Source organism: Nicotiana tabacum, chromosome 3, assembly GCF_000715075.1.
Source record: "Nicotiana tabacum cultivar K326 chromosome 3, ASM71507v2, whole genome shotgun sequence".
Classification (NCBI taxonomy): Eukaryota; Viridiplantae; Streptophyta; class Magnoliopsida; order Solanales; family Solanaceae; genus Nicotiana; species Nicotiana tabacum.
In genome coordinates, this window is record NC_134082.1 from 31,441,277 (window position 1) to 31,513,365 (window position 72,089).

At 40.5% G+C, this 72,089-nt stretch overlaps 3 protein-coding genes across 8 annotated transcripts; 2 read left to right on the forward strand and 1 right to left on the reverse strand.

The window, feature by feature from the left end:
* The first annotated feature begins 19,017 nt into the window (after positions 1 to 19,017).
* LOC107831209 (uncharacterized) lies at positions 19,018 to 35,990 on the forward strand. Its single transcript, XM_075249328.1, has 2 exons — positions 19,018 to 19,787; positions 20,018 to 35,990. Exon 2 carries the CDS (start codon positions 26,059 to 26,061, stop codon positions 27,421 to 27,423), a length of 1,365 nt encoding a protein of 454 aa, XP_075105429.1. The 5' UTR covers positions 19,018 to 19,787; positions 20,018 to 26,058; the 3' UTR covers positions 27,424 to 35,990.
* A 5,243-nt stretch (positions 35,991 to 41,233) lies between these two features.
* On the reverse strand, positions 41,234 to 44,209 carry LOC107809420 (nuclear intron maturase 1, mitochondrial-like). The gene has a single exon (XM_016634052.2). It carries the CDS (start codon positions 44,207 to 44,209, stop codon positions 42,137 to 42,139), a length of 2,073 nt encoding a protein of 690 aa, XP_016489538.1. The 3' UTR covers positions 41,234 to 42,136.
* On the forward strand, positions 43,049 to 51,847 carry LOC107809421 (uncharacterized). 6 transcript variants are annotated; one of them, XM_075249329.1, is made up of 4 exons: positions 44,697 to 45,030; positions 45,108 to 46,007; positions 46,122 to 46,226; positions 46,976 to 51,847. In XM_075249329.1, the coding sequence occupies exons 1-2, from the start codon at positions 44,697 to 44,699 to the stop codon at positions 45,116 to 45,118; spliced, it is 345 nt and encodes a 114-aa protein (XP_075105430.1). In that variant the 3' UTR covers positions 45,119 to 46,007; positions 46,122 to 46,226; positions 46,976 to 51,847. The 6 variants fall into 6 exon arrangements, with proteins under 6 accessions (XP_016489541.1, XP_075105430.1, XP_075105433.1 ...); XM_075249332.1 differs by lacking the exon at positions 46,122 to 46,226 and having other exon boundaries at positions 49,426 to 49,494; positions 50,617 to 51,847; XM_075249330.1 differs by lacking the exon at positions 46,122 to 46,226 and having other exon boundaries at positions 49,426 to 51,847.
* Positions 51,848 to 72,089: the final 20,242 nt, after the last annotated feature.

Genomic DNA, 72,089 nt, shown 5'->3' on the forward strand with positions numbered 1-72,089 from the left:
CAGAAGCCATCAATTTAGGGGATGCAGGCGATATCCGAGAAACTAAAATAAGCATCCACATTGCACCAAATATCAGGGAAGAACTAATCCAAGAACTTATTGAGTTCAAAGATGTTTTTGCATGGTCGTATGATGACATGTAGGGGTTAAGCACGGATTTAGTGGTTCACAAATTGCCCATTGACCCGGCATGCCCTCCGGTCAAGCAGAAATTGAGGAAGTTCAAGACAGATATGAGTGTGAAGATTAAAGAGGAAGTAACCAAGCAGCTACAAGCAAAGGTTATTCGGGTCACTCAATATCCTGATTGGTTGGCTAATGTGGCGCCAGTGCCAAATAAAGATGGGAAGATCAGGGTGTGTGTCGATTACCGCAATTTGAACAGGGCTAGCCCCAAGGACAACTTTCCATTACCCAATATCCATATCTTGATCGATAATTGTGCCGGGCGTGAGATCGGGTCTTTTGTAGATTGCTATGCTGGGTATCATCAGATTCTGATGGATGAAGAAGATGCAGAAAAGACGGCATTCACTACGCCATGGGGGACTTATTGCTATCGAGTAATGCCATTTGGTTTGAAGAATGATGGGGCAACATACATGAGAGCAATGACTACTATGTTTCATGACATGATACACAAAGAGATTGAGGTGTACGTGGACGATGTGATCATAAAGTCCAAGCATCAGGAAGACCACGTAGCAGACCTAAGGAAGTTTTTCCAAAGACTTCGAAGGTATGATATTAAGCTCAACCCGGCCAAATGTGCATTTGGTGTTCCATCTAGAAAGTTGTTGGGATTCATCATTAGTCGGCGAGGTATTGAACTGGACCCGTCAAAGATCAAATCCATCCAAGATTTGCCACCGCCGAAGAACAAGACAGAAGTAATGAGTCTGTTGGGAAGGTTGAATTATATCAGCAGGTTTATTGCTCAACTCACAGCAACTTGTGAACCCATTTTTCGACTACTGAAGAAAGATGCCGCGGTAGAATGGACGGCAGAATGTCAGGAGGCATTTGACCAAATCAAAGGATATTTATCAAATCCACCTGTGTTGGTTCCCCCTGAGCCGGGGAGGCCGTTAATTCTTTATCTAACGGTCCTGGAGAATTCGTTTGGCTGCGTACTAGGACAACACGACATTATAGAAAGGAAGGAGCAAGCCATCTATTATCTCAGCAAGAAGTTTACAGTATATGAGGTTAAGTACACTCAACTCGAGAAGACATGTTGTGCCCTAACTTGGGTGGCCTAGAAATTGAAGCATTATCTGTCATCATATACTACTTATCTCATTTCACGCTTGGATCCACTGAAGTATATTTTCCAGAAGCCTATGCCCACAGGGAGGTTAGCAAAATGGCAAATATTACTCACAGAATTCGACATCGTCTATGTGACGAGGACGGCCATGAAATCCCAAGCATTGGCCGATCACTTGGCTGAGAATCCTGTTGATGAAGAATACGAGCCATTGAGGACGTATTTTCCTGATGAAGAAGTGATGCATATAGATGAGTTGGAATTATCTAAGGAACCAGGTTGGAAGATCTTCTTTGATGGAGCCGCAAATGCGAAAGGAGTTGGAATAGGAGCGCTACTTATTTCTGAAACAGGGCATCACTATCCTGTTACGGCACAACTATGTTTCTATTGTACCAATAACATGGCTGAATATGAGGCATGCATTTTGGGCTTACGGTTGGCTGCAGACATGGATGTGCAGGACGTCTTGGTCTTGGAAGACTCGGACCTCCTGGTGCATCAAATTCAGGGTGAATGGGAAAGAAGGGATTTGAAGCTCATACCATACCGTTAATGCTTGCTTGACCTGAGCAAGCGATTTCGATCAGTGGAGTTTAGACACGTCCCAAGAGTTCACAATGAAGTTGCCGATGCTTTGGCCACTTTGGCATCGATGTTGCATCACCCAGACAAAATTTATGTTGACCCATTGTATATCCAGGTTCGTGATCAGCATGCTTATTGCAACATGATAGAGGAAGAAATAGATGGTGAGCCATGGTTTTATGATGTCAAGGAGTACCTCAGGATGGGGATATACCCGGAGCAGGCCACCAGAGATCAAAAGAGAGCCATTCGGCAATTGGCAAATGGTTTCTTCCTTAGTGGAGGAATGTTGTACAAAAGAACACCAGATTTGGGATTGCTGAGATGCATAGATGTTGGTCAAGCCACAACAGTTATGACAGAGGTACATGCTGGAGTTTGTGGTCCACATATGAGCGGGTATGTATTGGCGAAGAAGATTCTTCGAGCAGGGTACTATTGGCTCACTATGGAGCGCGATTGTATCAGTTTCGTGCGGAAATACCATCAGTGTCAGATACACGGAGATCTGATTCATTCTCCGCCGACAGAATTGCATACAATGTCAACGCCATGGCCATTTGTTGCCTGGGGCATGGATGTCATTGGACCTATTGAGCCGGCAGCTACCAACGACCATAGGTTCATTCTGGTGACCATCGATTACTTCACTAAGTGGGTTGAAGCTAAAACCTTCAAGTCGGTAACTAAGAAGGCAGTGGTAGATTTTGTTCATTCCCATATCATCTGTAGATTTGGGATCCCAAAAGTGATCATCACGGATAATGGTGCTAATCTTAACAGCAATTTGATGAAAGAAGTATGTCAGCAGTTCAAGATTACACACCACAATTCCACCCCATATCGTCCTAAGGCGAAATGGAGCAGTAGAAGCGGCCAACAAAAACATAAAGAAGATACTTCGAAAAATGGTAGAAGGTTTGAGGCAATGGCATGAAAAATTACCATTTGCATTGTTGGGTTATCGCACTACTATCCGTACTTCGGTAGGGGAAACTCCTTATTTGTTGGTATATGGAACTGAAGCAGTAATACCGGCAGAAGTTGAAATTCCATCCTTTCGGATTGTCGTTGAAGCTGAGATTGATGATGACGAGTGGGTCAAAACCAGTTTGGAGCAGCTGCACTTGATTGATGAAAAGATATTGGTGGCTGTGTGTCATGGTCAGTTATATCAAAAGAGAATGGCAAGAGCATACAACAAAAGGGTGCGTCCCCGGAAGTTTGAAGTGGGTCAGCAAGTGCTGAAACGCATCCTCCCACATCAGGCTGAGGCAAAGGGCAAGTTCGCCCCGAATTGGCAAGGGCCATTCATTGTAACCAGAGTGTTGTCCAATGGCACTTTATGTTTAACAGATGTTGAAGGGAAATGCGTCGACATGGCTATCAATTCTGATGCAGTTAAGAGATATTATGTATGATTTCTTTTGATTGTAATTGATGTTTGTTTGTACTGGGCATTTATCGGAGAATGAAATGACGGAGGAAATTCTTTCTTCTATCCAAACACTTTAACCTTTGCTTCCCATTTTGAGCCTTACTTGTTCTTTCATACCCCTCTTTTGGAATCATTAATGAAAATGAAAGAAAAGAGAAGAGAAAAATAATGATAATAAAGACAAAAGAAAGGTAACAAGAAAAACAAAGGAATTGGGAACTACGTTTGACCTGATTCCTCAAAGAAGGATACGTAGGCGCCTCACGGCTCGGTCATGGTGTAACATAGTGCGCGTAATGTAACATAGTGTAACAAAAATAAAAATCCCCAAACAAGAAAAGCTGGGGCAGAAGTTTGTGTTTGTAATTTTGGAAAGAAGGTTTGATTCCAAGAGTTGTACTGTTTTACCCATCAAAATTATTTTGAACTTTTTAATACCCCTTTTCCTTTTAGCCATACACGAAAACCCGTATTGATGTCCAAAAAAGACCTCCCGATCAGTATCCGAGAAGTGCCAAGTCATGCAAACGGAAGTCGGGGATAACACCCCGATCCCCAGTAGAGAAGAGGATCATGAACTGGGAATGAATTGATAGCCGAAAAGAATCCCTAATAGAGAGAGTCATATCGACAGCACTCCAATCCCCAGCTGAAAAATAAAATAAAATGAGAGAGTCTTATCGATGAAAACCTTCACAGGCACCATAAGGCGATGGGAGTTGAGAGAAATGAGAGAGTCTTATTAGTGAAAACCCCTCGAAGGGCACTATGAGGCGACAAGGCAAGATTGGCGGAAAGGGTCCGCATTTGGCAAAAAGTCGAGTGTTTGTTTATCCCCAGCCAGATGAGGCCGTCCGAAAGATTGATTGATATGAATAGACTGGGTTGATTAATCCGGAATGCACGACATCATCATTGGGATCGGTTATATCATTCAGATAAGTTCTTGTCTTTCTTTTTCCCCAGCATTTGTTCAGAAAGACTTCTTTTTCTATTTTTGAAATCATCACTTTTTCATTTCTTGGTTTAAAGACTTTACCTCCCCAGCAATTTGTTTTTGAAAAGGATTTTCAGAGCTTACTACCAGTTGCCAAAGTGGTGCAAATAAAAATGCGAGTAGGACAGGCCAAAGATAAGGCAACAAAGCAAAAAGAAGTTGGCCGCAAGACCAAATGATGAATGGGTCTAGATCCCAAGAGGACCAAATTTCCAGGGGAAGTTGGAGAAAAATGGAAAAGCAACAGTTAAAAGGTTATGAGGATCCCCAGCAGATTTTCGAGATACAGGAACAACTCCGACAGATTCTCGACCAAGTTCCGCAATGGTCGGACAACACAGAGCGGGGAAGGAAGAGAAAAGAAAAACCATCCCCAGCAGGAGTATCATCCTCAACAAATAATATCATCCCCAACAAGTTTTGTAATAAAACTCAAAGCAGGGAAAGGGAGAAGGGAAAAACCATCCCCGGCAGGAGTGGCACGACCACTCACCACGTTTTAAACTAACAATTTTTTCTTTGATTTGAAGCAGGGAAAGGAAATGTTATTGACAGCGGGAATACATGGCCACAAAGAAGATTATCAAACTAGGGCAGAAAAATTTTCTCTCATTGCGAAAATTTTCTTGAAATCAGATACCCACTTGGGGAAGATGGAAGATAACACAAGTTTTGAAGGAAGTGAAATCCCCCGCAGTTTACAGGAGAAAGAATACAAGTTTTAAAGAAAGCAATCTTGGAAGAAGCAAGATAACCCAAGTTTTAAGGGTAGTGGTCTTTGAATCAGTATGATCCCCACCATTGTTAAAGGGAGGAAAGTAACTAGCCTTAAAGAAAAAAGATAATTCCCCAGCAGTGTTATCCCCAGCAGTTTTCAGAGGAATAAGACACCTGTTTTGAAGGAAGCAGTCGAAAGAAGATGATTCAAGTCAGAAGGAAAATGGTTCGGGAGGCAGGGAGGAGCAATGTCAATGGTTACATTTTTTTTTTGTTGAGGTCAGGAGCCCCCCCTGAAGAACGGAATGGCGATTTATTTTTCGAAGTTGTTGTTGAAGTCTCGCCCGCCTGAAGAAAGGAATGACGATTTATTTTTCGAAGTTGTTATTGAGGTCAGGAGCCTCCCCTGAAGAACGGAATGACGATTTATTTTTCGAAGTTGTTGTTGAAGTCTCGGCCGCCTGAAGAAAGGAATGGCGATTTATTTTTCGAGGTTGTTGTTGAGGTCAGGAGCCCCCCACTGAAGAACGGAATGACGATTTATTTTTCGAAGTTGTTATTGAGGTCAGGAGCCCCCCTGAAGAACGGAATGGCGATTTATTTTTCGAAGTTGTTGTTGAGGTCAGGAGCCCCCCCCTGAAGAACGGAATGACGATTTATTTTTCGAAGTTGTTGTTGAAGTCTTGCCCGCCTGAAGAAAGGAATGACGATTTATTTTTCGAGGTTGTTGTTGAGGTCAGGAGCCCTCCTGAAGAACGGAATTGCGATTTATTTTTCGAATTTGTTGTTGAGGTCAGGAGCCCCGCCTGGAGAATAAAGGTTTTATATTCTAAGAAGTAATTGGGGTTTGAAGTCAGTAAAGCAGCGGGAATACAACCGAAATCCCCAGCGGGAAACAACAAAAATCCCCAGCAGAGGAAGGCAGTTCAAGATTCGATGGAAAAATAATGCGAAGCTCCCGAGAAGGAACTAAGCAGTTCGAGATCGGCAGTTAAGGGAGAATACAAGACAGATCAGAAGTAAGAAATACCATATGAGTCACCGAGATATCAAAGCAACAAGAGATACAAGAGCACGACTGAAGATTTAGATAAGATTTTGTAATTCATAGACTATAGTTTAGTCTAGCTTCTTGTTTTCTTTCAACATGATGTAATAAGGAGGTTGGCAAGCAGTAATAACAGCATGCAACAACAGTAACATTGCAGTCCCATGGTAGGCCCAGCTACCAAAACTTCCCGAACTACATTAACCTGATTCCCCTTTAGCCAGAGATATGTAGGAAACCTTTGAAGCAAAGGTTCGGTTAAATCTTTTTCAAAAAAATGCTTCACACGGAGTACTCCAACGGGCAAAAATCTCTCGTATCCACCTACTTTATCTTTGCACGAAAACTCTTTGTGTTTTCGGACAAAGAAGGGTAGTTGTGAGCACGTGATTTTTGCTTCACGGAAATTACTCCAAAAGAAATCGAGAAATAAAGCAAGTTACCTTCGGGTACAATTTTGAGAATTTGCGTGACATTTTTGGTAATTATTTTGTCCGTAAATGTTTACCTTGTTGTAGTTAATTGAAAAATACAAAAATACATGTTGCATGCATATTTAGGATTTAATTATGCATTTAGGAATTAATTAAACCATCATTTAGCTCTAAAAGGAAAATCACAAAAATATGCATTTTATTCTATTTGTTGTCATTGTGTGATTTTATTTTATGGTGTTAATTTGTGTGTTAATTGTTGTAAGTGTTAATTAATATTTGTGTAGTTTTATTTTTTGATTTTACAATTTAATTAGGAATTGTGTTTAAATTAGAAATTAAAGAAGGAAAAGAAAAAGAGTTCAAAAAATGAAGGAATTCAGATGTGGGCTTAAAATTGAGACAAAAAACCAGGCCCAAATCAACTCATTTGACCCAGTCCGGTTAGCTGGTCTCTCAGACGAAGGAAACATCACCGTATTGGCACTTTCCATCTGGACCGTTGATCAAACAGATCTAACGGTCCAGTTTAGTTCTTTCATTAAACCAAACGATGCCGTATGGTTGTATTTGATCGGGACCGTTCATTGCTTTTGATCTAACGACTCCCAGGCTTTCCCTCAAGTCCCGACCCTCTCCCGTCTGAGACTGACCCAATCCCCACTCAATCAAAACGGCACCGTTCCCTTAAGTGAAGAGATCCTGGCCATCAATCTCACCTGATCCAACGACCAGGATCCATCCCTACCCTTCGTATATAAGACCCCATCTCTCACCCCACGCCCCCATAGCCAAACGCCCCCCCCTTCCCCACTTCGTCTCTCGCGTTTCAGAGATGTAACCTAGGTCAAACCCTAGCCACCAAAGCTCCCCTTTGCTTGAAACCCGGCGGCAACTACGCCGTCGGCCACCTCCTTAACACCATAGATCCACCTTAACACCCTGGTTATGAATCCACTACTCCCTTGGCTCGAATCAATCCCCATCTTCTCGAATCTTCATTTGAAGATTCGAGCCAAAACCCAATCTATGCCAAACCACCCCAAATTCATACCAGTTACTCCCCTGACCTCACTCGTAACCAAACCAAGCTTGGTTTGGTTCGAATCTAACCAGAAACCTTCAAGCCCCAAATCGACTGTATGAACCCTAGAAATCCAGAACCTTGGGGTCTGTCCAATTAAACGAAGGGTTGGGGTCTAATAGACCTTAATCGAGGTGTTCTCAGTTGAGAACACTTCGATTAAAGTCCGTTCGACCTCAAAGAGGTCGAGTCCGGTTCGAGACTGGGTCATTTTTGTTCTTAAGATTCAGAGGTATTTTTCCTTTCCTTCCTTATGTTCATGTGTTCTATTTGTATCTCTTTGCATGTTTTAGTAGTTTGTATGATTTTTCTACTTTTCTTTTAATTAATTCTGTTCATCTTCAGTAGACCTTTTATTTGGTCATTTTTTGATGTTTGTACCTCTCGTGAGTTATGTGTTCAACCATGTTAGAGTTGTCAAATAATTAGTTCATATAGGTCTGTTATGCATGAAGGCACTGAAATACTCTGGTAACCTATTTTGTCTAACTTGTTTATCGATTGTTGGCTACCTGTTGTATTTTGTTAGTCGATTGAATAAGTGTCGTCACCTGAATTCACTTGAAAAACTAGGAAAGCATGAGTTGCTCATTTCAGTGTGATTACTAGCCTGTTCCTCTTATCTATGTTAAGACTTGTATCAACATGCCTGTTCATTACTGCTTTGATCTTAGCCTGTAATAGCTGTTGCCTGTTTGCTCATTTGGCTTTGAGTTGGTCAGGATTGGCTCCCAATATGACCAACTCATACCATTTGATTAGCACCCCTTCTGTGTATACGTTTGAATCATTGATTGAACCTAAGCTGAGAATTGGATATAGCTGTAGTAATCTAATAGTTCAACCTAAAATCAGTGTTAAGTGTAAGTTTATATAGGTTGTAACTTCAGACTTCTAAGCTTAGGGTTAGGCAGTAATAACAGGGGGTTGAGTGGAAACCATGTGCTGTCAGGCACGCCTGAATTTAATATTCAGGCTGCCCATATACTTTGGAATTAAAAAAAATAAAATCAGACATTTAGTTATGGGGTTCAGGGAATAACATGGGAGGAAATATTTGTTAACAACATTAGTGCTTGTAAGAGCTGAAGATCGGAAGTAGCATGAGCTTAATGATAAAAGGGTAGAAATGCACATGGGGAGGAATTTTCACACTGAGGTTCCAGAGTTTAAAAGCAAAATATAGGCTGGATTTTTGAAGAGGGAAAAAAGTCCAGAAAATAGTTTAAGTGTTAAGGCTGGTTCTTTGATCCTCAGAAGCCAGAGAAAAACAAGAGTGTTGAGACTGGAGATTTAACCTGAAACTCTAGAGAAATAGAGTGCAAATAGGTTGTGCTATTATCTTGCTAAGTCAGAGATAGAGTGTGTGTTTAAGGCTAAGCTTTACATCAAAGAGCTTCAGTTTGTTTTCTTCTTTGAGGGTTCACGATCAGAAAGCCACAGTTTTCTTGCATCTGCCTCTCTTCTGCTTTGACTGTAATTGCTTTGTGGTCCTTCTTGGTTTGAATTTGGTATTTCCTGGGATTTCTGTTGGTTTTCAAGCACTGTTTTATTGAGCTACTAGGCTTTTCTCTTGTTTTTAATCTGTTCCTGGGATTTCTGCTACTGTTATTACTGGTTTCACTGGTTTTGCTGTGTTACTGAACCTGCTGTGTTGCTGTGTGTGTGCTTCTGCTGCTTCTACTGATCTTCCTCTTCTTTGCTTTCCAAATACCAGGTACACAAATTGATACACTGGTTCTTGTAGAATGGAAACTGAAGCATGAATATGAAATGAAGAGTTGAAATTCTGAATTTATCTTAGTTATATTCTGAATTTATCTTAGTTATATTCTGAATTTTAGTTGTATATGTGCATTATTTAGCTTCCTCTAATTAGAATCATGTAGTTGTTTGATATATATAATGGAACATCTGACAATAGCTTAGTGGACGAACTGTCTATGTATGCTAGTTAAAAAGACTAATGGTGTAGTAGCTCTGTTCAGTTACTTCGTTATTGTTTGATGATTATCATGTATCAAAAAACATGTTAGCTGATTTAGACTATTCTTATACATTCAACAGTTAGCTCATTAAACAAATAGCCCATTTCGGAACTTGTAGGAATATTGTTTAGCTAGATATTATTGGTTAATTTCAGCATGTAAATGGTTTAGGATTAAAATTAGATTGCCAAGTTCTTTAATTTGGCAAACTGTGAGCATGTGTAGTATAATGTAACTAGGTAGTAACATGTGAATGAGATGGCCCAGGTCCAGTTTTGTACCATACACATTGGGTCTGGGCCCGCGTTGGCAACGGACTGCCCTGATTGCATCATTTTCAGATTTTACGAATTATATTCGGAACCCAACTATAATTAACTCGTAAGCATGCAAATAACACTACGCTGTGAGCATTTGTAAAGTTGCTTAGACTCCGGAACGGGCCGTTTAGCGAAATTTCACGGCCTTGCCCAAAATAACACTACGTTAGTCGCTTAGGGCGCGTCTTCAATAAAACTACTTCTTTAAGTACGTGTGTGCATTTATGCAACCCAAATCTAAATCTCAACGGAGTCGAAACGTGTCTATGATCACAGGTACATTGATTGTGACGAGGTCCGAGATACGTTTTCACGACGTTACAATTCTTTGCTAAAAATAACAATAATAATAATAAAAGCGGTAAAAAAGTCATAATTCGCACTGAGTACATAATGGTTAAAATCAGATAAATAAGCCGAATACAACAGTTGAGCGACCATGCTAGAACCACGGAACTCGAGAATGCCTGACACCTTCTCCCGGGTTAACAGAATTCCTTATCTAGATTTCTAGTACGCAGACTGTAATTTAAAATCATTCTTTTCCTCGATTCGGGATTAAAACCGGTGACTTGGGACACCCTAAATCTCCCAAGTGGCGACTCTGAAATAAATAAACAAATCCCGTTTGATTGTCCTTTAATTGAAAAAAACACCTTCACCCCTTCACGGGGCGGCAAAAAGAAGGTGTGACATATGTCTTTCAATTTGATTTAGACATCGCTTCGGAGGCATCGAATATTTTTTTTGGCAGTTAAATACAGTGAAATGTGAATACAGGAATAAAACGATCAAATTTTAGCCTTTTGAGAAGAATTAGGGAAAATGATTAAAAAAATAAGAAAATAGATAAATGGGTATTTTGAAAGGCGAAAGGTGCCACATCACCGGGTTTAGGGCCCTCAATTATATATACATAGATACTCGCCACTATATACGGTCGCCATCCCTTGACATACGACATGTATGTCCAATATAGTTTCGTATGTGGGGGCCGTATGTTGAGCCTCAAATTTCACCACTCTCAATACTCTATATACGGTAGCCACATACAGTCTCGTATATTGCCCCATATGTTGAACCTCAAATTTCACCGCTCTTAGTAGTCCATATGCGATGGCCGTATATGGTACATATCCCCCATAGATGGTCCGTATATTGCCCTGCATTTTCATCCTCGAAACTCACATACGGTCTATTTCTCAATTATACGGTCAGCATATTGGCCTGTATATATGCAAAAATGCCAACTCTCAGTACTCAACCAGTAGAGCCCATATATGGACTGTATACCACTTCCGCGGACGGTATATAGCATCCGTATCTTCAAACGTAGAAACCTCAAATTTTCAACCCTCAGTCACTCGAACAGACAGTGGGCATACGGTCTATATGTCCATTCTACGGATTCTATCTTTTACGTACATTGAACTTTGGCACTTATATTTTCTCGAAACTTTAAATTTTATCCATGTCGAATATATGGTCCATACATGGGTTATACGGTCCGCATGTCTGGCCGTATCTCCTTTAGACCTACAACTTTAATTCCTTTGGTTCTTTTTAGTTGCGTCACTTTTGTATACTTTCTACATGACTTATTTATGAATTTACACTGTCCTTATAGTAATGGTTAATTCTAGTGAGATTTAATGCATTTACGCTAGTTAGGAGTTACAGGATCTCACATTATCTCCCAATTGGAAACATTTGTCCTTGAATGTTGACTAAGTTTAGGAATTTTCATAATTTTTTGCAGAATTCCCTTTGTAACTAGGGCTATCCCAAAAGTCCAAGCTCATCCAACCTAACATCAATTACCAACATAAGCTCCTCAAAGGGAGTTACACCATATATCATAGAAAATTCAACCAAACATAACCAAATTCACAATTCAAGCCTAAATTATGATTATTTCATCAAAATTTTAATTTACATACCTTCATTTGGAAATAAATGAGGATACCTCTTCTTCATATCTTTCTCTACCTCCGAAGTTGTTTTCTCAGTCTTTTGAATCCTCCAAAGCACCTTTATAGATGCTACATCCTTTGTCCTAAGCTTTCGGACTTGGCGATTAAAAATCTGAATTGGAACTTTTTCATAAGTCAACTCTTCTTTCACTTAACTGTTTCCATAGGAATAACTTGGTCTGGATCACAAACACACTTCCTCAACATAAATACATGGGAAATAGAGGCATTGCTTGCATTTCAAGTGGTAATTAATCTATATGCAACATCACCAACCTTCTTCAGAATCTTATAATGTCCTAAAAAACTTGGACTCAGATTCCCCTTCTTACCGAATCTCATCATGCCTTTCATAGGCGAAACCTTGAGAAACACCATATCACCTTATTTGAATACCAAATCCCTACACCTTCTATCAGCATAATATTTCTGATGACTTTGAGAAGTTTTCAACCTTTCTTAAATCACCTTGAATTTCTTCATCATATCAAACACCAAGTGTTGACCAATCAACTAAGCTTCACTAATGTCAAACAACCCAGTTGGTGAATGATAGTGTCTACCATACAATGCCTCAAATGGTGTCATCTTAATTCTTGAATGATAGTTATTGTTATAAGCAAACTCAATAAATGACAGTGGTTCATCCCAACTACTTTTGAAGTCAATAACATAGACTATCAACATATCTTCTAAAGTCTGAATTGTCACGACCCAAAATCCCAACCAAGGGATCATGATGGAGCCTAACACCGCTTTCTAGGCAAGCCAACACTTAGAAATAATAAGTAAAGTAAGTTTAACAGTTAACAGTACTATAATAAATACAAAGAGAAAAAACTCATTAATATATAATAGGCTACAACCTAATGTTGTTTAATCCTCTTTCCAAGATTTGGTATCATAAATATATGAGTTACTAAGAGTACTTTCTGGTACAATGAGTATCTTGCTAGTGCTACAAAATATATGGTTTCTGCAAGTCTCCTTATGGACTTCTCTCATCACGTAATCGGTCTCCCCAGGCCCCAAACATCTTGCTAGTGCTCCGAAAAATGATCTTCGATACAGTTGGCCATCAACCAATCAAAACCTGGCATCTTTAGTCTCAAGGGCCATCAATTCTTTAGGATCCTATGGCAGTTTTCCCATTTGAAGGTAGTCCATGTATTTGTTTCGCTAATCCCAAATTAAACTTGTTGAGTTTACCTCAGCATGACCGGCCTCTATTACCGAGCTCATCAATTGCACCACCATTTCGGATTTGAATTATTTGGAGTCTACTGACGATCTTAAAATTAGCCAATACATCGGCCTCACTGTTCTGATCTCGAGGCACGTATTGTAGCATCCATTCTTTGAATCGGTGTAACACTACTTGCAATTTATCTAAGTACCTCCACAACCGGTCTTCTTTGACTTTGAATGTTCCGTTGACCTGGTTAACAACGAGAAGAGAATCATACTTGGCTTTGATAACCTCAGCCCCCGAGCATTTAGCCAATTGTAGACCTGCAATCATAGCCTCATACTCGGCTTCATTGTTAGTCAATTTCACAATTCTAATTGATTGCCTTATTTTGTTATTGGTGGGGGGTTTTAGTACGATACCCGACCCGGACCCTTTGATATTGGAGGAACTATCTGTGAATCGGGTCCAAACCCCCCAAGCCAGTCCTTAAGGCGAGTAATAATTCTTTATCGACCTTGGGGATCATGGCCGGCGTGAAATCGGCCACGGAGTCTGGCAATATCTAACACTTTATAGTTGTTCGAGGTTTATATTCAATATCTTACCCGCTAATCTCTACGGCCCACTTTGCTAGCCGGGCAGAGAGTTCAGGTTTATGCATAACATTTCTTAACGGGTACGAGGTCACGACACATTTAGGATGACATTGAAAATATGATTTTAGTTTCCTAGATGCACTTAGCAAAGCAAGTGCCAATTTTTCTAAGTGTGGATACCTCGTCTCGGCATCATCTAGAGTTCTACTAAACTAATATATAGGAAATTGCGTACCTTCTTCTTCCTGAAACAGGATGCCATTTACTGCTATCTCGGACACTACCAAGTAAAGGTATAGCTGCTTGTTTGTCTTCGAGGTGTGCAATAAAGGAGGTCTTGATAAGTACTGTTTGAGTTCCTCCAAAGCCTTTTGGCACTCTGGGGTCCAGGTGAAGTCGCTTTTATTCTTTAGTAATGAGAAAAATCGATGGCTATTATTCGACGACCTAGAAATGAATTGGCCCAACATGGCTATTCGCCAGTCAGTCTTTACACTGACTTGACGTTGTTAACCATAGTGATATCTTCTATGGCCTTTATCTTATCCAGGTTGATTTCTATTCCCCGATTAGATACCATGAAATCGAGGAACTTACCCGAGCCGACTGCACTTCTTCAGGTTCAACTTAATGTTGTATTCCCTTAGTAGGTCGAAGGTTCCCTGCAAATGCCTCAAATGGTCCTCTGCTCACAGGGACTTAATTAACATGTCATCAATATAAACCTCCATTGATTTCCCTCTCGAACATTCGGTTAACTTGGTGTTGGTATTTGGAACCGACATTTTTTAACCCAAAGGGCATCACATTATAACAAGAAGTGCCGAACCTAGTTATAAAGAAGTTTTCTCTTGGTCCGTCGGGTCCATACATATTTGGTTGTACCTAGAATAGGCGTCGAGAAAGCTCAGCGTCTCGTGTCTTATCGTTGCATCGATCATTCGATCGATGTTAGGCAAAAGAAATGAGTCCTTTGGGCATGCCTTATTCAAATCCTTGTAATCTACATACATTCTAAATTTATTTTCCTTTTTAGGTACGAACACTACAATAGATAACCAATTTGGGTATTTAACTTCTCGAATGGAACCAATTTTTAAAAGTTTAGATACCTCGTCCTTGCTGAATACGTGTTTGACCTCGGACTGTGGCCTCCTATTCTGTTTAACTAGATGGAAGCTCAGATCCAAACTCAATTTGTGAGTTTTTATCTCTGGTAGAATTCCTATCATATCTAAGTGGGACAAGGCAAAACAATCAGTGTTAGCTTCAAGAAAATCAATAAGTTTTTTCTTGAGCTTGGGGGTTAACCTCGTGCCCAGGTATACCTTCCTATCTGGCAGATGATCAAATAGTATGACTTGTTCTAGTTCCTCATATGTTGACTTGGTTGTGTCGGTGTCATCAGGTGCCACGAAGGATCTTGGGACCCCGAAGTCGTCTTCCTCATCTGTTGGGTGTTCCTCCCATTTTTCCATCTCGGTCGGGGCCGAGACTTGTGATTGTTATTTTGTGCCTTTCTCTTCGATCGATCCCTTATCTTTTGATGTAGTGATCGCAGGTACTGGGATCACTTCTTCGACGGAGAACATCTTCTTCGTAGCCGGTTATTCCCTGTAAAATGTTTTGATTCCATCTGGGGTTGGAAATCTCAACACTTGGTGCAAGGTCGATTGTACTGCCCTCATGCTATGAATCCACGGTCTTCTGAACAAGGCTTTATACCTTATGTCCCTCTCGATCATATAGAACTTTGCTTGTTGAGTAGTTCCGGTGTGTTGACCGGTAGGGTGATTTCTCCCTTTATTTTCTTGCATGCCATATTGAATCCGTTCAGCACTCGAACTACTGGTATGATATGGTATAACAGCCCTAGTTATTCCACCACTCTCCATTGGATAATGTTGGTCGAGCTGCCTGAATCAATTACACGCGCTTAACTCGAGATTTATTAATAAGTATAGATATTACCATTGCATCTTTGTGAGATTGGATGATGCCCTCAACATCCTCGTCACTAAACGAGATAGACCCTTCCGAAACATAATCTCGAGTTTGTTTTTCTCTTGTGATGGAGACTTTGGTGCGTTTTATCATCAGTCCTTCGTGAACGTCTACTCCTACGATAATCATATTAGTCACATGTTGGGGCTCTTGCTGCTCGACCAGCTTGTTGGCGTTCCTGTTCCTGAAACTGTTTTGGCTTGCTCTCCTAGGATTCTCGAAGATGCCCATTATTGAACAAATGATCCATCTCTTCCCTTAACCGTTGACAATCCTCGGTTCTATGTCCGTGAGTATCGTGATATTTACATATCAAATTGTGATCCCTCTATGTCGGATTAGACTGGAGCGACCTCAGTCATTTGGTCTCCTTGATGCGATCGATGATTGACACTATGCTTGTTGCATCTATGTTGAAGTTATATTCTGATAGCCTCGGGGCATCTCTGACTCTTGGTGATCTGTCGAGCCTGTTTCTATTAACCAACCCTCGATTGCTCGGACCCTAATCATTTATTTTGATGTTCTTGGTCGAATAGCGACTGGGACTGTTTCCCTTTTTATCTGAGTTGTAAGGCTGGTATCGGTCTCGGGGTGGCCTCAACTCCTGATCCAATACTCTTCTAGACTTGTCGTTCACTTTACCGGGATAAACTGACCCCGAGGGGGTCCCTAATTGGTCGTCCTTGACTCTGATCTTTGATTGGTACCTGTTATGGATATCGGCCCGGGTAACCGCTGGATATTATATGAAATTTTGCTTCAGTTGTTGAGATGCAACCAAACTTCGTGGGTTGAGCACCTGAGTAAATGCCTGAATGGCACAATCATCTGCAACCGGTGGTAGGTCCATCTGTTCCATTTGGAACCTTGACACGAATTCCCTGAGCATTTTGTTGTCCCTCTGTTTGACTTTGAACAGGTCCGATTTCCTCGTCTCAACTTTAATGGCTTCAGTATGAGCTTTAACAAAGGCATCTACAAGCATAGCAAACGAATCAATCGAGTTTTGAGGTAAATTATGATACCGTATCATCGCTCCCTTGGGTAGGGCTTCCCCAAATTTCTTCAACAACACCAACTCGATCTCATCATCCTCCAGTCCTTTCACTATTGGAGGTGCCCCCGGGATCTGATCGACCCTCAAGTTGAAGGTTTTTACTTTCTTATCATTTGCCTCTATCTTCTTTTCGCCAGATTCTACCCATTTTGTCTGTGCCTCTAGCATTTTCATCACCTCGGAAGTTTCCCCAAATCCGGAACCGTTGGGCTCTATGACTCTATTCTTCCCTTCGGGTGTCTTCTCCAATCCGTTCGGGTTCAACCATATTGTGTGTGTGATTTTGATTCTGTAGCTGTGTTATGGCAACTTGTTGGGCTTGCAACATCTCAAAAATCAAACGTAAGCTAACTCCATCGCCTCCTCCTTCAGGTGCTTCACGAGCTGATGATCGAGGTGCCCCGTGAATGCTGTTATTAGGGCCAGTTGGTAGGTTAGTATTGACAGCAACCTGTGAGTTGGCATCGACCGGATTAGCGATTGGAACATCGTTAAGGTCGACAGGGGGTACATTGTTGCTAGGTATCCTGTTATTATTTTCACCGTGGTGGCCTGAATCGGTATCAACACTTAAGTGAGTAGACGCCAAACTGTTTACCCTTTAAATGGATATCAATTAAATTTGTATGCAGTTTAAAGGATATGTGGTTTAGTTTAAGACAGATGATCAAATAATAGTAAATAGTTGAATTGAAATGAGATAAACAGTCAAACGAAAATGACGTAGTAATTAAGCCTTGTGTTTAGCTTAAATGCCAATAGTTGGTCTCGATTGAACCCTCGAGATAGAGATCGAATCTGAATAAATGAGTGAACAAATGAAGAACACTTAAAACAATTATTGAGAGCCAAAATAAATTCTAGTACCTTGTTATACAAAAAAAGCAGTGCCAAAAAATAAAGGGTCCTCCTCTTTGTACAGTAGAGGGGTTTAACCCTAATACAAGTCTAAATAAGGTAAAAATCTTTTCCTTCCTTCTCTCCCACGAAAATATGATCCACATCCAATACCGAGCGTGATCCACGTCGTAATACCCGGTTGATGGCGAATATTTAGGCTCTCCGTTTGTCTCCTTTAACTGCCTTTCCTTTACCCTCGATTGTTCATCTCACTTCTCTCCGGGTTCGGCCATGTTTGAGACCCGTTATATGATTTGTCAGTTCCTTGTTCCGATCCATGGGTATCTTCGATCTCACTTGAGCCAATAATAAGTAACGTCGTTCTTCGTTTCACAACGGGAAATCGGGAGTAACTCTACCCTCGATTTTACCCGTAAACAGTTTCTATTGCATAGATTTCAATTGACAAAATTAATTCGTTATGAAATGTTTTTATTGAAATGAAAATGCATATTGTCTTACCATGATTCTTAAAAGTTTGGCCCCACTTTATGATTGAGGGGGTGTATGATACATATTGAGTACTTGTACTTTATACTCACGTCTCTTGCTCGGGGTTGTTACATCTCTTTCATGGAAGCACGTATTGAGATTCAAGATGATGTGGTTACCCGCTAGGCGACTCCGTCTCTTCTCCAGCTTATTATGGTGATACTGCTTCAGTAGGTATTTTATAGTCCAAGTTTTATTTATCAAGTAATCCTTGTGAGCGAAAATCCTTATTTCCCTTGAAATACTCCTCAAACTATTTTTTAAATTTCAATATCATGTTGAAGTCAAAATGATGCATATTTAATATTGGTAAAATAATATAGGCAATTATAAGAATTAATGAGAGCGAATGAAATTTATTAAACATTAACATATGAAAGAAAAGGCTTAACATTTTTAATTAAAAAAATAATCGGATACATTAGGTATTATATTACATCATATAATATAGTACTTAGCCAATTTGCAGTCGCACAATTTAGGCCGACACAGCGCGGCAGCGCCTAGGTCCTTCAGCCTAATTTTCGCCATTGCGCTCTCCATTCACGATGGCGGACTCAATCTGATTTCCTTTTTTTTCTTTCTTTTGGTTAAGCTTTTGCTGAAAGTCATGTTGAACTACAATCTTTTTTCTTTTTCTTTTTTTATTTTTTGACAAAGTATGTTGTGTGAGCACGTAATTTTTGCCCTGTACGAATTACTCCCAAAGAATTCAAAATAAAATAATTTTTATTTTTGTATGCAATTTTGTAAATTTTCATGATATTTTCTGTTATTGTTTGCATTTCTTTGTGCATGTTTATTTGTAAAATTAATGAAAAATACAAAAAAATATATATTGTAGTTAATTTTAGGATTTACTTTGACATTTTGGAATTAATTAATAAATATATGAAAATTTTAAAAAATAGGTATTTTGCATTTTTAATGTTTAAGTTAAATTGTGTGATTTTCTTTTAATTCGATATTTAGGTATTTTGCATTGAACTCTTATAAGAACTTGAATTGAAACTGTGTTGATCAATTGTTTGGACTACACTTCCGTTAAAAATGCTTGGGACATAATAATATTAGTTAATAAACACTAAGTTAGTGAGATTGTAAAAAGGGAAAGACAACTAGTAGTGAAGACAACACTTGCTGATTTTAAGGGTTAAAGATAGTATAGTTAATTGTTCACTAAGGCTTAAAATAAAAATAAAAAAAAGATTTGAAAGCTTATAAGACACAGAGACCCTTCCTCAAAAAGGGAGGAGCGGCGATTCCGATTTTGGCTCTTCTTCCTCATTTTCTCGTGGGCATCAGGAGAGAACCAGAAAAAAAAAACAATCCTCTCTCACTCCTAAGAACGACCAGACCTCTCTCACTCCCTCCCCATTTTCTTTTTCTCACTCACACACGCAAAGTCATAACAAAAATAGTTAAAATTTCTGAGTTCAAGCTTTACACTCTAGATTTAAAAAAAATACATCTAAAGAAAGAGTAAAATAAGAGTGGTCTCAATTTCTGCTGCACTACCTTGTGATTTCTGAGATTTTGAGCTATCTTTTGGGCTTGGAATTGAAGCCGCTCTTGCTGGGTTTGTTGTGGCTGAACATTGGCTGGACTAGTAGTTGATTCTTCATACCTAGTTTCTCTTTGACCTTTATTTGGTCGTGGATTCTCTGTTTGATTTCAAGTTACTAGGTATGTGACTATACCTTTGAGTTTTGTTAAAATGTTAATCAAAAATCTGAGTTACATGTTAGTTTGTTATTTGATATGAGATTTATCCACACTGGTGTTAGTTTGTGCTTGTTATAAATATTCATGCCGTCACTTGTTTGAGTATAATACAGAGTATTGAAATAGTCTTTAAGAGTTCTGCTCGTTGGTGAGTTTAATGCTTATTTCCTATCTCAAATTCTGGTGGCCAGATTTTGAAAGAGAATATGGCTTCTTTGGGGCAGCTCCTTCAAGTCATTTTTCCTTTAAAAAATGGTGTATATTATACTGATACATGGGGTGAAAATGATCACTCCTTTAATTACCTCCCTTGGTCTCTACTCTTGTTTAACTCTTGAAATTGTTGTCGAAGGCACAATACTTAAATAAGTAAAGGTGAAAATAAAAAAATAAAAAAAGCAAAACAAAATTCCATAAAGAAAAGAAACAGAGGGATGTATATGCTTAATTACTGATAGTTGTTTTATTATGTATGTTATCACTTAAGTTTAATATGAACCTGACCTATCTGTGTGCTCTTTCAAACATAATTCAAGAAGAGTTAGAAGTTGCTCTTTCCAATTCAATCACAATGGGAAAATATTTATATAGTTACTGTTGGCATGGACATAAAATGTGAAAGGAGCAAATTTGGCTTCAAAGATTTAGCTTGAATGTTATAAACACTTGTTGCTTCCGGTCAAGTATATTGTTTAATCCTCACTGTATTTTCAATTTCTTAATAACTAAAGGTGATAATCTGGTTAGTTTTATTACTACTATTAGTGCTAAGATCTGTTGCTCCCAGTCACGTGAGTTTTGGTTTTATCTAATGTTATTAATGTGTTTGGTTGATGAAGGTTTATGGTAGATCCTTTGCCGTATTTAACTCCTTCATTCATGTCATTCACTGTTTGTCCGCTCCCTTATGGCTTGGGAGATGAAGAACATATGAACATCGTAGCTTGCTTTAGGTGCGATTAATTTTAAATCATTATGGTCATGGGTACGGTTCCCGTGGCATGGTCATGATACGTAAATCTCAATCGAGGCGTGCCATTAGTTGAATTTTCATGGCCCTCGCAAAGTTGAAAAATGTGTAGTTGCTTTAGGTGCGTATTTTAAAATTTACCTTCCTAAACTCGGGTGCGCATTTATGTGACCCAAATCCAAATCTCAACAACATTAGATAAAATGTGTTACGGACTGCGGGTGCATTTATGTGGCGTGGTTCAATACGTATTTTAAATGATGTTGCAATCTTCCTAAAATGAATAAAAGCGGTTATAAAGTTAAAATTGAACCATAGGCTAAAACGTGTATTAAAACCAGATAAATAAGTCGAATATGACAGTTGAGCGACCGTGCTAGAACCACGGAACTCGGGAATACCTAAAACCTTCTCCCGGGTTAACAGAATTCCTTATCCGGATTTCTGGTTCGCGGACTGTAATACAGAGTCAATCTTTTCCTCGATTCGGGATTCAACCGGTGACTTGGGACACCATAAATCTCCCAAGTGGCAACTCTGAATTAAATAATAAATCCCGTTTTGATTGTCCTTTAATTGGAAAAACTCCCTCTGCGCCTTTGCGGTGGCGCGGGTGAAAAAGGAGGTGTGACTTCTCTGGAGACTCTGCTGGGGAAGGTAGCCCAGAATCTTTGGTTCAGGGTTCAGAATTCGAGCTTAGATAAATTGTTATATTTGGATTTATTTATTATCTGATTCTATTACATGTTTTGTCCTAATGTGCTAAAATGTTGCTTTTACTGCTTTGATATTATCTGAACTGTATATATAAACTGCTACGAAATCCCTCTCTTCTCTCTCTTGAGGAGTGCACGCTGGTCGTGACTTCTTTCTGTTAGTGTCATATTCCAAAATAGAACGAGGATTCGGATGAGTTGCAAAACCGGATGATCTTTTGGTTACCAGTACGCAGTTCCCATCCCCGGCTCGAGTTGTCCGCTCGGGTAAGCTATGTCTAAAACAAACACCCAGGATAAACCTAGTATAACAAAACCTCATGCCGGATCCCTAGTAGTAACGCTTATTTGCATCATGTGCACTTGACTTAGGGGACTCAACACAGGAGTTGGGTCCGTCTAGGACAAGCGACCTGAAATGAAAAAGACCATTCTGCTGCATCCTGTTTGTTTCACGCATTTATTTGCTGTAGACTTGCATGCTGACCGGCTTCTGAAAATACTGGAATATCAGAAAAAGAGAAAAAGAAAATAGCAGTGTAGAGAGATAATTCTGAGTTACCGGCGAACTTTGCCAAAATTTTGTGAAAAAAAAATATTTTTTTTAGTAGACAAGTCTTGTTGTAAGAATTAGTTTATTGTCGTTACCCGAACTACGCCGGTTTGATTCTCACAGGATGTGAGATACGTAGGCAGCCTTCATCGGGTCCAACCTCCCCTTTTGCAAAAATAGCCAAAAAATATCAAAAATTTTAATCTTTCATCATAAATAAGTCGGGTGATTCCATTCTTGTAAAAATAGCCGAATGTCCCTAAAAAGACGTCGGAAGGCTGTTTTTGCAAAAATAGCCACTTTTTGTCATTTGTAAGGTTTTGTTCGGTTGGTAAAACACAGCCTTTAAATCTTCTTCGAAGTGCTGAAAGGCCGTATTGACAAGACCGGAGTTTTATTTAAATGTGTGTCAATTTTATTTTATTCTTTCTTTGAGTCCAATGAGTGTTAATCACCCCAAACAAACATACAGAATGAGCCCGGGTCCAAGTTTGCCGGTAACAGTTAGGAGCAAGATCCCTTTGGAGTTGCGCTTGTGGTGGGAGGATTTGGAAAAGTCAGAGCGAGATAAGATCAAATCACATCTGGGAGGCCTCACCAGTTTGTTGAACGTCAGACCCAGATGCGACATCATAAAAGCTTTGGTTATATTTTGGGACCCGGCCCACAACGTATTCCACTTCTCGGATTTTGAACTCACCCCAACCTTAGAAGAGATAGCAGGTTATATGGACATTACTGAGGGGCTAAGGCACAAATATCGGATTGCTCCAAGAGCCGTCAATTCGCACAAGTTCATGGATCTACTGAAGATAAGCAAGGGAGTCCCGTACTCTGAGTTGGATAGAAGTTTTTCTACTCTGCAGTTCATATACCAGAGGTATGGGCATATAGGATGGTTCGACGATCTGGAAAGCGGGGTTTACAACAGAGGGAATCGGACAAAATGGGATGAACATAGGCGGTTCGCCTTCATGGTAGCATTCATGGGCATTGTGGTGTTTCCTCGGAAAGACAGAAATATTGATTTGAAGGTGGTTGGAGTCGTCAAGGTCCTAATTACCAACAACAAAAGCACGCTTGCCCCTATGATAGTGTCCGAGATATACCGAGCTCTCACAGCCTGTAAAGCCAGGGCAGACTTTTTCGAAGGATGCAATTTGTTATTACAAATATGGATGATCGAGCACTTGTGTCATCATCCTCAGTATATAAGCTATAGATCTACAAATGAAGGTTGTATTGAAGGATATAACACGAGGGTTTCAGGGCTCAAATTGCCAGAAAGGTCTGAAGACTGGGTATCTTGCCTTCGCGCCATCACTGCAGCACAAATAGGGTGGACATTGGGTTGGCTTCCTGTTGAAGAAATTGTGTACATGCCCGCCACGGGTCCTTACTTCCTCTTAATGGGACTCCGAGGCATTCAGCCTTATGCGCCTTATCGGGTGATGAGACAGTTAGGGAGGTGTCAGGTGGTACACCCAGATGAAGATCTCAGTGTTTATGCAATCGAGGTTAGCACCAATGGCAAATTTCAGGAAGAAATCGTTCGTTCTATATGGAATGAATGCCAGTATTTAACGGTAAACACTCGAGTGCGCGACCTATCCAGAGGCGAAGTCTCACCTGCTTATATCGCCTGGTACAGGAAGAGAGACGTTGTAAGGGACGAGCCAGAACAGGCAACCAAAAAACCTCACATTCAAGAGTTCGTTGAGGCGTCACAAGAACCGTGGGACTAGTTGGCCAAAGAGCGCGAATACCGGGCCGAAGTAGGCAAGCTGAAACAACAGATCAAGGATCTGAAATTTGAGAACAAGGTGCAAGTTGCTGCCGATGAGGGAGAGAAGAACAGGTTAGCCCAAACAAATGAGGCTCTCAAGGCTCAGATCCGACAAATGAGGATAGATGCTGACAATCAGCAAAGAGTCGGTCGGATGAAAGATTGATTTACGGACTAAAGAAGGAAATCGGTGAGTGCCGGGATGATTTGAAGAAATCTGAGGGTACCATAGCACAACTCCAGGTACAATGAGCAAAGAGAACGAAAGAGCGCACACAGTACCTACAGCAGGCAAGGAAAGATTATGAAAAGACCATTGTCAGTCTAAAAGGGAAAATGACCACCCTCAAGGACAAGGCAGCTAAGCAAGCTGAAGCTTATGAAATCAAAAGTGGACACTGTTACGATTTACTGGCTCGAATGGAAGATGAAATACGGTAGCTGCAAAGGCAACATCTCCAGGATTCTCAGGTTTTGGGGGGCTGTAGGGATCAGATAAGGCGCCTGCTCATAGAAAAAGGTCGAACCAGGCACAAGATTGGGACTATTGCCCATGCCATTATTAGGAGATGCAGAATGTGCGAAGACATGACCCGCTCTACCTTCATGTCAGCAATAATGATTTTCGTCAAGCGGACAATGTACTAACAGGAGCAACTTGAAAGGGATCTCGCAAGTAAGCCCGCGGCAAGGCCGAACGATGCCTCGCGGGCACCAACTTTTGGAGCTTTAATGTATTCATAGTTCGAGTTAGTGCTTTTGTTTTTAGAGTCTGTTGTCTGTCTGTATATTCTCTTTTGCATCAAAATGTGTTAGTAGTTTTTTTTTAGTCCGTAATTGGTTTTACTTCGGGTTGTTTCTCCTTTTCAAAAAATGTTTAGTTTGTATTATAATGTTTCAGTAAAGAAAATGGAAAATTCCCAAAATTTGCTTTCGCATTTATGTGTCAGAACTACGCACGGTCTGATTCATGCGGGAACATGATACGTAGGCATTCCACATAAGATTCGACCACCACTAAAAAAGGAAAGTTTGAAGGCACTTAAAAGAAGTTGGAATGACGCATGCAGTCAAAACAAAGACATGATAGAAATGGTTAAACTGCTTAGGAACATTGCATCCCCAACGTGAAATTGCAATATGTGTTAAATTCTAACGCTAACAAGTTTGTTGTTGATCCAGAGATTTCGAAACGATTAGCTCGTTAGAACGTTCTGGCAGATTACCATTACCACACAAGATCTAAAGGGCCCATTCCAAAAAGCATGTCTGGTTCGGACAAAAGTGTTGAGGAGGAAAAAACGAAGATGCAAATGATGAAGGAGGAAGTAGACAGGTTGAGACAAGAGATAGCTGGGATGCACCTAGCCTGGGCTAGGGGACAAACATTATCAATCCTTCCCCCTACTCCTACCCTCTCACCGGCTCGGACTTCGAAACACCCTCCCACTGGTCCATCAACGAGCTTCCCCATTGCCCAATACTATCAAGGGGAAATTTCCTATAATCCCCAAGCCCCACCACCCAAACAAAACCCTCCTCTACCAACTGTTCCTGTTTTCGTGGTACCTCCACCCGCCACATTGCAAAAATCATCCGATGAACCAGTGTTTCAGGTTCACTACAACCAATACTATCCTCCCGAACTCACCTTCAAAGCACCCGAGCCATACACTTACACCCCTCACCTTCAGCTCCCGGCAGAAACTGAGAGGCCGGCTAAGAATCCGGAGCAGGACGAAGTGCTTCGTAAAGTGAAAAGCCTGGAGCAGTCCTTCAAGAATATGCATGGATTGGGTAGCCAAGTAAGTGTGACCTATAAAGATTTGTGTCCCTTCCCCGATGTTCAATTGCCGGCAGGTTTTAAGATGCCAAAGTTTGATCTATATGAGGGACATGGTGATCTCATGGCGCATATATGAGGTTTCTGTAGTAAGATGAGAGGGGCAGGTGGAAAGGATGAGCTGATGATAGCTTATTTCGGTCAAAGTTTAAGCGGGTCCGCACTGGAATGGTACACAAGGCAGGATCCTAGCAGGTGGTATACCTGGGACGATCTAGCACAAGCATTTGCAGGTCACTTCTAGTATAACCTTGAGATCGTCCCTGACCGTCTCACACTGTTGAAACTTGAGAAAAATCCTAGAGAGAGCTTCAGGGAATTCGGATTCCGTTGGAGAGAACAGGCAGCAAGAGTCGATCCACCAATGAGGGAAGGTGAAATGGTGGACTACTTCTTACAAACTTTGGAGCCAACTTACTTTGGTCACCTGGTGACGTCAGTTGGTAAATCTTTTAACGAAGTAGTAAAAATGGGTGGTATGGTTGAAGAGGGACTCAGGTCCAACAAGATAATGAGCTATTCGGCAATCAAGGCCACAACTCAGGCTATCCAAAGCAGCACGGGAGGTGCGCTCGGGAAAAAGAAAATAGAGGAGGTCGCAACAGTCGAAGCAGGTACTTGGTCCAGATCCAGAGGTCCTTCCCCTCGCTGCCAACCTAGACCCCATCACCAAAATTATCCACACACTCCATACAACCCTCCACAACCCTATTATCCACTGCAAGAGCCACATTTCTCCGTCCATCATGCCCAAACTTACACCCAGCCTCCGGCTCGCCCACAATGGCGTGCGCCGTTTCCCCAGAATACATATCCACCTCCACAAAACATATACCCACCTCCGCAAAGCACATATCCACCACCAAGGGCCTACAGGAATCCTTCAGGGCTAGGCTTCCGCGGAAATCAGGCTTTTAGAAATGAAAGGGTGCACAGACAGAGAACATTCACTCCACTGGGAGAAACCTATACTACTCTATTCCACAAATTGAGGCAATTAGGCCTATTGAGTCCTGTAGAGCCCAAATTGCCAAATCCCCTTCCCAAAAATCTAGACCACTCGGTAAGCTGTGAATATTGTTTGGGGGCTCCCGGACATGATACTGAGAAGTGTTGGAAGTTGAAGACTGCCATACAAGATCTTATTGACACAAATAGGATCGAGGTTCAGGCACCAGAGGCACCTAACATCAATGAGAACCCGTTGCCGGTGCACCATGAGGCCCACATAATCGAACTAGTGCATGAAGGAGGGAAGCCCAAGAAACCCTCACAAACGGTAATGATGATTCGTGCCAGTCCAAACAAAAAGCCGACCAGTGGAAAGGCAGTGGTACAGTTGGGAAGGGTAGATGACCAGCCAGTTGTGGTAATGGGGAAAGGTTCGTCTGTTGTTGTGAAGAAGCCAGAGCCGGTCAAGGTAGTGCTGCAGGGATTATCAAGCACACCAGTGTTAGTTGTGAAGGGGGCCCGTATAGAACCAGTTGTTATCAGGCCAGTAATGCAGTTGCTGATAACAAGTGAGAAAGCTGTGCCCTGGAGCTACAGTCAAGTGACTGTGATGCATAAGGGGAAGAAGGTTGTGGAAGAAGTATGCGAGGCCCAGGGGTTAACTCGTTCGGGAAGATGTTTTGCTCCCGTAGAATTGAGAAGAGACAATCCTATAACCATAAAGAAGCCGGTGACAGAGGAAGAAGCAGAGGAGTTTTTGAAGAAGATGAAGGCATAGGACTACTCCATTGTAGAGCAGTTGAGGAAGACCCCGACCCAGATTTCGTTCCTATCCTTGTTGATCCATTCAAGCAATCATTGCCGGGCATTAATGAAGATTTTGAACGAAGCCCATGTTCCGAACAAGCTCTCAGTGAAACCATTTGGAGAAAATAGTGCACAAAATCTTCGAGGTAAACCGAGTGACATTTTACGACGATGAGTTGCCAGTAGAGGGTTTAGAACACAACAAAGCACTCTATTTGAGTGCGAAATGCGAAGACTCGGTGGTCACTCGAGTACTGATTGATAATGGGTCCAGTGCCAATATCTGTCCTTTGGCCACTCTGAACAAACTGAAAGTTGATGATGATAGGATTCACAGGAACAACGTCTGCATCCGAGGTTTTGATGGGGGTGGTACTGACATAGTGGGTGATATCATACTGGAATTGACAATTGGCCCGGTTGAGTTCACCATGGAATTTCAAGTGATAAACGTGGCGGTGTCGTATAATCTTCTGTTGGGGAGACCCTGGATCCACGCAGCCAAAGCAGTGCCTTCTACACTACATCAGATGGTAAAATTTGAATGGGATAGACAAGAGATTGTGATACACGGGGATGACGGTACAGGCGCCGTTAGTGATGCCATTGTGCCCTTCATAGAAATCGACGATGACAAGGGCCCATGGGTTTATCAGGTTTTTGACGCAGTCTCAGTAGACAAAACTCCTAAGGGCGGGGGCCTTCCACTTCCCAGAATCTCAGTTGCGACCGTCATGGTAGCCTTGGAGATGTTGAAGAACGGGTTTGTGCCAGGCAAAGGTTTAGGGGCTGATCTTCAGGGTATTGTTCAGCCAATTTCTTTGCCCAAGAACCTGGATACTTTTGGGCTGGGATTCAAGCCTACGGCAGCAGATGTAAAGCGGGCCCGAAAGTTGAAGAAGAAAGTTTGGGTTCTTCCCAAGCCAGTTCCACGTCTTTCCAGATCATTTGTCCAAGCAGGTATTAGAGAGTTGTCGGTCCCGAAGGTTCTCAGACCACTAATCGGGCCAGATGGAGATTTGAATGAGGGCTTTGAAAGGTTGTTCGCTGATGTCAACATGATAGAAGCTGGAGAAGGTTCCAGTAAGGCAGACATACAGTTTGTGGGGCCTAGGACCAATGTCAACAATTGGATAACTACTCATCTTCCTACCCGGAGGGAGTCTTGGTAGTAGGCTCTGGATTGTTCTTTCTTGTTTTCTGGATTATTCCAGTGTTGTAATCCAGTTTTTGTTTTATTTTTTTTGTATTCGGCAAAAGTGTAAAACTCTGTTATCCCGCAGTTTAATAAAGTGAAAGCTTTCTCTCTTTATTTTTGTTTTAATTCTGTTTTCTTCTTTTCTCTTTCTGAACAGTTCTCTTCATACTGGTCCTAATGACATGGCATGCACAATGGATCTTCAACCTAGTCTAAAAGATCAATCTGATTCCGAACTAATTGTAAAAAAGGTCGATTATGATGATGAATCGGAATACGATGAGGATGAAGCCTTTGAAGAAATAAACAGAGAATTAAGCCAGTTCGAAGAAAAACCCAAGCCCAACTTAAATGACACAGAAGCTATCAATTTAGGGGATGCAGACGATATCAGGGAAACTAAAATAAGCATCCACATTGAACCAAATATCAGGGAAGAACTAGTCAAAGCACTCATTGAATTCAAAGATATTTTTGCATGGTCGTACGATGACATGCCGGGATTAAGCACTGATTTAGTGGTTCATAAATTGCCCACTAACCCGGCATGCCCTCCCGTCAAGCAGAAATTGAGGAAGTTCAAGACAGATATGAGTGTGAAGATTAAAGAAGAAGTAACCAAGCAGCTGCAGGCAAAGGTTATTCGGGTCACTCGATATCCTGATTGGTTGGCTAATGTGGTGCCAGTGCCGAAGAAAGATGGGAAGATCAGAGTGTGTGTCGATTACCGCAATTTGAATAGGGCAAGCCCAAAGGATAACTTTCCGTTACCCAACATCCATATCTTGATCGATAACTGTGCCGAACGCGAGATCGGGTCTTTTGTAGATTGCTATGCGGGGTAGCATCAGATTCTGATGGGTGAAGAAGACGCGGAAAAGACGGCTTTCATTACACCGTGGGGGACTTATTGCTACCGGGTAATGCCATTTGGTTTGAAGAACACTGGGGAAACGTACATGAGAGCAATGACTACTGTGTTTCATGACATGATACACAAAGAGATTGAAGTATACGCGGACGATGTGATCATAAAGTCCAAGCATCAGGAGGACCACGTAGCAGACCTAAGAAAGTTTTTCCAAAGACTTCAAAGGTACGATATTAAGCTCAACCCAGCCAAATGTGCATTTGGTGTTCCATCTGGAAAGCTGTTGGGATTCATCGTCAGTCGGCGAGGTATTGAGCTGGACCCGTCAAAGATCAAATCCATCCAAGATTTGCCACCGCCGAAGAACCAGACAGAAGTAATGAGTCTGTTGGGAAGGTTGAATTATATCAACAGGTTTATCGCTCAACTCACAGCAACTTGTGAACCCGTCTCGGCTACTGAAGAAAGATGTCGCGGTAGAATGGACGGCAGAATGTCAAGAGGCATTTGACCAAATCGAAGGATATTTATCAAATACACCTGTGTTGGTTCCACCTGAGCCGGGGAGACCGTTAATTCTTTATCTAACGGTCCTAGAGAATTCGTTTGGCTGCGTATTAGGGCAACACGACATTACAGGAAGGAAGGAGCAAGCCATCTATTATCTCAGCAAGAAGTTTACAGGCTATGAGGTTAAGTACACTCAACTCGAGAGGATATGTTGCGCCCTAACTTGGGTAGCCCAGAAATTGAAGCATTATCTGTCATCATATACTACTTATCTCATTTCACGCTTGGATCCACTGAAGTATATTTTCCAGAAGCCTATGCCTACAGGGAGGTTAGAAAAATGGAAAATATTGCTCACGGATTTCGACATCGTCTATGTGACGAGGACGGCCATGAAAGCCCAAGCATTGGCTGATCACTTGGCCGAGAATCCTGTTGATGAAGAATACGAGCCCTTGAGGACGTATTTTCCTGATGAAGAAGTAATGCATGTAGATGAGTTGGAATTATCTGAGGAACCAGGTTGGAAGCTCTTCTTTTATGGAGCCGCAAATGCGAAAGGAGTTGGAATAGGAGCGGTACTTATTTCTAAAATAGGACATCAATATCCTGTTACGGCACAGCTACGTTTCTATTGTACCAATAACATGGTTGAATATGAGGCATGCATTTTGGGTTTAAGGTTAGCTGCGGACATGGATGTCCAGGACGTCTTGGTCTTTGGAGACTCGGACCTCCTGGTGCATTAGATTCAGGGTGAATGGGAAACAAGGGATTTGAAGCTCATACCATATCGACAATGTTTGCACGATTTGAGCAAGTGATTTCGATCAGTGGAGTTCAGACACATCCCAAGAGTTCACAATGAGGTTGCCGATGCTTTGGCCAATTTAGCATCGATGTTGCACCACCCAGACAAAATTCATGTTGACCCATTGCATATTCAGGTTCGTGAACAACATGCTTATTGCAACATGATAGAGGAAGAAATGGATGGCGAACCATGGTTTTATGATGTCAAGGAATACCTCAGGATGGGGATATACCCGGAATAGGCACCGGAGATAAAAAGAGAGCCATTCAGCGATTGGCAAATGGATATTTCCTTAGTGGAGGAGTGTTGTACAAAAGAACCCTAGATTTGGGATTACTGAGATGTATAGATGCTGGTCAAGCCACGACAGTTATGACAGAGGTATATGCTGGAGTTTGTGGGCCACATATGAGAAGATATGTGTTGGCAAAGAAGATTCTTCGAGTAGGGTACTATTGGCTCACTATGGAGTGTAATTGTATCAATTTCGTGCGAAAATGGCATCAATGTCAGATACACGGAGATTTGATTCATTCTCCGCCGACAGAATTGCATACGATGTCAGCACCATGGCCATTTGTTGCCTGGGGCATGGATGCCATTGGACCTATTGAGCCGGCAGCTACCAACGGTCATAGGTTCATTCTGGTGACCATCGATTATTTCACTAAGTGGGTTGAAGCTAAAACTTTCAAGTCGGTAACCAAGAAGGCAGTGGTAGATTTTGTTCACGCCCATATCATCTGTAGATTTGGAATCCCGAAGGTGATCATCACAGATAATGGTGCTAATCTTAACAACAATTTGATGGAAGAGGTATGTCAGCAGTTTAAGATTACACACCGCAATTCCACCCCATATCGTCCCAAGGCAAATGGAGCAGTTGAGGCAGCCAACAAAAACATAAAGAAGATACTTCGGAAGATGGTAGAAGGTTCGAGGCAATGGCATGAAAAATTACCATTTGCATTATTGGGTTATCGCACTACTGTTCGTACTTCAGTAGGTGCAACTCCTTATTTGTTGGTATACGGAACTGAAGCAGTAATACCGGCGGAGGTTGAAATTCCATCCCTTCGGATTGTCGCTGAGGCTGAGATTGATGATGACGAGTGGGTCAAAGCCCGTTTGGAGCAGTTGAACCTGATTGATGAAAAGATATTGGTAGCTGTGTGTCATGGCCAGTTGTATCAAAAGAGAATGGCAAGAGCATACAACAAAAAGGTGTGTCCCCGGAAGTTTGAAGTGGGCTAGCAAGTGCTGAAACGCATCCTCCCACATTAGGCTGAGGCAAAGGGCAAGTTCGCCCCGAATTGGAAAGGGTCATTCATTGTAACCAGAGTGTTGTCCAACGGCGCTTTATGTTTAACAGATATCGAAGGGAAATGCGTCGACATGGCCATCAATTCTGACGCAGTTAAGAGATATTATGTATGATTTCTTTTAATTGTAATTGTTGTTTGTTTGTATTTGGCATTTATCGGAGAATGAAATGACGGAGGCAATTCCTTTTTCTATCCAAACACTTTAACCTTTGCTTCCCCTTTTGAGCCTTATTTATTCTTTCATACCCCTCTTTTGGAATCAATAATGAAAATGAAAGAAAAAGAGAAAAAAATAACGATAATAAAGAAAAAAGAAAAGTCACAAGAAAAACAAAGGAATTGGGAACTACGTTTGACCTGATTCCTCAAAGAGGATACGTAGGCGCCTCACGGCTCAGTCATAGTGTAACATAGTGTAAAAAAAAAAAAGAAAAAAAAATCCCCAAGCAAGAAAAACTGGGGCAGAAGTTGTGTTTGTAATTTTGGAAAGAAAGTTTGATTCCAAGAGTTGTACTGTTTTACCCATCAAAATTATTTTGAACTTTTGATACCCATTTTCCTTTTAGCCATACACAAAAAACCCATATTGATGTCCAAAAAAGACCTCCCGATCAGCCTCCGATAAGTGCCAAGTCAAGCAAACGGAAGTCGGAAATAACACTCTGATCCCCAGCAGAGAAGAGGATCATAAAGTGGAAATGAATTGATAGCCGAAAAGAATCCCCAGAGAGAGTCATATCGGCAACACTCCAATCCCCAGCTGAAAAATAAAATAAAATGAGAGAGTCTTATAGGTGAAAACCTGCATAAGCACCATAAGGCGACGGAAGATGAGAGAAATAAAACGAGAGAGTCTTATCGGTGAAAACCTTCACAGGCACCATAAGACGACGGGATTTGAGAGAAATGAGGGAGTCTTATTAGTGAAAACCCCTCGAAGGGCACTATGAGGCGACAAGACAAGATTGGCGGGAAGGATCCGCAGTTGGCAAAGAGTTGAGTGCTTATTTATCCCCGGCAGGATGAGGCCGCCCGAAAGATTGATTGATACAAATAGACTAGGTTGATTAATCCGAAATGCACGACATGATTGTTGGGATCGGTTATATCATTCAGATAAGTTCTTTTCTTTCTTTTTCCCCAGTATTTGTTCAGAAAGACTTCTTTTTTTTCTATCTTTTGAAATCATCATTTTTCATTTTTGGTCTAAAGACTTTATCTCCCCAACAGTTTGTTTTTGAAAAGGATTTTCAGAGCTTACTACCAGTTGCCAAAATGGTGCAAAGCAAAATGCGAATAGGACAGGCCAAAGATAAGGCGACAAAGCGAAAAGAAGTTGGTCGCAAGACCAAATGATGAATGGGTCTAGATCCCAAGAGGACCAAATTTCCAGGGGAAGTTGGAGAAAAACGGAAAAGAAACAGTTAAAAGGTTATGAGGATCCCCAACAGATTTGCGAGATACAGGAACAACTCCGACAGATTCTCGACCAAGTTCCGCAATGGTCGGACAACACAGAGCGGGGAAGGAAGAGAAAAGAAAAACCATCCCCAGCAGGAGTATCTTCCTCAGCAAATAATATCATCCCCAACAAGTTTTGTAATAAAACGCAAAGCAGGGAAAGGGAGAAGGGAAAAACCATCCCCGGTAGGAGTGGCACAACCACTCACCATGTTTTAAACTAACAAATTTTTCTTTGATTTGAAGCAGGGAAAAGAAATGTTATTGACAGCGGGAAGACATGGCCACAAAAAAGATTATCAAACTGGGGCAGAAAATTTTCTCTCATTGCAAAAATTTTCTTTAAATCATATACCCACTTGGGGAAGATGGAAGATAACACAAATTTTGAAGGAAGTGGAATTCCCCGCAGTTTACGGGAGAAAGAATACAAGTTTTAAAGAAAGCAATCTTGGAAGAAGCAAGATAACCCAAGTTTTAAGGGTAGTGGTCTTTGAATCAGTATCATCCCCACCATTGTTAAAGGGAGGAAAGTAACTAGTCTTAAAGAAGGAAGATAATTCCCCAGTAGTGTTATCCCCGGTAGGTTTCAGAGAAGTGAAAACACCAGCTTGAGGAAAGTAGCTCCAAGTGGAAGGAAGACACCAACTTTAAAGGAAGTAGTCTGTGAAGAAGGAAAATAACATAGTTGTGAATAAAACACCGGTGTTGTCCCCAACAGTTTTCGGAGGAATAAGACACCAGTTTTGAGGGAAGCAGTTGAAAGAAGATGATTCAAGTTAAAGGAGTCAGGAGCCCGCCTGGAGAATGGAGGCTGATTTATTTTCAAAGTTGCTGATGAAGTCAGGAGCCCGCCTGGAGAATGGAGGCTGAATTATTTTTAAGTTGTTGTTGGAGTCAGGAGCCCGCCTGGAGAATGGAGGCTGATTTATTTTCAAAGTTGCTGATGAAGTCAGGAGCCCGCCTGGAGAATGGAGGCTGGTTTATTTTCAAAGTTGCTGATGAAGTCAGGAGCCCGCCTGGAGAATGGAGGCTGAATTATTTTTAAGTTGTTGTTTGAATCAGGAGCCCTCCTGGAGAATAGAGGCTGATTTATTTTCAAAGTTGCTGATGAAGTCAGGAGCCCGCCTGGAGAATGGAGGCTGAATTATTTTCAAGTTGTTGATGAAGTCAGGAGCCCGCCTGGAGAATGGAGGCTGATTTATTTTCAAAGTTGCTGATGAAGTCAGGAGCCCGCCTGGAGAATGGAGGCTGATTTATTTTCAAAGTTGCTGATGAAGTCAAGAGCCCGCCTAGAGAATGGAGGCTGAATTATTTTTAAGTTGTTGTTGGAGTCAGGAGCCCGCCTGGAGAATGGAGGCTGATTTATTGTCAAAGTTGTTGATGAAGTCAGGAGCCCGCCTGGAGAATGGAGGCTGATTTATTTTCAAAGTTGCTGATGAAGTCAGGAGCCCGCCTGGAGAATGGAGGCTGAATTATTTTTAAGTTGTTGTTTGAATCAGGAGCCCTCCTGGAGAATAGAGGCTGATTTATTTTCAAAGTTGCTGATGAAGTCAGGAGCCCGCCTGGAGAATGGAGGCTGAATTATTTTCAAGTTGTTGATGAAGTCAGGAGCCCGCCTGGAGAATGGAGGCTGATTTATTTTCAAAGTTGCTGATGAAGTTAGGAGCCCGCCTGGAGAATGGAGGCTGAATTATTTTCAAAGTTGCTGATAAAGTCTGGAGCCCGCCTGTAGAATGGAGGTTGTTAAATTTTAAGTTGAAGGAGTCAGGAGCCCGCCTGTTAGAACGGAGGTTGTTATATTTGAAGTTGATGAAGTCAGGAGCCCCCCTGCAGAACAGAGGAATGCACGTCAAGATCAAGTCAGAAGTCAGTAATGCGGAGGGTCACAACAAAAATACCCCCAGCACGAATCCCATTTCAGAAATCAGAAAGAAGACTACAAGAGCAAGTCGAAGATATATAAGATTCTGTAATCATTAGTTTAGTCTAGCTTTTGTTTTCTTTCTAGCAATGGTGTAATAAGGAGGTCAGTAAGCAGTAGTAGCAGCAGTAACAGCAAAATCACAGTTCCATGGTAGTCCCAGCTACCAAAACTTCCCGAACTACATTGACCTGATTCCCTTTTATCCAGGGATATGTAGGAAACCTTTGAAGCAGAGGTTCGGTCAAAACTTTCAAAAACAAAATGCTTCACACGGAGTATTCAAAAGGGCGAAAATCGCTCGTATCCACTCACTTTATCTTTGCACGAAACCTCTTCGTATTTCCGGACAAAGAGGGGCAGCTGTGAGCACGTGATTTTTGCCCTGTACGAATTACTCCCAAAGAATTCAAAATAAAATAATTTTTATTTTTGTATGCAATTTTGTAAATTTTCATGATATTTTCTGTTATTGTTTGCATTTCTTTGTGCATGTTTATTTGTAAAATTAATGAAAAATACAAAAAAAAAATATTGTAGTTAATTTTAGGATTTACTTTGACATTTTGAAATTAATTAATAAATATATGAAAATTTAAAAAAATAGGTATTTTGCATTTTTAATGTTTAAGTTAAATTGTGTGATTTTCTTTTAATTCGATATTTAGGTATTTTGCATTGAACTCTTATAAGAACTTGAATTGAAACTGTGTTGATCAATTGTTTGGACTACACTTCCGTTAAAAATGCTTGGGACACAATAATATTAGTTAATAAACACTAAGTTAATGGGATTATAAAAAGGGAAAGACAACTAGTAGTGAAGACAACACTTGTTGATTTTAAGGGTTAAAGATAGTATAGTTAATTGTCCACTAAGGCTTAAAATAAAAATAAAAAAAAGATTTGAAAGCTTATAAGACACAGAGACCCTTCCTCAAAAAGGGAGGAGCGGCGATTCCGATTTTGGCTCTTCTTCCTCATTTTCTCGTGGGCATCAGGAGAGAACCAGAAAAAAAAAACAATCCTCTCTCACTCCTAAGAACGACCAGACCTCTCTCACTCCCTCCCCATTTTCTTTTTCTCACTCACACACGCAAAGTCATAACAAAAATAGTTAAAATTTCTGAGTTCAAGCTTTACACTCTAGATTTTAAAAAAAAAATACATCTAAAGAAAGAGTAAAATAAGAGTGGTTTCAATTTCTGCTGCACTACCTTGTGATTTCTGAGATTTTGAGCTATCTTTTGGGCTTGGAGTTGAAGCCGCTCTTGCTGGGTTTGTTGTGGCTGAACATTGGCTGGACTAGTAGTTGATTCTTCATACCTAGTTTCTTTTTGACCTTTATTTGGTCGTGGATTCTCTGTTTGATTTCAAGTTACTAGGTATGTGACTATACCTTTGAGTTTCGTTAAAATGTTAATCAAAAATCTGAGTTACATGTTAGTTTGTTATTTGATATGAGATTTATCCACACTGGTGTTAGTTTGTGCTTGTTATGAATATTCATGTCGTCACTTGTTTGAGTATAAAACAGAGTATTGAAATAGTCTTTAAGATTTCTGCTCGTTGGTGAGTTTAATGCTTATTTCCTATCTCAAATTCTGGTGGCCAGATTTTGAAAGAGAATATGGCTTCTTTGGGGCAGCTCCTTCAAGTCATTTTTCCTTTAAAAAATGGTGTATATTATACTGATACATGGGGTGAAAATGATCACTCCTTTAATTACCTCCCTTGGTCTCTGCTCTTGTTTAACTCTTGAAATTGTTGTCGAAGGCACAATACTTAAATAATTAAAGGTGAAAATAGAAAGAAAAAAAAAGCAAAACAAAATTCCATAAAGAAAAGAAACAGAGGGATATATATGCTTAATTACTGATAGCTGTTTTATTATGTATGTTATCACTTAAGTTTAATATGCACCTGACCTATCCGTGTTCTCTTTCAAACATAATTCAAGAAGAGTTAGAAGTTGCTCTTTCCAATTCAATCACAATGGGAAAATATTTATAAAGTTACTGTTGGCATGGACATAAAACGTGAAAGGAGCAAATTTGTCTTCAAAGGTTTAGCTTGAATGTTATAAACACTTGTTGCTTCCGGTCAAGTATATTGTTTAATCCTCACTGTATTTTCAATTTCTTAATAACTAAAGGTGATAATCTGGTTAGTTTTATTACTACTATTAGTGCTAAGATCTGTTGCTCCCAGTCACGTGAGTTTTGGTTTTATCTAATGTTATTAATGTGTTTGGTTGATGAAGGTTTATGGTAGATCCTTTGCCGTATTTAACTCCTTCATTCATGTCATTCACTGTTTGTCCGCTCCCTTATGGCTTGGGAGATGAAGAACATATGAACATCGTAGCTTACTTTAGGCGCGATTAATTTTAAATCATTGTGGTCATGGGTACGGTTCCCGTGGCATGGTCATGATACGTAAATCTCAATCGAGGCGTGCCATTAGTTGAATTTTCATGGCCCTCGCAAAGTTGAAAAATGCATAGTTGCTTTAGGTGCGTATTTTAAAATTTACCTTCCTAAACTCGGGTGCGCATTTATGTGACCCAAATCCAAATCTCAACAACATTGGATAAGATGTATTGCGGACTGCGAGTGCATTTATGTGACGTGGTTCAAGACGTATTTTAAATGACGTTGCAATTTTCCTAAAAATGAATAAAAGCGGTTATAAAGTTAAAATTGAACCATATGCTAAAGCGTGTATTAAAATCAGATAAATAAGTCGAATATGACAGTTGAGCGACCGTGCTAACACCTTCTCCCGGGTTAACAGAATTCCTTATCCGGATTTCTGGTTCGCGGACTGTAATACAGAGTCAATCTTTTCCTCGATTCGGGATTCAACCGGTGACTTGGGACACCATAAATCTCCCAAGTGGCGATTCTGAATTAAATAATAAATTCCGTTTCGATTGTACTTTAATTGGAAAAACTCCCTTTGCGCCTTTGCGGTGGCGCGGGTGAAAAAGGAGGTGTGACATAGAATCGTCACAACTTAAGGAGCATTTCTTAATTTATTTGACAATTTGAAGTTGTAAAACTTACACATTTGCTCAAATTTTCAACTAGAACTAAAATTCGAAAATTCTCGAAGTCCAAATACTTCTTAACACCAAGGCAAGACTGTTCCACTTTTTTATTATTAGTAAAAGATAGGCAAGTTGCACAAGAAAGAGTAGAATATGAAGAAAGTCTCAGAATGTAGCACTACATATTCTAGCTGCTGGAAACAGGCACCAGTGAACCAATGCTACTCTATTACTCAACGGCAAAATTGCATTCACTTTCTTTATCTATAGAAAACCACCAAGAACTATGAAACGGGCTGAATCAAGGAGTTCAGTAAAAGAGGTTCATTTTGACCAAGAAGCTTTCAGGATTTTAGTACAAACAACATCAACATGTGCTTCCTTACCATGTTGATTAAATCAGAATTTTCATCTACTCTTATCACTAAATTTCTTGATTAGAGCCGGTGCAGAATATCAGATTCTTTTGGATTCGTGTATTTGCTGCCTGCCCATATGTTCAGGAGGGCGTGGCAGCCATTAAATTTCCGAAGACTGAAATATAGGACATTGTGATCCCACCTTAGCCAAGCAGCTTGCCTCCTGTTGTACTCGGTCTCAAGGAGATTCCTGAGTCATCCCTCTATAATTATATTTTTCACCTTCCCCTTCCAACACATAAGGGTCAAGCAGGCTGTTCCAGGTCGCGACTTATCTTGAGTTAAAGAATTTCCTGGCCAATCAAAAGCTGCAATATCTCGATAAGACCATATAATCCCTTACATAAGATCAGGTCCTGGAATGTTCAAATTCGGAACTAAGTTTGAGTTCTCCCATATATTAAGAAAGAACTTAATATCAGCAATTAAAGTACAAGTGGAAATCAACTACTCCCCCAGACAGTGGCTAAAAGCATAATCAACCACTCTTGTTCGAATTCATATGACATTGTTTCCTTCTTTAAGTCCATCCGGAAAAAAGGGGCACATTTCTACATTGTAGACTCTTTAATATTAACATTCCTTTTCTTTTTTTCTTTTTTTCATTTTTTGATACTTCTATAGTTGTAAACTATTTAATCTTAACATTATCAGTTTGATTTGATGACATACTCTTACAGGAGTTGACATGGGATGTTGAAAACCGCAAGATAATACTGGTACTTTGGTATATTATGTATATTTAGCATACTTATTAGGTAACCTGGTGGAACAGTTGAGGTGTACGCAAGCTAATCCGGACACTACCATCATAACTTTTTTTTTTTTTTTAATATTTAGGTAATTTGTCATAAGTCCTTTTTTCCTTAAATTCTACGTCTAAGCAAACACGGTCATCTAAAATAAAGCAAAGAGAGTCAGTTTCGAGTTCAGCAACAGGTCTTTTTACTTAAAAAGCATTTGACTTCAGTAAAAGTGAAGAAAACTCGATAGCTTTTTCCTGAAATCTATACTGTCCATAAAGTCATTTAACCTATGGTTCCCAGCTCACCCAGAGTTCCAATTGTGTATGCATTGTCAGATAGATTTTGATTCTCATCAACAATGTTGCTCGGACTCAGGTGCGGATCTAAAGCTCGAATTCTTCATCACATATATTTTTGGATTCAGGGATATGGATCCAAGTGCGGACATCGGTGCTGCAATAGGGCCAATAAATGTACTCCCTCCAGTCCACAATAAGTGACCACTTTGCCTTGGGCACACCCATTAAGGAAATACTAAATTCTAGACAAAAATAGTTAGTGTGACTAAACTACCCTTAATTAAATATTGCAGCATAGTTATAGTAGCACTTACTTCTCTTCACATTCTCTTATCAAATATGAGTAAATGACTTTTTAGGGATACATACATAAGGGTAATTTTGGAAAAACAAATTGAATTTTTTCTTGATTATATAAATGACACTTATTTTGGACCAAAATAAAAAAGCAAATTGGTCACTTAATGTGGACCGGAGGGAGTATATTACAACATATAGATTTATATTTCGATTAGTTAAAGTTATTAAACTAAACTAAATTTAATTCTTTAAATGGTACCTAAGATTTTATTCATAAGATATCTCATGTATTGGCAAAGTGTTCTCTCTGTGTGATCTATAGGACACGAGTTCGAGCCATAGAATCAGCCAGCCACTAATACTTGCATCAGGGTAGGTTGCCTACATCACACCACCTTGGGGTTCCAGCCCTTCCCGAACCCCGTGTGCACTCGACCATAGTAGGCTCGGTGTGTGTGTATGTATATATATATATATATATATATATATATATACACACTTCTTGGTCAGAGATGTAGCCAAAAGCACCCTAGGTAAGTTGACCAAATTTCCATGTGGATCCATACCCACACCCAAATAGTGTCGGATCGAAACGGGTGCGGCGTGGATTTTGAAGGGTCCAAGCAGCATAGCTTAACAATGGTCAGAAAAGTCACATTTCATCATGGAGGAGCTACCCATAGGAAAGACCTAACATTTTTTGCAAAATTCTTACTCCAAAAAGGCCAATTGCGTAATGGCAGATGCATACTCCTATGCCACACAACCCAGGTTTAGTTTAGTTCAAGTAAAAGAAGCCAAGATACGAACTTTGGCAAATAGAGCAAGATGTTATCAATGAGCAGAGTAAGGAAATTACTAATGATGTCAATGAGGAGCTTACCAAAGTGAAGAGCGAGGAATCGTTGTTTACAGAATCATTTCTACAAAGCTATGCTAATCATCCTTGTGCAGAAAATGTGTAGGCAACCCTTAAGCTCTCCCTTTACTATATTATGGGCATTTCAAGCTGAAGATGAACTTTTTTTCTGCTGCAGGAAATGTCTAGGCAATGCAACTTTTATTTTTGTTGGCTTCATTTATTTCAGCATAACTTCTGAGCCATCAGTCACAAGAACTCCATCACTTTAATTCAGCTTGGTAGGATATTCATGCTCTGCTTCATTCCACTGCAGCAGATCACAGAGTATCCATGGGGGAGGATAAAAGCAGATCTCTCAAGTGTTGAGAATGCATGTCCCTGATGAAACTCATCCAACTTATAGATACGTTTCAAAAGAAGCTATTCTTCCTGTGGTAGGGAGTGTGAGATGGCTAGGGCTTGAGTCTGAAGCTAAAAGCACATCTGCCATGTGTCAACAATATATTCATTTCATAAACTCATCCAACTTATAGATGCATTTTCAAAGCAGCTATTCCACTCAAGTCTCAACAACATGAATTAGCAATTTTACAATAGACTTACTAAACAATGATCTCATAAATCTGTCTTGACCAAAAAATTTCAGAAAATGTAACTTCTTTCTTCCCTCATACCTATCCAAGTCCATCACATGAATGTTTTTGAGTTTTTATTTCATAAAGGAATCTGCTCACTGTAATCAAGCTTAATCTGCTCTCCAGGATAGTTATATAAGATCAACTTCTAGCTCTAAAATTATCAATCACAAGATAGACATGGATCATCTAGTTTCTTAAAATAAGAAGCCAGTTGGCACCACCAATAGCAACATCTATTGATTAACTTGCATATCTCATGCCAGGTTCATGATGCCGCCATTACTTCCTGAGAAGCATTTTCCATCCCCTTGTCACCACATAACCTCTGTGACAAGCTTCGCACCCCAAGAGTCTTATATTCCCACACAATATCAGATATCTCATCTTGAGGCAAACATATACCGTGCTGTTTAACTGACTTGTGCAGCTGGCAGAAAAACTTAGGATCCTGTAAGTTGATATATTCACACAACACCTTCTCATGGTCAGGGATCCAGTTCCTTGGGAACGGAGTATAATCACATGATGGGATTGAAGACGTGCGGGAAAACTGAACACCTTCAATAGCATCAACAAGTCCCATCCTCAAAAGATCTGAATACTCAGGTGCAGAATTGTTGGTGTGCTCCCTCAATGGACGGCTTAAATCACGGGAGGCAATCTTATAAACCTTGGCACGAGATTTCAGTCTATACCTGGCAGCATATAACTTAGCCAGAGAGCTGCGAACCACATAAGCACAAAACCCAACAACTTTTCTCCGATTATCAGCATATCTGAACCACTCAGCCATTGTCTCAAGAAATTTGTTCATTTGAGAATTAGTATGAGCTTGACCTGAGTAAAGCATTGGTGTGCAAGGCAGTGGCTCCGGATCCCTATCACCTTTCACAAGCTTGAGCTTCCGAAACTGGCGAATACATTGTTGCAAGCTAGCAGCGACAGAGAGCAAAGTCCCTATACCTTTTTCACTCACTATATTACCACCACTCGCTGTGTAACGTAGAGTCGGATAAATTACACGACGGCAAATAATATGATCCAAGAACTGAATTCCCCTACTAATATGCTCCACCTCTATTTTTGAATTGTCCAATCTAACCCCAAATATCCTCTCACAAAATTCGATTATCTCTTTCCTCATTTCCACCGCATCCTGTCTAGGCCCTCGAATTCCAACCAAGAAATGACCACCAAACCTAATAAAATCCATCTTCCGTGTCTTCTCTTTCCCACTTGAAGGAACAAACTCAGGCCACGCAGGATTATGACAACCATCATCCATAGAATATTTCCATATCGCATCTCGCTCACAAGGCCTAAAAAACTCAACTATTTTTTGTTCCATCATATGATCGAGCTCACTAAGAAACACATTAGCTAGCAAAGGACTAAGAATTCCACAACAACCATAATTGGGTATCTTAGCAGCCTCCTGTGGAGCAAAATCAAAGAATGTCCTTAACCAATAAGGGTCTGGCTTACGGTCATTCTCATTCAAAATCCTCTTTTTCGTCCGACCTTGCTTTCTTTTCTTACTATTCTTCTCTTCTTCGTCTTCCTCCTCTCCTAATCGGCTCCTCACGGGAGCTCTCAATCCTGATTTGATCAAGTTCAACACTTTCTTATCCTTCACAGCTTTTTCAAGACTACCCATAACAACATTAACATCAACATCATCAAAAACCTCACTAATATCTCCTTTCAAGAACCACAAATAACCAGCAAAGTTACTTCTGATGGTCCTAACAACAGTATGCGGATTCCTACCGGGACGAAAAGCATGGGACTTTGATGAAAACCTAGGCTCAAAAATGGGTTCAAGAATCATGAGTAAAACTTGTTGTACCACAGTGTCCTGAAACGGCGGCGTTTTAGAAGTCAGTATATTGTGAAGCTGGCGCCTAGAGAGCTGTTCCGTAATGGGTTTTTCATTAGGGCCGCGAATCAATTGGTGGGTTTTTGCGTTCCAAAGGAATTTTCCGTGGATAACAGTATTCCGGAGGGATGAGAGGTCGGATAAGACGTGGGAGTGGAGAGCGTTGCGGGGTGGGAAAGAGCCAGTGAAATGAGCATAGGTGCGTTGGTAAGCGAGGACCCAGAGATCGAGCTTTGAGAGAAAACCGGTAATGTTAGTGAATAGGTTTTGGGGTTGAGAGAAAGTTTTGATCCAGAGATTAGAGAGGATTTCGACTGGGTCTTCCTTGAGGAGGGCATGAGGGTCTTGTTGCTGTGACAGTGGAATGGAGTTGCGGTGGCGGGGCTTGCGCGAGAGGTGGGAGATGTAGCGGATGGACTTGGTGCACGGAAGGTGTTTGAACTTTGTTCTCAGTAACATCTGAGATTTCAGCAGACTGATTCATGCAAATGTCGCTGATGGCATTAGGAGGTTCCAAAATTGAATCGGCTCTATTTTAACTTAACAAACGGGCATGCTTACCATCGAACCAATGGATACCAATTTCTTAATGTTCTTTTGCAATAAATAAAATTACCTAAACAACAATAACTTCCTTAACTTCTAGATCATGCTACTTTTCAAGATGTTGTGAAGGAAACTTGGCATGTTGACTTCAGTGCTAATCCTTTCATTATTTTCAATCACAAATTGAAGAAGTTAAAGAGAGCTCTTTTAGTGTGGAGTAAAGCTACTTATGAGAATATTTTTCAGAAGGTTGCTAGTTTGGAAGAGGTGGTATTGGTGCATAAAGCTCAGTTTGAACTCAATCCTACTCAGCTCAATAGAGAAAGGCTCCAAAAAGTACAGGCAAATCTCATCAGGTACTTAAACACTTGAGGAAGAATTCTGGAAGCAGAAATCAAGAATGACATGGTTTAAGGATGGGGATGGAAACACAAGACTCATTCATGCTCAGGTTAATGGGAGGCGAAGAAGATTACAATTAAAGAGGATTCAAAATAGTGAAGGCAACTGGATTGAGGGCAATGACCCAATAGTAGAGGAGGAAGTAAAGTTCTTTCAAGCTCAATTTCATGAAAATAGTGTCCCTAATGTTTTTGGGATTATTGACCATGTCCCTAGCATGGTTACTATGGAGAACAATCAAGACCTTGTGAGACAACCTACAAAATCAGAAATCAAGTATGTTGTTTTTGGTCAAAATGGAAATAGTGCTGGAGGACCTGATGGCTTCACTGGTAAGTTCTTTTATTGTTGTTGGGAGATCATAGGAGGTGATATTTTTTCTGTGGTGATGGATTTATTCAATGGACAGGAGTTACCTAAGTTTGTGACTCACACAAACTTAGTACTTTTGCCTAAGAAAAAGGAAGTGATCACATTTCAGATATGAGGCCTGTAAGTCTTCGCAATTTCATCAATAAGGTGTTCTCTAGAGTTATTCATGAAAGGTTAGTCAATTTACTGCCTACACGTATCTCAGATGAACAAGATAGATTTGCCAAAAGTAGGAATATTGTTGAAAATGTATTATTGACACAAGAAATAATTACTGACATTAGGCTAAGGACAAAGGCTGGACCTATATTGTGATCAAATTAGACATGACAAAGCATATGACAAGCTTTCTTGGTTATTCATGACTAAGGTGTCGGGGAAGATAGGTTTCTGTGACAGATTTATTCGGACAATGTATGGTATAGTTCAAATAATTAGTATTCTGTGTTGATCAATGGCCAGCCTTATGGATTTTTTAAATCCATTAGAGGAGTCAAGTAAGGTGATCATTTGTCACCTACATTGTTCATTCTAGTTGCAGAGGCTATGTCAAGGGAATTGAATGCTCTAGATTTGAATCTATACTTTTGTGGATTTGGTTTATCAAAATGGAATCCAAAGATCAATCATCTTGCTTATGCTTATGATGTCATAATATTTTTTTCATAAGATGCAACTTCACTATAATTGATCATGGAGGTTTTGAATGCTTATGAAATGGCTTCTGGAAAGTTAATTAATAAGGTCAAATCAACAGTATACATGCATCATTCTATAAGTATTAAAGTGGTGAACAAGGTTCAAAGGATTACTGGAGTAGGTAGGCAGGAATTTCCTTTCACCTATCTAGGCTGCCCCATTTTTTATGCAAGGACGAGAGTGGACTAATATCATGGTCTCATCAACAAGGTGCTTGACAAACTTCAATTGTGGAAAGGTAAATTACTCTCTATTGGTGGTCGGACAATTTTGATATCACATATTTTTTAAAGTATACCAATACATTTGTTGTCAGCTGTGAATCTTAATTTCCTCTTTTGTTATTAACAAGATGCACAAAATGTTTGCACAATTTTTCTGGAGTAAATCAGTTGGAGGAAAGAGTAGGCATTGGACTTCTTGGGACACATTATGCCAACCATGTGAAGAAGGAGAGGTAGGGTTTAGATCAATTCATGATGTCTCCAAAGCATTGTTTTGTAAACTTTTTGGTGAAACTTTAGAACTAAACCTACCTTATGGAGTTATTTCATTAGTCAGAAATATTGCAAGAAATTAAATGCTATGATGGTACCATGTAAAGACGGATCTCATGTTTGGAAGAAGATGTTGGAATGTAGAGATGACATTGAGCATCAAATAATATGGCAACCAAGAATGGGATCTTCCTTATTTTGGTTTAACAATTAGACAGATTTAGGGGCCTTGTATTTCATTACTCCACATGACTTTTATTGTGATGTATCTATTCACAATGTTTATAAGGTGGTACAGGGGGGAGTCTGGGATGAGAACATATTGATGGACATTCTTCCTTATGATTTGGCACTACATGTTATTGAGAATGTCAAGCCTCTAGTGCTACATGAAGATTTTGATAGACCTTTTTAGATGTTGGAGGCCAGGGGTAATTTTACTATCAAATATGCCTGGGAATATCTTAGGAGAAGAAGACTCTAGCATTGCATATAAAAATATATGGGCGAAGGGTTTGCCTTTTAAGATAGCTTTCTTTATGTGGAAGATCTTGAAAGGCAAGCTACCTCTTGATGATACATTTTGGAGAATGGGATATTGTATATCTTCTAGATGTTAGTGTTGCCTTAATCCGGATGATATTGGCTCAGGTATTCTACAAATCCTATGCAACTCATACAGTGTGGTACTATTTTCTTTCAAATGCAGGCATGTCAATGGATGGCTTATCTTTGCAGCAGGCAGTAATTATATGTTGGACTGCCTAGGTTGTTTCTAGGCTAAAACCTATTTTCCAGGCACTTTCTTCCATCATTTTATGGGAGCTTTGGAAGAGAAGAAATAGCTATAAGCATGGGGAAGTTGTCTCAGTCAACAAAGTGATCTATCAAGTGTCATCTACACTCCAAGCATTGGTCAAAGTAAGGAAGTCAAGCCTACAAAATGTTCCACACAAGTTGCCAGATTTATTGCATACGCTAGAGATTTATACTTCACAGTTGAAAGTGACATTGGTGTTTTGGGATCTTCCTACTCAAGGCCGGATAAAAGTCAATACTGATGAGGCATCAAGGGGAAAACCAAGCAGGAGCTCGATTTGGTTTGTATTAAGGGATAAAGAAGGAGATGTTAGGTTTGCACTAGGTAAGGAAATACAGGAGGTTACTAACATGGAAGTTGTTACTATACTGGAGGCATTGAGATATTGTGTGCAGCTTGGTACATACATATTTTGGTGCAAACTAATTCCATGTTATTGAAGAATATAGTAGAGGGCACATGGATTGCACCTTGGGCAGTGGTTGCATATGTTGAGGAGATCAAAGGTATAATGGAGAGGTGTAATGTTAGGGTCTCACATTCCATGGGAGAGGGCAATAAGTTGGTTGATTACTTAGCTAATTATGCCCTTGATAATGGCTATATTAAAGCACACAGTTTTGATAAATTGGAGGCACAAGATAGAAGATTATGAATAGTGATAAACTACAATGCGCATATCTACGAATAAAGGTTGCTATGAGCTAATTTTCATGGATGTGATCACTAGATGGAGGATGGAGTACAAGGAAGGGGGAGCAAATTAACATCATGCTCAAGTCCTTATGGAGGAGAGCATGGTGGTCCTTTTTATTAGTAACTCTATGTTCTTTTTTGCATGAAAATCTACTGTATACATGTAACGACCCGGCCGTTCATTTTGAGTATATTAGCCCTGATCCCCTATTTACCGCTCTCTCTATTTTATTTTTGTGGTTATGGGACTTGCCAGGGTATTTGGTTTTGGTTTTGGGAGAGTTTTGGAGTGTTATGGGACACATAGTCCCTAAAGTGGGAGTTTAAGTCGTAGGAGTTTATGTAGTTTGACTTATGTGAAGACGACTCCGTAATAGAGTTTTGATGGTTCTAATAGATGCGTATGGTGATTTCGGTCTTAGGAGCGTGTTCGGACGTTGATTTAGAGGTCTGTAGGTCATTTCGGTGTGAGTTGGCGAAAGTTGGAAAATTGGTGGAATTTTGGGAAGTTTGACCGGGAGTGAAGTTTTTGATATCGGTGTCGGATTTTGATTTCGGAAGTTAAAATAGGTCTGTAATGTCAATTATAACTTGTGTGCAAAATTTGGTACCAATTGGAGTTGTTTTGGTATGAATCGGCGTTGGTTCCGGAATTTGGAAGTTCATAGTTGCTTAAGCTTGAATGTGGGTTGCGATTTATTGAATTCATGTTGTTTGATGTAATTTTTTGCCTCCAGTAGGTCCATTAGGTATTTTGTAACTATTTGGGATACTCGGACGGGGTCTCGGGGGCCCTGGGTGTGATTCAAATCGATATCGGATCACTTGTTGGACTTGTGCATTTTTTGAAAAATCACAGCTTCTGGTGTCATCGCACCTGCGGAGGATATGACCGCAGGTGCGGACTCGGATGTGCGTGTGAGGGAGAGCTGAAGCGGAGGAGGCATCCCAGGCCATTACTCGCAAGTGCGAAAAAGGATCCGCAGAAGCGGCTTCGCTTCTGCAGTGAGGAGAAGCGCTAGAGCGATTGTGGTTGCAGGTGCGACACTTCATCCGTAGAAGCACAAGCGCATGTGTGCTTGGGGCGTGCGCAGAAGCAAGCTTTAAGTACCTAAATGAGGGCCACACATGCGATGATTTTTTCGCAAGTGCGGAGCCACATATGCGGAAGTAAGGTCTCAGATGCGACATAACTGGACAGAAAATGGAATTTTTCGAGGGTTTGCTTCATTTTCATTTTTGAGACTTTGAGAGATCGGATTGAGGCAAGATTTTGAGGGATTTTCAGAGGATATTTTAGGGTAAAGATTTTTTACTCGTTTTTTTCTAAACCCCATGAATCTACTGTTAATTCTATCTTCTAATTTGTGTTTTGGAGTTCATAATTAGGGAAAATGTGTAGAAGTTCTTAGACTAAATTCTTGAGTTTTCAAAGGTGAAATGGGATCGAATTTGAATAATTCTTGTATGGTTGGACTCGATATCGAATGGGTATTCAATTTTTATAATTTTGGTCGGGTTCCAAGACGCGGTCCCGGGTTGACTTTTTGGGGCGATTTTTCCATTCTTTGCTAAAATCATAATTTCATTATTTAAACTAGTTTCCTATAGTTATATTTATAGTATGAAATTGTTTTGGCTAGATTCGAGCCGTTCGGAGTTGAAAAATCGAGGGAAGGGCCTTCTAATTGATTGATTGAGCTTGGTTTGAGGTAAGTGACTTGTCTAACCTTGTGTGGGGGAAATTCCCCTTGGGATTTGGTACTGTTGTGATAATTTGTGACATGTGGAGGCCGTGTACGCAAGGTGACGAGTACGTGCATGGGCTAAATGTTGAAATTTCGGTTCTAGCTAGGTAGTTTCTTTTCATTCCTTAATTGAGTTACTTTAGCATGTTATAGTCATCATGTTTAGCCTAATTTCACATGTCTACTTGTCTTATCTCTTACTTGCAACTTGTATTACATGCTTAGTTGAACCACTTGCTTCCGTGATTCTGAATTCCTTACTTAACCGTGTAATTCTTTACTTGAAATTGCTATCTTTAAAATATCTTGTTGTTGAGTTTGGTGTTGAGTTACCAAGGTCGTGGTTTTTGTTGAGGCAAGGTGTAAATTGTGAAACTTTATTTTATTTAGTTGTTGTGTTTTGGTTCTCGTGTTATTGTTGAGGTGATGTTTGGTTGTTTGCACGAGGTTTCTGCCGTGATATTGTTATTGTTGTACAAGGTTTCTGCCGTGCGGTTGTTATATTTTGCACGAGGTTTCTGCCGTGCCGTTATGATTATTGATACGCATGCGGTAGTATAAGATCTGGGTGTTGAAACGCATGCGGTGAGATAAGGTGGGCTTGATATGCGTGGCTAGTAGGGGAACTACTAGAAGCCATGCGGCGTGATAAGGTCGGCTAAAACGCGGGATGCTATTTCGAGGAAAAGATTTTCAAAACAACATATAAAGGCTCCCAAGGTGATATAAGGAAAGGCTTTGAGTTATTTTATGATTGGGACTACGAGGCGATACCGCGGGAATGTCCCTGTTGATCTTCTCTATTTGCTGTATTGTTTCTTATTGTTTTCTTTAACATGTAAGATTCTTGTTTCCTTTCGTGTTGTATTTGTTTCCTTTGATTTCCGGTTGTTACTTTCCATAAACTTTTTAATGTTTCACTTCCCTGTCATTTTTATTATATTATTATATCTTCTGCCTTGTTTCTTATTACATCTGGTAGGGCCCTGACCTGACCTCGCCACTACTCTACCGAGGTTAGGCTTGACACTTACTGGGTACCGTTGTGGTGTACTCATACTATGCTTCTGCACATGTTTTTTGCAGATCCAGGTACATCTTATCAACCTCGGTGTTAGCGCGTTGAGTGACTTGCCTATCAGAGATTTCAGGGTACACCTGCCGACGTCCGCAGGCCTCGGAGTCCCCTTCTATCCTATTCTTCCTTGTTTCTTTATGTTTCTTGATAGAGTGTGATGTATAGGACTGTTCAACATTGTATCTAGAGCTTGTGACTTATACTTCACCGGGTTTTGGGAGTTGCACATGTTGAGTTGTAGTTTTTACTTCATACAGTTGTTGATGTTTTGAGCTTTTAGATTATTATTTCAGTTATTCCGCATGTTTGTTAGGCTTACCTAGTCTTAGAGAATAGGTGCCGTCACGATATCCCACGGAGAAAAATTGGGGCCATGACAATACATGCACTATCCTTTGGCAGATCTTCAATGTGTGGTATTAGCACTTTGTGCTCATTCCATTGAAGGGATGTCAGAGGTGGGCAAAAGTTTGAAAAGCAAGGATCAAAAGGAGCTGCTAGGACTTCTTATCTCTGAAAATCATACTTGGAAGATATGTACTCATGGCCACTGCTCCTTTAGCTCATTCAAAATGTTTGAAGAAGTCAACAACAGTGCTACACAATGCACAATACCTGAAGATACCCGCATGAAGCACGTACTGCCCAGTTTCAACAAATTGAGGCATGGGTTTCCACTTGACTTTGCAGGATGTTTGATCTCAATTGGAAGAGAATACAAAGCACCTACATCATTTATGATAAATGAGGAAGGTGCAGTTGTATGGTTTACATGGCTTCGTGTAAGGCTCACACGCAAAAATTGGATGACAAATCGCATGACCAACATGGACTACAAAATCTGGACAGAGAATGAAACTGCTTATACGTATGGTTTAGGCTTCTGGATTGTTAGACCAGGTATTCATCTACATTTCATATATCAAATGAACCAATTTGGTCGAGTGGCTAGGAGGTGCAATTCTCCAGTAGGCAGCACGATGACTGGACAATTCTACAATGCTTGGAGCACACTTTGGGATTCAATTTACTTCATTATCATTTGGCTAGATTTTATTATCCATTTGCATAGTTATTCTCTTGTTCTAAATGTAATATCAATGTCGAGTACCCTGCTCAATTTTGATAGTAGGATCGATGTACTTTCACTAGCTATGCTTTTACATTTTGTAAGACTTGTCAACACTTTGTTTTTTGGCTTTGATATATATAAAAACTAGCCCTAGGCACGATTCTTTGGCATGCCTGATGGGACAGGTTTAAAATGAATCCTAATAGTAGTTGTTTTCACATTAGACATGATTTGGCTTGGCGCATGAACTTAAGATATGACAAAAATCTTCCAAGTATAGCTCCCAATTACAACTACGCCTCAATCCAAATAAGTAGGGGTCGGATATATGCATCCTCATTCAGCAAAAAACAACTGAATCTCAAGGTTCAGGCTTATCCTCACGTTTGACGTAGAAATGGCGTGGAGTAACCACTATTTAAGGTGATATTTATTTTTTATCCAACAATTCTAATGTTGAGCAAAAATAGCCATTACTCTATTAAAATTAATATGAGAAGACATTTTTACCATTTTTTCCATTGCTTTTCTTCCCAAACCTATTACATACTTACGTTGTAACTGACGCAGCCTGAAGCGTCCCCATTATGTCAAAACAGTTTGGGAAAATAAGCTCTAAAATCATTATTTTAATTTTTTAGTAGCTACTATTCTTTCGTCGTATCATCAACAACATCAACTAATATAAATAATATGACACAGACAAAGGCTCTAAATTTGGAGAAAAGAGAAAACATGAATATTAATGTTCTTGCATATTTGATGAAGAGATTTTTTTTTTCAATCAAAGCTACGGTGATTTCGTTCATACTATACGAGTAAACAAAGATTAACGGTTCAAACAATCAAGGCTCTTGATACCACATGTAAGCATAAACTTTAATTCATACCAGGAATCTTGAACATGATAATCTTACATATAAGTTCAAAAGTTAAGGACATGTAGTCCTGAAGTCCTTAACTTACAGTTACAAGTTCAAAAGTTAAGGACATGCAGCAGATGTGAGCACGTGATTTTTGCCTTATATATGAATAATTCCCAAAATCCCAAACAAAATAATTTTTCTTTATTTCTACAGTTTTTGTGCGTTTTGGTGTCATCTTCCGATAATTGTTATTTTGTGCGTGTTAATTTTTACAAAATACAAAAATACGTATTTATTTTGCATTTAGGATTTAATTTTATACTTTAGTATTAATTAGGCATTAACTTGTTTTCGAATAGGATGTGAAGAAAATGACAAAAAATAGTTCACTTTAACGTTGTTATTATTTTAATTGTGAGACAGTCGCAAATAGTTATCAAGATTAATTCTAGGCATTAATTGGTTGTAGATTAATTGTTAGTTTAATTTCTCATCTTTGTAAAAATCAGAAAAATAAATACAAAAAATAATAATACAAGATTGCAAAGAGAAAATTGAAAAATGCAATGAAAGGGGTTTGTTTGGAACTTTAAATTTGGGCCATTTCTGCATGCATTCCTTTGGCCCAAATGCCTCAAAGCACCCCGTTTCAGTCCAGCCCAAGTCCCTACCCGGTCCCCCCCCCCCCCCCTAAAATGAAACGACGTCGTTTCAGGGCCCTTGGATCAGGACCGTTGGATCTCATCAATCCAACGGTACGGAACTAACGAGGTTTCTAGTATTTAAGTGTCCAAACCAGACCCCCCTACCCCCATTTACATCGTCTTCCTCACCCCACCCCTTCTCCCCAAACCCTAATCCGCGCCGCCCTAAAACCCCTTGCTGGCGGTGAACGCGAACTACGCCGTTCACCCTGAAATTAACACCATGGGCTCCCCTCACCCTCCTCTTTCTATTACACCCGTTGGTTTGCCTCGAATAGGGCCGGAACTCTTCGAATCTTGATTTGAAGTTTTCCGGCCAAGTGAAAGTTTGTCCAAATCGGCCCAAAATCACACCCTACAACCCCCAGCCTTTCCTCAACACTAATCTGTGGTTGTTTCCTTTCAAATCACCTTGAAATGACCCAAATCTTAGATCTAAGAATCGCGGCCCAAACCCTAAAATCAAATCCTTTTGATTTCGAACCGTAGCACCCTTAACCATGTGTTCTCGTGTAAGAACACATGGTTAGGGATGTTACGCGTCAAAAATCTGAAAGGATTCAGATGTTCATGACTGGCCGGAACCCCTTTTGCCTTTGTGAGTTTTTCTTTTCTTTTTTTTTTCATTGCTTCTTTAGCTCGCATGATTAAAATTTTATTTGCAATCGTTGTTTCATTATTGTTCTGTTAATTTTATGGTTTAATTGTGATAGTTAGATTCTGTTAATTACTGTTGACTCTGAGTTTGTTAATTAGTTGAATGAGTATAAGTTTTGGTTTAAGAATTAGTTTAAGTTCTTTTAATGTTAATCGTGGTGGCTTAAGTTCAGTTTAATTTCATTTTTAGTTTGATTGAGTTGGTTAATTGAACGTAATTGGGGCAGTCAGTCTGGTTAGTTGGTTTTTGTTTGTTAGTTGATTAATTTTAGTTGGTTTCTGATTGTCATTTGATTAATCTTAGCTGGTTTCTGATTGTTAGCTAATTGATTTTAGTTATTTTCAGACTGGGTTAGGGTATTGGGTTTTGGTTATTAAGGATAAGGGTAGGGTCAGTGATTCTGAAAGGCTCTCAGGGGTAATCTGGGTATGGAAAAGGGTAGTTCTGATAGGAAGAGTAATATCAAGGTATAGGGAAGGGCAGTATGAGTATTGTATGGGTAGAGGAATGTTTTAGGACTTTCTAGAATGGGTTTCAAGTGTAAATCTTAATAAGTACACTGCAGTTACTTGTTTAGCAAGATAAAAATAGAGGGACCAAAGTGAAAATAGAGAGGGGCTAATTAGAAAACCAGAATTTAGCTTATTCTCTTTGGGGTTGCCTATAAAAGGGCATTAGATGCCTTGGGAAAGGGGGTCTGCTCTCATTCTTCCGCCTTGAGCCTTACAGTTTTAATTTGAGCTTTCATTTTAAAAAAAAAAACTGAGTTAAGACTTCAGTTCTGAGGTTATTCAGAAATAAAAACACCAAAATATGGAGATCTGAAATAGTTTCACAACTTTATCACTAAATCCTGGGTTTCAGCTGTGAGGGTCAAGGAAGTGTTAGAAGTTTGTTAAGCTGATCTGTGGGAATTTGCCTACATTTCTGATTTTCTTTATGTCACATTCCAATTTCCAGGTACATCTCCCTGAATATCAATGATGTATGTTCATTGAAGTTGAAATGAAGTATTCCAAGGCCTGTTATTCAACTGAAAGTAGCCTGTATCTTTAAATGATAGTAGTAGTGTAGTCTCCTGTTATATAAGTGGCAGAATATGTATAATTAAATTTGTTCAGTAAGGTAGATTACATGTTGAATGATGCATAGTTTAGAACTGTTAAACTGGACATTTGAAAAGCTTCGAGCATGGGCCTGAGCTTATCTGAAAATTCGTATGAGTTCCCTTGGTCATCAGAAGCAATTAGACCTGTGTACATGATATGAAATTCATGAGCAAGTTTGATGACATTTAGCCTAGTCATTGGTATTTTGTCATTATAGTGTAATAGAAGGTCTGCTTTTGTTTTAAGATTCTGAAATCGTTTGGAAGATCATAATTATGGTAAGTGAATTGGTATAGAAATCAGTTGGAAATCATGAAGCAAACTCATTGATGATTAAATTAATTCACTGAAAACAGCAGGTCGTGATAGGCAATGTGTAGGATAAATCATTTAGGGATTCTGAGAATTCACATTTTTAGTATAAGGATTCATTGCTACAATAGAAATAAACCCATCCTCATTGAGCTGCTTGGATCACGCTGAGGCCACGGGCAGGCCCAGTTCTCTTTTAAATTTGGTCCTTATTTTATTTCATTGCAATCCCTTTCCAAATTACCTAGCCTTTTAGAGGCATACAAATAAGTAGAAAATCGTAGCTATTTCAGAATTGCTACTAGCCTCACCGGAATAACTCACATGCACGGACTGTCAACAATGGGCTATTAAAATAATTAGAAATTGGGAGGGCCATTTAGCAAATTCCATGGTCCTCTTTAAAATCTTATTACATTAGAATCTTTGAGTTCGATTTAATTGAATAAACTTTCTTAAACTCGGGTGCGCATTGATGCGACCCAAATCCAAATCTCGATGAAGCCGAAATGTATTGACAATCACGGGCGCATTGATTGCGACGGGGTTCGAAACACGTTTTCGCGACATCGTAATTCTTATAAAATAATAATGATAGAAAAGAGCTTTACCGCACAAAATAAATAAATGTGGAGCCCTTAGTAAATAATTATCGAAATAATTAGAATTTGGGATGGCCGTTTAGCGAACTTCATGGCTTTTCCCCAAAGTAACACTACGTTAGTATCTTTAGGCACGATTTAATTAAATCACTTTCTTAAACTCGGGTGCGCATTGATGCGACCCAAATCCAAATCTCGATGAAGTCGAAATGTGTCGATAACCACGGGTGCATTGATTGCGGCGCGGTTCGAAACGCATTTTCACGACGTCGCAGTTCTTCTAAAATATAATTATAATAAAAGCGGTTCAAAATTAATAAAAGGCACATAAGATAGCGTGTATCAAAATCAGATAAAATTAAATACATCAGTTAACCGACCGTGCTTGAACCACGGAGCTCGGGAATGCCTAACACCTTCTCCCAGGTTAACAGAATTCCTTACTCGGATTTATGGTTCGCGGACTGTTAACAGAGTCATAAATTTCCTCGGTACAGGATTCAACCGGTGACTTGGGACACCATTAATCTCCCAAGTGGTGACTCTGAATAATTAATAATTAAATCCCGTTCCGATTGTCCTTTAAATGGAAAAACTCCTTTATGCCCTTCTTCCGGGGGTGTAGGCAGTGAAAAAGGAGGTGTGACAGCTCTGGCGACTCTGCTGGGGATCGAACCCAGAATCTCTGGTTCAGGGTTCAGAATTCGAGCTTAGATAAATTGTTGTATTTAATTGTATCTGATTTTCCTACATGTTTTGTGCTGAATGTGCTAAATGTTACCGCTTTGATATTATCTGAACTGTATATAAATTGTGCCGACACCCTTCTCTCTTCACCTCCGGGGATGTGCTCACTGGTTGAGACTCCTTATTCTGTTAGTGTCATACCCTGAAATAAGAAAGAGGTCGGATAAGTTACGAAGCCGGATGGCCTTTTGGTTCCCGGTAAGTTGCCCCCTCCTCGACTCGAGTTGTCCGCTCGGGTACACAGTCTAGTACACTGACTCAGGTTTTGAATATAGAATAACGGGACTTCATGCCGGATCCCTAGTAGGAACGCTTATTTGCATCACGTTGCATTTGACTTAGGGGACTCAACACAGGGGTTGGGTCCGTCTAGGGCTAACGACCTGAAATGAAAAGACCATTCTGATGCATCCTACTCGCTCTGTACATATATTTGCTTCGAACTTGCATGTTGACCGGTTTTTTTCTCGGGAATGTTGGAAAATTAAAAAAAAAAAAGAAAAGAGTGAAAAATAAAATATCAGTTAGGGAGTTAATTGATTATTTTAGGAAAGTCAATGACCAATTACTGGTGAAACTCTGCCGAAATTTTGAAAAAAAAAAGTGTTTTATTTTGTTTTACTAAAAAAAATATATAGAAAAAAAAAAGAAGTCTTTTAGTTTAATTTGGAAAAATAGATTGTGTTATTGGTTGTTGAAAATGAAAAAATCGTCATTTTGTCTTGTTTTCAAAAAGCAGAAAAGGAAAATAGGTTGTCTTGCCAGGGAAAAATAGAAATCATGTTTTAAAATAGTTCGGTTAATTTGCCCGAACTACGCATGGTTTGATTCTCACAGGGTGTGAGATACGTAGGCAACCCTCATCGGGTCCAACCTCCCCTTTGCAAAAAATAACCAAAAATATCAAAATTTTAATTTTTGTTATAAATAAACCAGGTGATGCCGTTTTTGTCAAAAATAGCCAAATGTTCCCAAACAGGGCACCGGAGGGTTGACTTTGCATAAACAGCCACATTTGGTCGTATTTTGATTTTTGACCCTCACAGCCTTAAAACTTTCGCCCCAGAGGCGCAGGAAGGCCGTGTCGCAATATCGGGTCTTTTATCTAAAATTTTTAGAATTGAGAATTGAGTTCTTCATTTGGAAATATGGGGGTAATTTTTGAGTCAATAATATAGATAGCTTTCTTCTTTAGTTTTCTTTTGCTTAAACGCTTTAATAAATGTGCAGGATGAGCACGATGATAAATGAGCCTTTTTCAATAATGACCAAAATCCCTTTTGAGCTGCAATTGTGGTGGAATGATTTGGGTAACGAAGGGCAAGACGAAGCGAGAAAATATTTGAAAGACCTTCCGGATTTATTAAACATTCAACCTCGGGGGGATATCATCAGGGCATTGGTCGCCCATTGGGATGCGGCACACAATGTGTTTCATTTTTCAGACTTCGAACTCACCCCAACATTGGAAGAAATAGCGGGGTACATTGGAATTGACCAAGCTCCATTGAGATTCAAATACTTGATTGCTCCTAGGGCCATTACCATACACCGATTCCTGGATTCCTTGAAAATACCCCGAACAGTTCATCATCTAGATTTTGCAAAGGATTTCTGCAGCTTCCGCTTCATGTATGATAGATATGGCCATGTGGGCGGGTTCAATAATCCAGACTTTAAGCTGTGCAGCAGAAATAGCCGACAAAAATGGGAGGACCACAGACGAGTGGCATTTATGATAGCTTTTTTGGGTCTCGTAATATTCCCAAGGAAATATGGCAATATTGATTTGAAAATAGCAGGCATCGTCAGTACCTTGCAAACCATGGGGAAAAGCACTTTAGCACCTATGATTGTGACTGATATCTTCAGAGCTCTCACTGCGTGCAAAGCTGGGGGCAAATTTTTTGAGGGATGTAACTTATTGTTACAGATGTGGATGATTGAGCATTTGTGCCCGCGCTCTCAGTTATTGAGTTATGGTTCGGCTGAGAAAACTTGTATAAGGGAATTTTGTACGAGAATCAAAGGGGCTAGTCTACCTGAAGGAATCACGGCTTGGGCATTATTATTTTGGAACCTCAAGGCTAGCCAGATACAGTGGGTGCTTGGATGGTTGTCTGTCGAGGAAGTCATATATATGCCAGTAGCCCGACCGTATTTTTTGTTAATGGGACTCAAAAACATACAACCTTATGCACAATATCGGGTTCTAAGGCAACTCGGTAGATATCAAGTAATACCGAGAGATGAAGATTTGAGTACCCAAGTGATCGAAATTAGTCCTGACGGTCAATTCCCCGAGGAATAGGTTCGTCAAATTTGGAGTGAGTGTCAATATCTGATGGAAAACACTTGTGTGCTTGATAGAGTCAAAGGGGAAATTGCTCCAGGGTATCACGAATGGTTCAGAGGTGACGTGGCATATGGGAGGCCGGCTAAAAGACCTCATCTCGAAGATTTCGCCAAGTCATCCCAAGAGCAGTGGGAGTGGTTAGCAAAGGAAGAAAGCTATCGAGTTGAGATTGGTAAATTAAAGCAACAAGTCGAGAGTCTGAAATTCAAGAACAGTTTACAGATGGCCGCGGATCAAGGTGAAAAGAATAGACTAGCCCAAGAAAATGAAGCACTTAGGGCCCAGATCCGACAGTTGAAGATAACCATTGATAAGCAACCCAGGAGCCGGTCCGATGAACAATTGGTAAAAAGATTGGAAAGCGAAGTCAGAGAACGGCGGAATGAGTTAGGGAAATCTGAAAAGGTCATGGCAGAACTTAAGGCCCAGTGGGCGACAAGAACCGAGGAGCGTCGCCAATACTTGAATCAGTTGAAAAGGGACCACGAGAAAATTGTTGCCAATTTAAAGAGAAAAGTGGTTGCCCTTGAGGGTAAAGCAGTTAGGCAGGATAGAGACTTTGAAACTGAAAGCGGGCATTGTTACAACTTGTTGGCCCAAATGGAGGTAGAAGTGCAACAACTGCAAGACCAGCACTCGCAAGACTCCCGAGCTTTAAAAACGTGCAGCGATTAGATAAAACGCTTGCTCATAGAAAAGAAGCAAACAAAAGACAGGATTAGAGCCATTGATCATGCTATTGTCAGGAGGTGCCGGGTTTGTGAAGACATGACCCGCACTACTTTTATCTTAGCAGTGATGATCTATGTAAAGCGAACCATGAATGAGTTAGAGCATCTTGAAAGGGATTTGGATCCTAGACCCGCGACGAGGCCGAACGACGCCCCGCGGATACCTAAGTTTGAAGCACTAGAATATGCATAGTCCGTGTCTGTAAGTGTCTACCATTTCGAGTCAGTCTTTTGTACGTCCGTTACCTTTCTGATTTGAGTATGTTTGCAGGTTTAGAGTTTGTGGTTCGCTGTCAGCTTGCGTTTGTTAGTTTCTTTCCAAAACAAAGATGTCAAGTTTGTAAGAGTCTGTTTATTAATGAAAGTTGAGCATTTTATTTCCACCCCTGTTTTTACATTTATCTTCACAAACTACGCTTGGTCTGATTCGTGCGGGGTCACGATACGTAGGCCATCTCCATAGGATTCGACCATAACCAAAAGGAAAACAAAAAGAATGAAAGCGAAAATAGAAGGAAAACCATAAAAGAGAGAAAGAAAGAAAGAGTGGAAAAACAAAAAGAGGAGGAAAGAAAAAGAGCGGAAAAACAAAAAGGGGAAGAAAGAAAAGAGCGGAAAAACAAGAGAGAGAAAAGAAAAAGCACAAGAGAGGGATAAGGCGAAGAGAAGAAAAACGAAACAAGAAATGAAATGACCGGGATGACGCATGCAATCGAGCGAACGCATGATAGAAAGGATTAACTGTATAAGTGCATTCATGCCAACGTGTGGTTGTTGAATCTGTTAAGACCTAATCGCTAACAAAGTGGTTGTCTAAATGTGTGAGTCCAGGCAGGTGGTTAGTTGATTGGCAATTCTGGCAACTCATCCATACAACACCCGGTCGAAAGATCAAGTAAAAATGACAGGGCAAGATTCGGAAATCAGCATCGTAGACCCTTCGAATGAGGTTGAGGTAACAGATGTGGGTGCTATGAAAGAAGAGATGAGGAAATTAAAGGCACAAATGGCTGAAATGCATCGGGCATGGTCGCAGGGACACCCAGCACCACTATATCCTGCCAACCCATCTTACATCCCACCCCTGGCTCAAGCTCAGGAGCCTACCCCTCCCCACACATCTTCAGCTTTCCCTTATTAGGCCCAGGGTTATGGTACTACATCATACGCTCCCCCAGCTCCACCCTCTAAACAAAACCCTCCACCACCCATGGTTCCCGTCTTTGTGGCACCTCCCCCAGCTCCACTACATAGATCATCCAGTGAGCCGCTATTCCAAGCTCACGACACCCAATATTACCCTCCCGAACCCACCTTCAAAGCGCCTGAGCCATATACCTACTCTTCCCATTTTGAAATCCCAGGAGAAGTTGAGAAACCAGTTAAGAATGCAGAACAAGAGGAGGTGATTCGTAAAGTCAAAAGCCTGGAGCAATCCTTCAGGAACATGCATGGTTTAGGAAACCAAGTTAGTGTTGCATACAAAGATTTGTGCCCTTTTCCTGATGTACAGTTGCATGCGGGGTTTAAAATGCCGAAGTTTGACTTGTATGAGGGGCATGGTGACCCAGTAGCCCATCTGCATGGTTTCTGTAGCAAAATGAGAGGTGTCGGGGGAAAGGATGAGTTGTTGATAGCATATTTCGGTCAAAGTCTGAGCGGGTCAGCACTAGAATGGTACACGAGGCAAGATCCCGGTCGATGGTATACATGGGATGATTTGGCCCAGGCATTCATTGGCCATTTTCAATATAACCTCGAGATAGTCCCTGATCGTCTGTCATTGTTGAAACTAGAAAAGAAGCCTGGGGAAAGTTTTAGAGAATTTGGTTTCCGCTGGAGGGAACAAGCTGCAAGGGTTGACCCTCCCATGAGGGAGAGTGAGATGGTAGATTATTTCTTGCAAACATTGGAACCTACCTATTTTGGTCATCTAGTGACATCTGTCAGAAAGTCGTTTAATGAAGTGGTAAAGATGGGAGCCATGATTGAAGAAGGGTTGAAATCTAACAAAATTTTGAGCTACTCGGCGTTGAAAGCAACCACCCAGGCCATCCAAAGCGGCACTGGTGGTGTGCTGGGGAAGAAGAAGAAAGAAGAAGTCGCTGCAGTTGAAGCTAATGTTTGGTCCAGGCACAATAACCCTCCACTTTACTACAACCAACCCAGACCCCACCACCCAAACTATCAATATACCCCATATGGCCTACCGCAACACTATTATCCACCACCAGAAACACACTTTTCTATTCACCATGCCCAGACCTACACTCAGCCCCCAGTGCACTCGCAATGGCATGCACCGAACCACCAAAACACACATCCACCCCCACAAAACACCTATCCACCTCCCAGGGCTAACAGACCAAGAACCAACTTCCGCCCAAACCAAGATTTTAGAAATGAGAAGGCCCCAAACAGAAAAACATTTACTCCGCTGGGAGAATCTTACACTTCTCTCTTCCACAGATTGAAACAGTTGGGGATGCTGACCCCAGTTGAATCCAAAGCACCAAATCCTCTTCCCAGAAACCTGGACCACTCCGTTAGTTGCGAGTATTGCTCAGGGATGCCGGGGCACGATACTGAAAAATTTTGGAAATTGAAAAACGCAATACAAGAGCTCATTGATAATCGTCGTATTGAGGTACATGCTCCAAAGGCCCCAAATATCAATCAAAATCCGTTACCAGCGCATTATGAGGCCAACATGATCGAACTGATACATAAGGGGCAGAGCCTAAGAAACCTTCGCAGGTGGTTATGGTGATTTGTTCTACGGAAACCAAAGAAAAGATAGTGAGTGCAAGGTCGGTGGTTCAGTTAAAGGCAATAAAAGACAAGCCAGTGTTAGTAATGGGGAAGGGACCGTTGGTGGCCGAGAAAAAGTAGGAGCCAGTCAAGATAGTGGTACCAGGGTCAGTATCAGCGCCCGTGGTGGTTGTGAAGGGAGCTTATGTAGAACCGGTTGTCATAAAACCGGTAGTCCAGTTACCCATGGTTGATAGCAAAGCCGTACCGTGGAAATATGACAAGGTAGTGGTGACATACAAAGGAAAGGAAATTGAGGAAGAAAGTTGTGAAGCACAAGGACTAACCCGGTCGGGACGTTGTTTCGCTCCCGAAGAGTTGAGAAAGGCTAAGGGCGCAAAAGACAATCCAGTGCCAGTTAAAAAAGCTGTAATGGAAGAAGAAGCAGAAGAGTTTCTGAAAAGGATGAAAGTACAAGATTATTCCATTGTTGAACAACTGAGAAAAACACCGGCCCAAATCTCGTTGTTGTCATTATTAATTCACTCTGAGGAGCACTGCCGAGCTTTAATGAAGATATTGAATGAGGCTCATGTGCCTGACAAAATTTCAGTGAACCATTTAGAGACAATTGCCAATAAGATCTTTGAAGTGAACAGGGTAGCATTTTCTGATGATGAATTGCCTATGGAAGGCACAGAACACAACAAGGCTCTGTATTTGATGGTCAAATGTGAAGGTTCGATGGTTACTCGGGCACTAATCGATAACGGGTCGAGCGCTAATATCTGCACGTTATCCACATTGAACAAGTTAAAGATTGATGAGGATAGAATCCGCAAAAATAGCATTTGTGTTCGAGGGTTCGACGGAGGAGGAACAAACACGGTAGGGGATATTGTACTCGAATTGACTATTGGCCCAGTCGAGTTCACAATGGAATTTCAGGTGTTGGATGCTGCAGTATCCTATAACCTTTTGTTGGGTCGACCATGGATTCATGCGGCAAAAGCCGTGCCCTCCACACTGCACCAAATGATCAAATTCGAGTGGGACAGACAAGAAATTGTGTTACATGGGGAAGATTCCACATGCGCCATGAATGATGCCATTGTACCCTTTATAGAGACCAAAGATGATAAGGGGCCATGGGTGTATCAGATCCTCGACACGGTTCCGGTAAGCAAGGTGCCTGAGGGTAAAAGCATGCCATGTCCCAGGGTGTCAGCTGCAACCGTCATGGTAGTGTCAGAAATGCTGAATAACGGGTTCGTGCCCGGAAAGGGTTTGGGGGTTGAACTGCAGGGCATTACTCAACCTGTGTCTTTGTCCAAAAATCTGGACACCTTCGGGTTAGGGTTCAAACCAACAGCAGCAGATGTCAGAAAGGCCCGTAAATTGAAGAAGAAATCTTGGGTGCTCCCTAAACCAATTCCTCGATTGTCCATGTCCTTCGTCAGGCCGGGTATCAAGAAACAGTCATTGGCGAAGATATCAGGTTCGTTAATTGAGGTGGAGGGGAATTTGGATAAGGTGTTTGAGAAAGTATTTGCTGAAGTAAACATGGTTGAGGCCGGGGAGGGGTCAAGCAGAGCAGACATACAGTACATCGGACCACGTGCTAACATCAACAATTGGGAAGCTACTCCTCTTCCAGTTCGGAGGGAGTCGTGGTAGTGGGTTTTGTTTTCCTTTTTGTCACCTGGATTATTCCAGGGTTTGTAATCCAGTTGCTATGTTCAGTCCGTTTGGATGAGTTAAAACCTTGTTGTTTTTACGTTTAATGAAATGCAATTTTCTTCGTTCCTAATTCTCTTTTCATTTTCTTTTCTTTTCTATTCTTTGTACAGTTCTTTTTATGCTGATATCAATGACATGACATGCATGAGGAATCTTCGGCCCAGTTTTAAAAGCCAATCTAGTTCAGAAGTAACAAAACAAGAGATCGAGTGTGATGATGGGGTGGATTGTAACAATGATGAAGCTTACGAGGAAATTAGTAAAGAATTAAGTCATTTTGAAGAAAAACCCAAACCTAACCTAAATGACACAGAAGCGGTTAATCTAGGGGACCAAGACAATGTACGGGAAACTAAAATAAGTGTTCATTTGGAGCCACAACTCAAGGATGAGATAATTGAAGTATTGCATGAGTACAAAGATGTTTTTGCATGGTCTTATGATGATATGCCGGGTCTAAGCACCGATTTGGTGGTTCATAAATTGCCCACTGATCCAGCACTCTTCCTTGTCAAGCAGAAGTTGAGAAAGTTCAAAACAGACATAAGTGTGAAAATCAAAGAAGAGATTACCAAGCAGTTTGAGGCAAAAGTCATTCAGGTGACACGGTACCCCACTTGGTTAGCTAATGTCGTGCCTATGCCAAAGAAAGATGGCAAGACCAGGGTGTGGATTATCGAGACCTTAACAAGGCAAGTCCAAAAGATAATTTCCCATTGCCCAACATCCATATACTGATCGACAATTGTGCCAAACATGATATTGGCTCTTTTGTGGATTGTTATGCGGGTTATCATCAGATTATAATGGACAAGGAAGACGCAGAAAAGACGGCATTCATCACGCCGTGGGGAACATATTGTTATCGAGTCATGCCCTTTGGTTTGAAAAACGCTGGGGCAACTTATATGAGGGCCATGACAACCATCTTCCATGATATGATACATAAGGAAATCGAGGTATACATAGATGATGTGATTGTGAAGTCTAGACAGCAATCCGACCATGTCAGAGATTTGAGAAAATTCTTTCAAAGGCTGCGCAGGTACAATCTTAAGCTCAATCCTACGAAATGTGCTTTCGGGGTTCCATCTGGGAAGTTGTTGGGATTTATAGTCAGCCGGCGGGGTATTGAATTAGACCCGTTAAAGATCAAAGCTATTCAGGAGCTGCCACCTCCAAAAAACAAAACCGAGGTGATGAGTTTGTTGGGAAGATTGAACTATATCAGCAGGTTCATTGCTCAGCTCACGGCAACTTGTGAACCAATTTTCAAGTTGTTGAAGAAAGATGTTGCGGTCAAATGGACTAATGAATGTCAGGAGGCTTTTGATAAGATAAAGGGGTATTTGTCAAACCCACCTGTGTTGGTTCCTCCAGAACCAGGGAGGCCTTTGATTCTATATCTGACAGTTGTGGACAGTTCATTTGGCTGTGTACTGGGGCAGCACAATGTTACAGGCAGAAAGGAGCAGGCTATCTACTATCTCAGCAAGAAGTTCACATCTTACGAGGTTAAGTATACTCATCTGGAAAGGACATGGTGTGCCCTAACTTGGGTAGCATAGAAGTTGAAACATTACTTGTCATCCTACACTACTTACCTCATATCTCGCTTGGACCCATTGAAGTATATTTTCCAAAAACCCATGCCTACAGGAAGGCTTGCTAAGTGGCAGATCTTACTTACGGAATTCGACATTATATATGTGACACGGACTGCCATGAAAGCACAGGCATTAGCCGATCATTTGGCTGAGAACCCCGTCGATGAAGATTATGAGCCTTTGAAAACCTATTTCCCTGATGAAGAGGTGATGCACATTGATGAATTGGAACAAGCTGAGAAGTCAGGATGGAAACTTTTCTTTGATGGGGCTGCAAATATGAAGGGCGTGGGAATAGGAGCAGTACTTATTTCGGAAACAGGTCAGCATTACCCTATTACAGCCCGGCTTTGTTTCTACTGTACAAAAAACATGGCAGAATATGAGGCGTGCATATTGGGATTGAGATTAGCTGTGGATATGGGTGTACGAGAAGTCTTGGTCATGGGTGACTCGGACCTACTGGTACACCAGATTCAAGGGGAATGGGAAACACGGGACTTGAAGCTTATACCGTATCGACAGTGTCTGCATGAGCTTTGCCAGCGTTTTCAGGCCATAGAATTCAGGCACATTTCAAGGATTCATAATGAGGTTTCCGACGCTTTGGCTACTTTGGCTTCAATGCTGCACCATCCAGATAAGGCTTATGTTGATCTGTTGCAGATTCAGGTCCGTGATCAGCATGCTTACTGTAATGTGATAGAAGAGGAAATCGACGGAGAGCCGTGGTTCCATGATATCAAAGAGTATATCAAAGCAGGAATATATCCAACGCAGGCCACCGGTGATCAGAAAAGAACAATTCGATGGTTGGCAAGTGGGTTTTTCCTTAGTAGAGGGGTACTGTACAAAAGAACGCCAGATCTTGGTTTGTTGAGATGTATGCAGGCCACAACTATCATGACTGAGGTGCATTCCGGAGTTTGCGGACCGCATATGAGTGGGTATGTTCTAGCAAAGAAGATTCACCGAGCAGGTTATTATTGGCTCACGATGGAACGAGATTGTATCGATTTTGTGCGTAAGTGTCATCAATGCCAAGTACATGGAGATTTGATTCATTCTCCACCATCAGAATTACATACGATGTCTGTGCCATGGCCTTTTGTTGCATGGGGCATGGATGTGATTGGGCCAATTGATCCAGCAGCATCAAATGGGCACAGGTTTATCTTGGTAGCTATAGATTATTTTACCAAATAGGTGGAAGCTAAGACGTTCAAGTCTGTGACCAAGAAGGCTGTAGTTGACTTCGTGCATGCAAATATCATCTGTCGGTTTGGGATCCCAAAAGTAATCATCACAGATAATGGGGCTAATTTTAATAGTCATTTGATGAAAGAGACATGCGAGCAGTTTAAGATTACTCATAGGCATTCTACTCCATACCGTCCCAAGGCAAATGGTGCGGTTGAAGCAGCCAATAAGAATATAAATAAAATACTCCGGAAGATGGTTGAAGGATCCAGACAATGGCACTTGCCTTTTGCATTGTTAGGATATCGCACCACCGTTCGTACCTCGGTGGGGGCAACTCCTTACTCACTGGTATATGGTACCGAGGCAGTAATACCCGTAGAAGTGGAAATCCCATCTCTGCGTATCATTGCAGAGGCTGAGATCGATGATGACGAATGGGTGAAAAGCCGTTTTGAGCAGTTGAGTTTGATCGACGAGAAGAGATTGAAGCGAAAGGAAAATTTGCCCCAAACTGGCAGGGACCATTTGTAGTAACCAGAGTGTTGTCTAACGGAGCATTGTATTTGACAGATGTGGAAGGAAAATGTGTAGAAATGGCCATCAATTCTGACGCGGTCAAGAGATATTATGTATGATTTCTTTATTTTCTGAATGTATCTGTTTGTATTTGGCATATCTTAAAGAATGAAATGATGAAGGCATTTTGTCCTGCTATCCAAACACTTTTATCCCTTGTTATCCCCTTCGAGCCTTACTTATTTTTCATACCCCTCTTCCGGAATCAGCGGCACTATCAGAGAACACAGGTGTCGAACATAAAGAAAAGAAAAGAAAGAAAGAAAAAAGAGAAGAAAAGGAAAAGAAAGAGAAAAAGAAAAGAAAAGAAAGAAAAGAAAAAGAAAAGAAGGAAAAGAGAAGCAAAGAAAAGAAAGGAAAAGAAAGGAAAAAGAAAGAAAGAAAATCACAACAACAAAAGTTAAATACAGTGAACTACGTTTGACTTGATCCCGAAAGGGTACGTAGGCAGCCTCTCTGAGGTTCAGTCATACCAAAACAAAAATCCAAAAGTCCCCAAGTAAGAAACTGGGGCAGAAATTGTGGTTGTTGTGAGAAGTTGGATTTCGAAAGTTGTAATTTTAACCCATTTTGAAATTGTTTTGAGCCTTTTATACCCTTTCTTTCTAACCCCATCCAAAAGCCTACATTACGGTCCAAAGAAAGACCTTTTGATCAATCTCTAAGAAATGCCAGGTCGAGCAGGTGACGGTAATTCGTATCAACGGCGACACTCTGATTCAAGCGAAAAAAAAGAAAGCGAAAGCAAAATAAGAGAGTCTTATCGGTGAAAACCCTCGCGGGCACCGTAAGGCGACGGGAGCTGAGAAAAAATAAAATGAGAGAGTCTTAGTGGTGAAAACCTTCACGGGCACCTCAAGGCGAAAGTGAGTTGAAAAATGGCAAACTGAGAAAAGGTTTGTTGATGGAAACCATTTTGCGGTACCGCAGGAAAAACAAGGTTAAGGTCTGGGCAGTTCAAACAATTGATGGAATTTATGGGCAATGAGGTATGGTAACTGAGAGTTGTTTAGTCGGATTGGTTGGGCCAATTAATCCGAAATGCATGTCATGAACATTGGTGCTAGCTGTTCCGGTCAGATAAGTTTCTTTTCTTTACTTCATTTTAGTAGTCATCCGGTTTTGAATTCTTCTTATCGTTAACCTGTAAAACCATTGCATTTCATCCTCTTTTGGGGGTTTTTTCTTGTCTAAATGTTCTAATGTCAGTTATGTTCAAAAGCAAGAGGGAAAGGATTTCAAGGCTCACTACCAGCTTCCGGAAGTGTAAAGCACAACGTGGTCAGAGCATGTCAAAACAACATGAGGTAAAATGGAATAAGGGAAGTCGCCGGAAGTTGCATCGGCAGAATATTCGGGAAATGTTATGGGAAATGTGAAGGTTCAGGCAAAAGGGTCGGAAAGATGAGACAACGGTATGGGTATAAAAGCTTTCAGGTGGTCAGAAATTGGGGAAATTAACGGAAGTTTCATCGGGGAAATGATTGGGAAATGTCGTGGGAAAGGCAAAAGCTCAAACAAAAGGTCTCAGAAAATCAAGCGGTTCAGGAACAGTATGTGAAAATCAGTCAACACAAAGCAATGCAGGGGAAGGATCTTTCAGCATGAATGCCATCAACTAACCACCATTTTAAACTGATGAAATTTTCTTTGATTGTAACAGGGGCAGAAAGTTAGTCGTTACAGAGGAATTCTCCAAGAAGGAAAAACAAGCAGTAATCAGGTTTGACCACAAGGCGCGGTTTGATTAAAAAGATAATCTTGAAGTACATAAGAGGAATGGAACTTGGTTGCGAAGTTTGCCTGATTAGAATAAATGCAAGTAATCAGGAGTCCGCCTGGAAAACAGAGACATACATTTTAATTTTAGCAATCAGGAGTCCGCCTGGAAAACAGAGACATACAATTTAATTTTAGCAATCAGAAGTCCGCCTGGAAAACAGAGACATACAATTTAATTTTAGCAATCAGGAGTCCGCCTGGAAAACAGAGACATACAATTTAATTTTGGTAATCAGGAGTCCGCCTGGAAAACAGAGACATAATTTTAATTTTAGCGATCAGGAGTCCGCCTGGAAAACAGAGACATACATTTTAATCAGGAGTCCGCCTGGAGAATAGAGACCTGCAGTTCAGTTTTAGTAATCAGGAGCCCGCCTGGATAATAGGGGAGAAGATTCAATTTCAAATTCAGAAATCAGGAGTCCGCCTGGAGAATAGAGACATACAGTTCAAGCGTTGGGAGTCAGGAGTCCGCCTGAAGAACAGAGACATACAAGTTACATCTTTGAAGTCAGGAGTCCGCCTGGAGAACAGAGACACGTATTTTGAATTTCAAACAATCAGGAGCCCGCCTGGAAAATGGTGGTGTTAGATATTTTAAGTTCGGCAGTCAGGAGCCCGCCTGAATAACAGAGGAATACATTCAAGTTCGAGTTTATTTAAGTTCAGCAGTGGGGATAAAGGGAATAACATCTCAGGCAACCAGGGAATAGCAACATGGATTTTTATCGAGGAAGAACAAGGCGACAAGGAAGTACAAGAGCAAGTTTGAAGAATTTAGATAGGATTTTTATAATTCATAGAGCATAGTTAGTTTAGCTTCTTTATCTTTGACACGATGTAATAAGGGAGGTCAGCAGCAGTAACGGCAACAAGCACAGTGCAGTCACAGTTCCTGGTAGTCCCAGCTACCAGACACTCCCGAACTACACTGACCTGATTCCTGTTTAGCCCAAGATATGTAGGCAACCTCCGAAGCAGGATGCAGTCAAGCTTTTCAAAATGCTTCACATGGAATTTTCGAACGGGCAAAAATCGCTCGTATTTGCTCACTTGTCTTTGCCCGGAAACCTTTCGTGTTTCCGAGCAAAGAGGGAAAGCTGTGAGCACGTGATTTTTGCCTTATATATGAATAATTCCCAAAATCCCAAACAAAATAATTTTTCTTTATTTTTACAGTTTTTGTGCGTTTTGGTGTCATCTTCCGATAATTGTTATTTTGTGTGTGTTAATTTTTACAAAATACAAAAATACGTATTTATTTTGCATTTAGGATTTAATTTTATACTTTAGTATTAATTAGGCATTAACTTGTTTTAGAATAGGATGTGAAGAAAATGACAAAAAATAGTTCACTTTAACGTTGTTATTATTTTAATTGTGAGACAGTCGCAAATAGTTATCAAGATTAATTCTAGGCATTAATTGGTTGTAGATTAATTGTTAGTTTAATTTCCCATCTTTGTAAAAATCAGAAAAATAAATACAAAAAATAATAATACAAGATTGCAAAGAGAAAATTGAAAAATGCAATGAAAGGGGTTTGTTTGGAACTTAAATTTGGGCCATTTCTGTATGCATTCCTTTGGCCCAAATGCCTCAAAGCACCCCGTTTCAGTCCAGCCCAAGTCCCTACCCGGTCCCCCCTTAAAATGAAACGACGTCGTTTCAGGGCCCTTGGATCAGGACCGTTGGATCTCATCAATCCAACGGTCCGGAACTAACGAGGTTTCTAGTATTTAAGTGTTCAAACTAGACCCCCTACCCCCATTTACATCGTCTTCCTCACCCCACCCCTTCTCCCCAAACCCTAATCCGCGCCGCCCTAAAACCCCTTGCCGGCGGTGAACGCGAACTACGCCGTTCACCCTGAAATTAACACCATGGGCTCCCCTCACCCTCCTCTTTCTATTACACCCGTTGGTTTGCCTCGAATAGGGCCGGAACTCTTCGAATCTTGATTTGAAGTTTTTTGGCCAACTGAAAGTTTGTCCAAATCGGCCCAAAATCACACCCTACAACCCCCAGCCTTTCCTCAACACTAATCTGTGGTTGTTTCCTTTCAAATCACCTTGAAACGACCCAAATCTTAGATCTAAGAATCGCGGCCCAAACCCTAAAATCAAATCCTTTTGATTTCGAACCGTAGCACCCTTAACCATGTGTTCTCGTGTAAGAACACATGGTTAGGGATGTTACGCGTCAAAAATCTGAAAGGATTCAGATGTTCATGACTGGCCGGAACCCCTTTTGCCTTTGTGAGTTTTTCTTTTCTTTTTTTTTTCATTGCTTCTTTAGCTCGCATGATTAAAATTTTATTTGCAATCGTTGTTTCATTATTGTTCTGTTAATTTTATGGTTTAATTGTGATAGTTAGATTCTGTTAATTACTGTTGACTCTGAGTTTGTTAATTGGTTGAATGAGTATAAGTTTTGGTTTAAGAATTAGTTTAAGTTCTTTTAATGTTAATCGTGGTGGCTTAAGTTCAGTTTAATTTCATTTTTAGTTTGATTGAGTTGGTTAATTGAACGTAATTGGGGCAGTCAGTCTGGTTAGTTGGTTTCTGTTTGTTAGTTGATTAATTTTAGCTGGTTTCTGATTGTCATTTGATTAATCTTAGCTGGTTTCTGATTGTTAGCTAATTGATTTTAGTTATTTTCAGAC

Excerpts from the sequence above, each read along its gene's own strand:
- LOC107831209 (XM_075249328.1), top strand. The coding sequence starts at position 26,059 with ATGAGGGAAGGTGAAATGGTGGACTACTTCTTACAAACTTTGGAGCCA.
- LOC107809420 (XM_016634052.2), bottom strand. The coding sequence starts at position 44,209 with ATGTTACTGAGAACAAAGTTCAAACACCTTCCGTGCACCAAGTCCATC.
- LOC107809421 (XM_016634055.2), top strand. The coding sequence starts at position 44,697 with ATGACATGGTTTAAGGATGGGGATGGAAACACAAGACTCATTCATGCT. Across the intron at positions 45,031-50,616 it reads AGGACCTGATGGCTTCACTG|ATCCAGGTACATCTTATCAA; the intron begins GTAAGTTCTTTT and ends TGTTTTTTGCAG.